Genomic DNA, 60,402 nt, shown 5'->3' with positions numbered 1-60,402 from the left:
TTGAAAGTGCAGCGCAAAAAAAATGCTGCCGACAGAAAAATGAAGACGTCAAGCAAGAAATGAAATTGGCCGCTTCTAACTCTTCCTGTCAATAAAATCATTTGTATAAAAGCATTAGCGACTATTTCAGAACGCTGTTTACAAGTCTAAAAGCTGCCTTAGATATTGGCGGTGCATGCCTCGGTGGTGCGAAAAAAAAATATACTCGAGTGTTAGTCAAGCTCCCTTAATAATTGCCGAACGCAAAAAACCTGCAACAGACGCGCACCTGGGTGTCATTATCACAAGTAGCCGCGACACATTCAACGCGAACGCCAGGCGGCCGAAAGCATGCGCGTCCGGGGTGCCGGGGGTAACTCGCGTGACGTCACGGCCTCCGTGGAAGGGCCTTAGTCAAGAGGGTGTTGAGCGGTGGCGGTTGTAATGACGGCCTACAACAGATAAAAAATTTAGTGGCAGGCTAGAGCACTATACCCCCGCAGCAAGCAGCGTTGACCAACCCATACCAGCCCCGTAGGGCCAGGAACAGCCACCCTTAACCACTCTGAAAACCTGATTGATTGATTTATAGGAAGGGAAAGGCGCGGTAACTGTCTCACTTGTTTTTCTGGGGACACTTCAACCGCGCAGTAAGGGAAGGAAGGAAGGTGGGAGTGAAAGTGTAGAGAAAGAGGAGCCGTAGTGGAGGATTAGGGAGTAATTTAGACCACCTGGGGATCTTTAGCGTGCGCTGACATCGCACAGCACGGACGCCTCTTCGTTTCGCCTCCATCGAAACGCAGCTGCCGAGGTCGGGTTCGAACCCGGGTACTCCGGCACAGTAGTCGGGCGTCTTACCACTGCACCACCCCGGCGGGGCTCTGAAAACATCCGTGTTGTTGTTGCGACTGAAGGAAGAAGGAAAGGAAAATGCACGGGCCTGCTACTGGCTCTGCACTGAGCCACCTCCGCTGCCTCGTGCAGACAGAAGAGAAAATAGAAAATAAAGAAAAGGAAGAGGGAGAGAAAGACGCGCGTCGCAACAGCCGTCGTCCACCACCGGTAGCGAGAGCATGGCGGCCTACAGCAGATAAAAATATGATGGCAGGCTAACCCCCCCCCCCCCCCGCCAGGGAGGTGGTGAATGGTGGCAGTTCCTGGCCCTACGAGGCTGGGAGTTAGCTGGGAGGGTAGGTCAACGCCGCTTGCGGCGGGGGCTAGCCAGCCACCGAATTTTTGTATGTTGTAGGCCGTCATTGCACCCGCCACTGCTTCGGTGGTGGACGACGGCTGTTGTTGCGGCGAGCGTCTTTCTCTCCCTCTTCTTTTAGAGGGCAGCTCTTTGGCGTCCGTTCCTGGGTTTCGCGTCGGCGTCGTCGTCGGCCTCGTAACCAGCTCCGCCCCCCTTTCATCGCCCCCAGCGCTAGCAGCGACCGACTGATACCGCTGGATGCCGCTGACGCCGCTAGAGAGTCAAGATAACGTGGCTCCATAGAACACCGTCGCCGCCATGCAGAAAGAGAAGGGGAGGGTCCCCCCCCCCCCTGTTCCTGTGTGGCGGATAGGGTGCTCTTCAGTTGCCGACGCGCCGGTTATTTCACGTAGGCCCCGGCACGTCGACGAATACGTGACAACCTTCCCACGGCTAGACCTGGTTCTTGGCGCTGCGGAAGCGAGGGTATCATATTGTTTGCGTCGGCACCGGCGGCGTTGTCCCTGAAACCAACTCCGCAGCTGAAGTTGACTCACTATCGGCGTCAGCAGCATCAGTCAGTCGCTGCTATCTCTTCCCTCCTCCCTTTATCGCGTTGTCCGCTTGCTGCGTGCGCTTCTGCCCCCATCGTTTGCCGCTGGGTGTACACGCCGCCCCCCTCCCCCCTCTTCCTGCGAGTCTCCGGTTGTCAAAGCGCCGGCTCGAACTTAATTCCTTTCTTCGCTCCTCCTCCAATGCAACCCCTGTGCGGTGGCAATCAGAGAGCCAGATCGGTGGCGGCGGATCTGTATATGTGCACCGCCCGAGCCGAAATTGCCGCTGCCGTTCTCCACTGCGAAATTATCTGCCAGTTCTTTCTGAGCCTTGAGCGAGACGAACATATATCAGTCTATTTCTCCGACCACAAAGCTTCCTTCATGACTGTCAAGAACTGTCAGTGGAGTCTTTGTTAAAGGAATACGTGTGAAAAATAAAAAAAAATTGTGATAGCGCATACATGTGTTGCTCGATTTCTTTGCCTCAGTCTATCGAAAAGGTGAAACAGCTTATTTGCTGCGCTCAAATTAGGAAGTAATGTAATCGTCGGTAATTTTTTCCTTTCTTCTCTATTTTCTCTTCTGTCCGCACGAGGCAGCGGTGGTGTGCCCCGTGGTGTGGTACAGTGGTAAGACGCCCGACCACTGTGCCGGAGTACCCGGGTTCGAACCCGACCTCGGCGGCTGCGTTTCGAAGGAGGCGAAACGAAGAGGCGTCGTGTGCTGTGCGATGTAAGCGCACGTTAAGATCCCCAGGTGGTCGAAATTACTCCGTAGCCCTCCACTACGGCTCCTCTTTCTCTCTTTCCACTTTCACTCCCATCTTCCTTCCTTCCCTTACGGCGCGGTTGCGGTGTCCATGCATTTTCTTTTCCTTACAGCCACAACAACATAGTGAGACAAGCGCGAAACACCCGGTGTGGCTACGAGCCACGCTACGCTGAATAGCCGACTTGGTAGCCCATCTTCGCCTCGCTTATGACGTCACACCACCTGTTAGACTACAGCGCACCTAGTGGGAGAAGCGCGAAACGCCCGGCGTAGCTACGAGCCACGCTACGCTGAAGAACGGAGGAGGAGGAGGAGGAAACTTTATTGAGGAGAATTGGGAAAGTTCTTTCTTCGTGGGAGTTCGCTTCTCCTCAAGCCACCCCAGGGGTGGTCATCGCTTGATGGCGCTCGACGACCTCCTTGGCCCAAGCCGTGATGGCGTGTTGCCGGTTGTTGTAGCTGTAGGAAGAAGGAAAAGAAAAAAATTGGAGGCTTATCAAGGTTAAACCCAGTGGATGCGAAGCATGTTAAGCAGCTGCCTCAGTGTGGATGGTTTAACGTCCTTAGCGTTTGGGGGCATCTTGACCGCATACACGCCCAGCGCAAAGACGCTGGCGCGGTTGCGGGCACAGAGACTGACGCGACGGCGGACGCGCGCCGCTTCATCCCTGGCGTGACGTCACATATCACGTGATGCAGCGATGGTGGCGCCGCCGCCGCTTCGCGCGCGACGGCGCGAACCGAAGCGTGGAGGCCTCCGCCGGGCGACGTCCGACGGCGCGATATGAGGCCCCATCTGCAGCCGGTGTGACGTCATCACGTGACGTCACATCATGTGATCTCACTTCAAGGTCAATGGTGGCACGGCCGCTCGATGGAAGCGCACTAGGTGCGGCCTGCTACATCGCCCGAAACCGGCGGGAGACGCCTACTTCCAGTCCCTACCGCCGCGGCGCCACCGTTCAGGGACAGCCGCGCGCGGAGAGCTGCGCCTGGCTGCGCTTTGAGGGAGGCGTAGGCGTGGTAGAAGCGCTTTATTTTAAGGATATAAGAGCTCCGCTTCACACAATTTGGCAACAAGAATTAGTATATACTGTCATGTCTAGTGTGACCATGTCAGCACTTAGCGCTTGCTCAGCAAGGATGTACACTGGAGTGTACCCCGAAAAGCTTACTCACGGTGGTTGAAGACCACTCGAAAGGAGAGCTCGCCTTACCGTGATGTTGCATCGGATCCAGTTGTTCGTCACATTAAAATGTGACCCGGCTGTGAACAATTTGAAGCTGTGCAGCTGCCATGGTAGCCTAAGGCATAACCACTTAACTGTGTTACTCATTCCTGCATACAGCTTTTATATACAAATTGATGTCAACCTGTTCTAAGCTGGCAGCGCTATCCAATAAAAAATTGTCCTACTATGAGCAACCTTTGTGAAAATGCGACATGTAACCAACCTTTCTATCTCATTGTGACAAATTTTACGGTGCAAATATGAAGATGTTTATTAGGTTAAATCTAGATGATAACCTGGGATCTTCGACTCAGTTTGAGACTTAAACTTTATACGCCAGAACGCTATTCGTCATGGCTTCCCGCGTTTTGCATGACCGGACAAAGTAAGCGCGCTTGATAGAGCCGCGGTCTGCCTCAAGGTGCTACATATATGCGCCGAAAGTTTTTAATAATATTTTTATTGGCTGCTCGCAAACCCATACAATTTTGCTGGTTCGTAATTTTCAATGGAAGAACGCGCATCGAGTGTTGCTGTTGTGAAACTATTAGCTGTGATTACAAGAATGTTCACGCGTCAGAGCGCAACTGCACCCGAGATTCAGCAAGCAGCCGAGTACGCTTATTTAATGGCCACGCAAAAAAAGGAAGAAAATTACCAATCGCAGGCGGAAAACCTTTCTTGAGAGAGGTTTATGCCATAGCTATACACATCGCTCCACTGTTGAGTTGACATTTCCAGCCCAGCTCGCTATCAGTGGGGGCAGCAACTTAATCTTGCATAGCGCCTTAGCATGGGCACGATCATTGTTTTTATAGATTAGCTGCAGGTACTGTATACAGTGAGAAAACAATGACGAAACCAAAAGTTTACACAGCTTGCTACTTCACCGGACCTCTTCAGACTTCATCATCCTGTTAATGAAGGTGCGCTTAAGCTGACAAAGCTTGATTACTTCCTTTGCGGGGTATATAAAGCCTCCATTGTCCTTGGTTTTCATTAACTTGTAACTGGTCCAGTTGACTATATTTCCTGCAACAGGCTCTTGCTCGACTGACATGTCGCCTCAAAATCATTACCAAATATCGCATAAATTAAGCAACAACCTGGTAGTGATAAACAAATCTTGGGGTTCTTAATTCTCCTTGAGGAGCCTCGTTAGAGTGCCCGCACTTTGCTACCTGCTTATTCACCGTATCCCGTAATTGCTGCCTCTGTCTCATATCATTAGAATGCAGCTTTAAGCCACCGCATTATGTGAAATAGCACCCTACACATAGCTATATAAAGCCCCTCTTTACCGCAGCCGTACGAACGTGCCCTTTAGGAGCATAGTGTGCCTGACTTGGGATCTAAGGGTCCTCCCGCTTTCAATAATTCCCATTTCACCCTTACATCTTATTGACTCTCCCTGGTTTGGCAGCTCCTGCCACATGGAACATGTCATGTGTTCTCATTGCGCCAAAGGTATCTGGCCATATCACCAAATAAAGTGTCTCTTACCAAAGAGGATTTTTTCCGACTGTCCGCCGACAGAGCGGGCGCCGGATTTTCTGTGGAACGTGGCTTTTCGTTTTATCGCATCGGCTCAAACAGTCTCAACAGTATAAACAAATGTTGTATGCACAGGCTCCCTTACTTGCAAGGCCACTCAGACTAGCGCGGCAAAATTTAGAACAAATTGCATGCTTATATATAAAAAAAAACCTTCGGAGCTTTTTCTGATATGTCCTCGCAATATAACCTGCGAGAAAAGCTTCTGGTGCTACCTCATCATATTCATCTGCTTCCCAATGCATAGTTAAAAATCCTAGTTCACTGGCCAGCTCCCTGGTAACTAAATAGGTTAAACAACGTGACGGGAACACAGGAAAAGAGGACGACACAACTAGCGCGGTTATGCCGTCTTCTTCTCCTGTGTTCCCGTCGCGTTGTTTGCACAGTTAACCTTATTAAAATACCAACAAGTCCAATCTGCTGTCCCTTGTAGCAAATTCAATGGCAGCTGATAGGGCATTATGCTTCAGCATCTGGACTTTTTAACCGCAACGCCGCTTTCATTTCAGAGGAAACGAGTGCATTTCCACTCCTCGCTGCTGTCTGCCTGAAGCGAGCTCAGCAGATAAAATTAGAGGGTCTCTTAGAAGTCTCTTAAACGCAGGACGGCGAAAGCCTACCCTTCTCCTATCATTTGCCTTTCATCGTTTGCCACAGTTCGTCATTTCAAGTCGTCGTTTGATATATTGTTCGTTTCTCAGTCATGATGAGTCTGCCTGCGTCGTCATTGTAGCCCTTATCACTCATAACTAAGCAGGTTACTCATTTTGAATCAGCAGTGGTCATTACATGTCGTTTCACATATTGATCATTTCGTTGTCATTAACCGTAATGATGAGTCATGCCTAGCTATTATAGTCATTACCACACATTGCTAACCACTTTTACTCATTTCTAATCAATTGCGGTCATTACATGTCGTAGTTTGATATACTGGCCATTACAAGTAATTTTAGTCATTATTAACTATTATTAGTTATTAGCATTAGTCATTATCTCTATCAATGTCTATAACTTTTATTGATTACCTATCACCATCAATCACTTTCATTCTTAATCTCCCTCCTTGCACGTCCGCTTTTGCGACTGGCACACCAGTGCACAGATGCGACACACAGATAACAGGCACAGCTTCAGCGCATAGATTTTCGTTCCATGGGCATAGAACGGCTTTCGCCTTAAAAAACAAACGCATCCAGTCTCAACGTTAACGTGCTTGCACACGCGCGCACAAAAAAGTTTGCGTTTACCACGCAGACGCGAGGCGAACGCGCTCAGAAAGGAAGCAAACCACGCACTCAGAGCCGGCGACCACCACGCACTCAGAGCCGGCGACCCCGGCGGCGACGTGTCCCCGAACCGTGGCGCCCTCAGCAGAAATAGCGGGCGCAACTGTAAACTTCCCAAGGACGCGCTTGCCCATTGACGGCGGCGCGACGCAGCAGGCCGCACCCAGTGCGCTTCATCGAGCGGCCGTGATGGTGGCCACCGCCGGGAGGCGACCGACGGCGCTACAGTTCTAGACGGCGCGATATGAGGGCCCATCTGCAGCCGGTGTGACGTCATCACGCGACGTCATGTCACGTGACCCCACTTCAGGGTCAATGGTGGCCACCGCCAGGCGTCGCGCGAAGGCCCGAAACCTACGTTAATATGCTTCGCATAAAAATGCACGGGCCTGCTAGGCTCTGTAGCTGAGCCACCTCCGCTGCCTCATGCAGACAGAAGAGAAAATAAAGAAGAAAAGGAAGAGAGAAAGAAAGACGCGCGCCGCAACAACAGCCGTCGTCCACCACCGAAGCGGTGGCGGGTGCAATGACGGCATACAACAGACAAAAATTCGGTGGCAGGCTAGCCCCCGCCGCGAGCGGCGGTGACCTACCTGCCCCAGCCCCATTTGGATCAGAGCTAAGCAATGCGGCCTCCCACTGTTCCGAATTGGTAATCTGCAGGCCCTCCGGTGGATGCATGCTTTCACATTTAAACATTATGTGTTCGAGATCTGCCCTCTGGTCACCGCAAAGTGAACATGAGGGGCTGTATTCGCCTGGATACCATTGTGCTAGCTTATATGGATTAAAGCACGTTTTTGTTTGAAGTTTTCTAAGTAGTGTTTGTTGTGATTTGCTGAGTGTATAGTGGGGCTCCGGATATTTCAGTTCGTAATTCCTCTGCACGTAGGGTCTCTCTCGCGAGCCGATCTTAGTTCGGGGTACCGCACCTACCGGCCTACGACGAATCCTCGGGCATACTGGTGCGCCGCCTCGTTTCCAGGATGACCCGCGTGTGCGGGGGCCCACAAAATTTTGATCGAACGTGCGTTTTTAGAGTAATCAAAAAATTTCAAAATTTTGGCTGCTGGTTGATGAATTCTACCTTCTGCGAAATTTCTAATGGCTGTTTTTAAGTCGCTAAAAATGTATTTGGAGTCCGTCGTGAGCCCCGCCTGGGTGATAGTTTTCCAACCGGGAGCATTGTGCTTAATACTGTTTTCATGCATGGTGATGTGAAGGCTCGACCGTACCGAGTTGAAGACTTCAGGGACGCGTTGGTTCGTCTTGGATTGCTCCCAGAGGTGGTCGCCCTGGGGGCGTACCAAATGAACCACGTTTGGGCAGTGACGTTTAAAGACGCCGAGGCCACACGTAAGCTGCTCGCTGTCAGTGATGTGAAAGTGAAGGACCATCGCTGTGTAATCGTCGACCCCAACGACCAGGGCGTCCGGTTAAAGATTCACTGGCTGTTGCACGGCGTTCCTGACGAAGACGTGCGAGCCGCACTGTTGCCGTATGGGACGGTGTCTGACATCGCAAGGGAAAGGTGGCGCGCACAAGGCGTCACCGACAAAGGGTCAACTACGCGCACCGTGTCCCTAAAGCTGAAGACAGGGGTGAAAATTGACGACATCCCACACCAGCTGCGAGTTGCCGGTGAGCCAGCGCTCGTCGTCGTTCCGGGCAGGGCTCCCCTGTGCCTTCGCTGCAAGACGACGGGTCACATCCGGAAGGAGTGCCAGGTTCCGCGCTGCGCTCGTTGTCGTCGTTTCGGCCACGAGCGCAGTGTGTAATGACGTATGCAAACGTCGCAGGGCCCGTGAGGAACGACGACATGTCGGAACACCTCATGGACGAGGCGGATGCGGAAGAAGCAGCTAAGGAGACAGGCACCAGCTCAGCAGAAACAACGGTCACTCCCCCCTCCCCAAACGCGGACGAGGTCAAGGAGCAGGGTGTCAAGAATTTGCAAGCGTGTTCCGTCGGCGTCGCGGCCGCTAAGGTGGCCAGCAGCAGCAACTCAACTGGGGACACGGAGGTCAGTCACAACACAGTATTCATTCATGAGACAGACAGCATGGTCGAATCTGAGGCAGTGAACTCGGCAGCGGTAGCGAAGCGGACACACGACGACACGGAGGACCGAACACCAGGTCACGAGAACGCAGACGTCGAAGGACCGCCGACAAAGACTTCCGCGGCGGTACGGCGGGTGTCCTATCGGCCTAGGCCGAACTTGTTAGAGAAAAGAGGGGGGGGGGGGCTGCACCGCTCCCACCTCAGACTTAACACCTGCCACCATGGAGGGGTGCTCGGCCACAGACATCACTAAAGGTATGACCATGCTCCCGGGTATTCGTTCATCAGCAATGATTTGTCAAGACAAAGCCATTGGATTCGCGACTATTAATGTTCGAGGGCTTGCAGCAAGGCGCAAGCAAAATCAACTGTTTCGTTTGGTTAGCGAGCTGGAGCTAGACGTCATCGCGATTCAGGAAACTAAAGTTGATGGTGAAGAAGAAACCGGGAGAATGGTTAGCCTTTTTACTTCAAGATACAATGCCGTTGTAAGTCATGCAGTTGGAGCAGCGGCTGGCTGTGTGCTGTTTGTGCGTCAGTGCCTTGGTGTCACAATTCAAGCTGTCACGACTTGTGCGTATGGCCGCTTCGTTGTTTGCGATCTCGTGCCGTATTCATACGAATGGCGCATCATTTGTGTTTATGCACCGAACAGCGTTGGCGAAAGGCGCGATTTCTTTGAAGGTATTCGTCAGTATTGCAACTCTGAAAGGCTAACTGTGATAATGGGAGACTTCAATTGTCTACTCTCCGCATCAGATAAAACGAGTAGAAGGCCGCATAGTGATGCCAGCACCTGTGTTCTCGCAGAATTGGTAAATGAGTTTAACCTTGTTGATGTGGCTGGATGTCTGGAGGGTGGACGAGCTGCTCAGTTCACTCATTTCCAGGCTTCTAGCCACGCTCGACTCGATAGGATGTACATATCTCTTGATCTGGTGCCTGTATGCCACGAATACCACGTTAAGCCAGTATCGTTCAGCGATCATTGCTTGGTCACCGTCACTATCGCTGGGAGCAAAACTAAAAGTCAAGGATTTGACTGGCAAATGTGGAAGTTAAACTCAAAATTATTATCTGATGACAGTTTCCAAGCCGACTTTGAAAGGCATATAGCAAATATGAATGACAAAGGCGTAACAAAGTTAGGGGCTAAATGGGAGGTTTTTAAACAGAATGTCAAAATGACAGCATTGGAAAGATCGAGCACTATAGCCAGACAAGAAAGGGCCGAAGAAAGGTCCCTTCACGTGAATCTACAGCGTCTAATCGATGTTGAAAGCAATAACCCCGGTTTGTTCATAGATGACATACGAGCCCTTAAGGGCAAGCTTGAACTACTCGACGCCGACCGATATCGCGGTGCCCTTGTCAGAGCTAGAGCCGAACGGCTGATAAGGGGGGAAGGTCCGACAAAAAGGGCGTTAGGCACAGAAAAGTGGCACGCTCGAAGGAATCAGATAGATGAAATTGAATACCAAGGGACCATTACCAACGAAAAGAAAGAAATCCAGCAAGCTTTCTTCGAGCATTATCGTCAGCAGTTCGCACGGCGTGCAGTTGATATCGAGAGTTTCAAGAGAGTTTATTTACCTTTAATGCCACAACTTGACGAAAAGACGACACGTGTGCTAGAGACCCCCATCACGGAGGACAAAGTGAAATGCGCTATTGGGAATTTGAACCCCGGCAAATCGCCTGGGCCTGATGGACTTAGCGCCGCATTTTATAAAGCTTTCCAGGATTTTTTCTCGCCGGTACTGGAAAAAGTGTATAATGAAGCATATGACCTTAATGTAGGCGAAAAGCAAGGCACCCGCGTGCTGTGCGATGTCAGTGCACGTTAAAGAACCCCAGGTGGTCGAAATTTCCGGAGTCCTCCACTACGGCGTCTCTCATAGCCTGAGTCGCTTTGGGACGTTAAACCCCACAAACCAACCTTAATGTGCTGCCGCCGTCCTTTGCATCTTCTCATACTGTGCTAATTCCCAAAACGGAGGACCGAGGTCAATTACGCAGTGTTACCTCTTACCGGCCGATTAGTTTAACCAATGTCGACTCTAAAATTTTTATGAAAATACTAGCTAAAAGACTGCAAACAGTTATTAAAGATATTGTTGGAGACCACCAAACATGCGGTATTAAAGACAGGTCCATTTTTACGAACATTCACATCGCGAGGGCCATTCTTGAATGTTGCGATGCTGGTGGACTTGGAGTAGCAATGCTCCAAATAGGTCTTGAAAAGGCTTTTGATAGAGTGCCCTACGACTTGCTTTTGTGTATATTAGACTATGTCAAGGTCGGATGCGTCATCAGAGAAGGAGTGGCTATGGCTTACAATGCTTGTACAACTAGGCTAATTGTGAACAAATCTGTCGGTGACAGTATTGCTGTCCAACGCTCAGTTCGTCAAGGTTGCCCCCTTTCACCTCTTCTCTTTTGTATCTATCTTGAACCTCTATGTTTAAGCATTATCAAGCATGAGAAAATGCGGGGCTTCAAGCTGCATCAAGCAGAAGTGAAGCTTTTGGCTTATGCCGATGATGTCGCGATGTTTTGTGTAGACTACGAAAGCATCGTAGAAGTTGTGAAAACTGTAAAAGGTTTTTGCGCTGTAAGCGGCAGTGCTGTTAACTGGGGCAAGTGCCTGGGCTTCTGGCACGGTGACTGGCCAGCGACACCAGGCATTTTTGCTAACATGAAATTTGTTACCAACCCTGTCAGCTACCTTGGTGCCCCTCTTGAATTGTATCGGGACAGTGACCCATACTGGAAAAACCAAGTCGGTAAATTGAAAGATAGAGTGGACAAATGGAATGGATGGCAGGGGTCGGTGTTTGCTAAGGCCACGATTTGTAATTTGTTTTTAGTGACAAAAGTTTGGTATGTGCTTCAAGTGTTATATTGTTCAAGAGCTAATGTCCAAAAGATGCATCGTATCTTTGCCGTCTTTGTGTGGGGGTCTTCGTGGGAACGGACAAGTCGGACAAATCTCTTCCGCCGGGTGAAGGACGGCGGGCTTGGTTTGGCACATCTGTTTCTGCGCCAGTTAGTCAATCGTTTCATGTTTTTGAGGAACGTGAAAAATCCATTTCTTCGTACGGTCTGTCAGTTACGCCTGGGTCAAGCTTTCCCGGGAATTGTCGTTTCTTCTGAGGTGTCCACGGGTATCTAAGGGAAGTGGTCTTGGCGTACAGGTTCTTGATGGTGCGGTTTACTTTAGATTATTTGTGGAGTGTAAACCGGAAAAAAACTGTATAAAGACTTGTGCGATGTGGTGCTTCCAGAACCGTTGTACAGAGCTGTGTACTCGTCCACAGGGGGCAAAAATGTTCTTAAAAGAGTGAAGAGGAAGATGGTGCCGGCAGGTTGTACAGAGCTGTGTACTCGTCCACAGGGGGCAAAAATGTTCTTAAAAGAGTGAAGAGGATGATGGTGCCGGCAGGGGTGAAAACGTTCTTTTTTAAGCTGCACACTGGAACATTGGAGGTAAAGAAATGGAAGGAACAGAAAGGGCTTTTTGTACCCTGGGGTGTCCACTGCATAATATGCAGGAAAGAGGAGACGATTGAACACGTGTTTCTCGAATGCTGGGATGCCGTATTTTTATGGGACGTGCTCCAGAGGACGCTTAAAAAGGAACTACCCATAAGCCCACATGGTATCCGATTCTTGCCAGTAGAAGCGAACAATGATACACCGTTGGATCTTTTGATGCTACTGGCTCTCCACAGCATATGGAAAAGCAGAATGGCTGTAGAGCACGGTGACGTCGATGCACGTTCAGCGAGACAGCTCTTTAGAGAGAGCATACGGGCATATGTGGACGCACAGAAATCCTTAAAACTAGAGCCAGAATGGTTAGTTAGTTTTGAAGGGTTGTCACATATGAGGGATTTTTAATCCGACAACTTCAGCTAAGGAAGGCTGAAGTTTTAAGTCAATGTGTGATCTTTTATTTTGTCATGTTATTGATGTCACATCTGTCTTTTTTCTGTACGTCCTCGGTCAGGAAATAAAGAACAAAAAAAAAAAGCCCCGCCGGGGTGGTGCAGTGGTAAGACGCCCGACTACTGTGCCGGAGTACCCGGGTTCGATCCCGACCTCGGCGGCTGCGCTTCGATGAAGGCGAAACGAAGATCCTCTTTCCCTCTATCCACTTTCACTCCCATCTTCCTCCCGAATTCCCTTACGTTGCGGTTCAGGTGTCCACAGCTACAAGTGTGACAGATACTGCGCCTTTCCCTTCCTGTGAACCATTATTATTATTATTATTAGTCCGTCGTGACAATCGCCAGAGCTAAAGCCGCCTCTTCTGCCTCCTCTGGCGTTCGTACTTCGTTTATCGTCGCTGAATTTTGTAAGCGATACTTGTGATCGACTAGTGCCAGGGCATAGGCTCTCTTATTCCCGTATTCTGCTGCGTCCCCATATGTCGTATTTGGTAGACTGGAATAGTATTTCTCTAATGATTGGGCTCTTGCTACCCGACGCTGCAGGTGAAACTCCGGGTGCATATTCTTAGGTAGTGGAGGGAGTACCAGTATTATGTGTATTGGACGGGGAACCGACGTCACTTATGAGTGTCTGCTCTCGTAGTGTATGTCGGTCTTTTGCAGTATCTGTCTTCCGGTCGATGTTGCGGTCAACCGCTCGTACTGCGCCGTGAGGTGTGCTTCGATCATTTCTTCTAGTGTGTTATGTATCCCCAGTTGCATGAGTTTCCGGTAGCCGTGCAAATGGGAAGACCGAGTGCTGTTTTGAAGGCTGTTTTGAGTGCTGTTTTGAAGCACGCTGAAGAGCCGACTTAATAGTCCAACTCCCGCCCTCTCGCGCTGGTATGACGTCAGTAGTCACGTGGTGTAAACCTTAATTACCGGACCACGCTACGCTGAAGGCTCGAAACCTAGCGTAATATTGCTTTCGCAATAAAACTGGTGCCGCTACGGGAAAAGTCTGAGCAACAAAGAGGCGACCGCATGGCGGGGTGTACAGGCAGGAAATTACATACACCGCGGTCTGTGTCGATAACCTCCAGAAAGGTGAGACATGACGATAAATGCAAACAATGTGGGCAGAGAGGGACCCTCAGCCATCGTAATTTGGGAATGCGCTAGCTCCCCAGGGGCTAAGACAAAAATAGAAAAGCCTGTGAAACCCTTCTTCGGAGCGGAGATACGTCCCAACTCAGCAGAAGCAATTGCCATCCGCCTGTCGGAAGAGGCCGCGAGGAGCCAAGACTTCTTTGCCTGCCTCTAATCGCGGAGGTCCCGGCCCCCGTCCCCTAGGCCTGTGTACCGGGGGTGGGGAGTAAGAGCCCTCCATTATGGTGCAAATAAAAGTCCTCACACACACACACACACACACACACGCACGCACGCACGCACACACACACACACACACACACACACACACACACACACACACACACACACACACACACACACACGCGCGCATATACGAAGTTGACCCCGCCGGGCGTTCGAACGTGCGGCGCCTTTCATTTGGCTCTTCCTCGAACGACACACCACACAGCCTAAAGCAGACTCAGTGCAGCATGCATCAGCGGTGTTTCAAATTGGTTTACAGGAAAGAAACCGAGTCGTAGGGAAAAGGAGGAAGGCGGGAGTGAAAATATAGAGGTGCCGTAGTGGAAGGCTTCGACCACCACGAGACGCTTTCGCCTCATCGCACTTTGGTCCAAATAGTTCCCCCTATGGCATAAATAAAGCTGTTTCTCATTGCTAAACATGATTGACCACAAGCTCAGCCAGGGAAACGTACCTCTCGCTACGTATATCCTGGTAGATCTAACTAAGCCACTGCCAATTTTTCGCGGACATCTTAACTGAGCTGTAGGGAAAGGGGAGGTGAGAATGTAAGCGGAAAGAGATAGAGGTGCCGTGGTGGAGGGTTCGGGGTACTCACCACCACTTAGGGATCTTTAGCGCTGGCCCTCCCCACCAGCCAATGCTGACAGTACGTCAGGATCATCGCTAAGCAGAATTGCCTCCCACTGCTCTTCTGATGGGTTTGAAAGGAGGTCCCCCGGACAGTTTATACTTCGGGACCTCCTTCTGTAATACTTATAATCCATGTACATGTACCTCACAGTGAAAAATAAAGATGATGAAAGATGAATGATGATGATGACGAAATGTGATGTTTCTACCTGTGAGCATTGCGGAGTGTAGTGTAGGGTATCACTGGTGTAACCTAGCAGGCGCTGGGTATGTGTTTGTAGTCTCCTAAGGCCGTTATATCTCTTTTATTAAGGGATTTATGTGCTGTTGGGTACACTTTTCTGGTTATTCTGCATAGCGCGAGATTATCAGCATACTGTTGAAGCTATTAGGTCACAGCCCCTCCCATGCCATGAGATACCGCTGAAAATATCTTCCCACCTAAATGCACAACACCTTGAGATTGAGTGACAACCATCTCGACATATAAAAGGCTCCATGAAAATCTATTTACTAAAATTATAAAAAAAAGGCACGAGCAACAAGTATCCCATTAATCTCCTCTGCAGCGCAACAAATTTTCTTAGCACCGAACATATGGGCGATCAAAAATGATGCGCCTCCTCTTCCCCCTCAACCCAAGCCCGCGCGTCAGAGAAAAAAAAGATGTCATGATGGCGCCCCAGCACGCCCTGTCCCTCCCGGGAGCGTCCAATGAGCAAGCGCGCCCAGCTGCCCCACCGACTTTCTAATATATCATGAAATCACTGAGCACTATAAGCTAAATAGAAAGAGCTATATATCCGCCCCCAGATCGGTTTCTCTCCAACGATGAGGCGCGCATTTGGAGGTGTTTACAAGCTGGAAATTACATCTGTCCAGTTTTTCCTGACACAGACCGGAGATGAAAACGATCCGAAATGCAAAAACTGTGGACAAAAGGGCACTTTCAATCACCTAATTTGGGAATGCTTAAACATAGACAGTAGAGAAGCCTGGGAAGCTTGGCTGCGGAGCGGAGATCCCGCCATCCAGCAGCTGCAGCCATCCGCCTGGCAGCTGAGGCCGTGAAGAAACAATGTAACTTCACTAGTCATTAGTCCGCGGGGTATTTTCTGACACGCGTCTCCGGCCTGGGTGCCGAGGCCGGGGAATAGGGGCCCCGTGGAACAATGAAGTTTTCATACATACATTGCGAGTGGTCGCCAGGAACACTTTTAAGGCGAAAGCCGCTCATGAAACAAAATCCCGCGCGAGAGTGTTTTGCGCGAGATGTCATATGCAGCGCTAGACAGGTACACTTCTCGCGGAATCTCGCGCGCGCTATAAGTCCAAACCACTCCGTCCAAACACACTTGCCGGAAAAAGTGTGACGCACTGCGCCGATATCGTATTCTGTAAATGAATCTTATGTCGCACTGCAACGAACGCCGATAAGAGGCGAACGATGAGAGGCAAATCATAGAAGAGGAACGGTAGGCTTTCGCCATTATCCTCTTAGCCTGTTTCATATGCAAACGACAACGCTAGCGATTTCTGCCGCGGCGACGCAAAAACCTGTTTTCAGCTGTCGCGGCGAGAACGACGCAGTTCCAACAGGTTGGAAAATTTTCGCTCTGTCGCTGCTGCTCGTCACCGAGTTTTTAAAAAAATTTATGTTCACATTTATCAGTCCCACGCAGTTTTCAAATTTGGCTCGAATACTCATAAGCACCTCTATGGATTTCTTGCGTTAGCATTTTACCGGGGGTCCTTTGTTTCCTTGCCTCTATAATATTGGCTAATAATCAAGATTTGGCACGGTTTCATTGGCCGAAGTGATTGGCCTCTAAATTTCACTAATTTTCCGGTCCGATCTGTAGTGCAGGGAGGCAAGTAGGCAGATAAAATGCAGTGGCATGAACCTTATCAATACAGAACTTTTTATCTCCAGTGAGCAAGTACCACATCAAATTAATGACAAGGTTTACTTGCACAATGAAACGTTTCACAGCAAGTTAACCTTTCAGTGAACGTTCTAAAAACTAACAATACCTGCACACATAATACAATACAGCCAGATAGACGCCTGTAGAAGCATTAACAGTATCAACTGTGTCAGTTCTTAAGCTGCCTGTCACCAGTGATCCTAGTCATGACCCTAGCTATCCTAGCAGAGAACCTTTAGATCAGTTGAAGCTAACTTGAGATCACGTAGAGGCAGCTCGAATATGAAAAAGGCAGTGCCAGCTTGTAAACAAAACCAAATATTGGCACTCTACACTGAAGCTAGAAACGTTTCACAGCCATTAGCATTAAAAAAAAAAAAATGTTAGTTATTTATACACCCTCTGTTTGCACATGGGTGTCACTTTCCTGAATACTACTGCACAGACATGCTTTAGACTGAGCAGCAGGTAAGGCCAGTTAGTGCGTGTTGGTACAGCACTAGATGTATTCAGGAGCCTGCAGACTTTCATCCGAATGATGTCTTTAGCATGCACAGTCAGAAGAGTTGAAAAGTGAAAGTACCTAGACTCCTCAATCTTGGGATGGCAAACCTCTTCCAAAGCACCTAAACCTTGTCAACCTAGCACAGCAACAGCATAGCAACTGTCAAAGAAAAGACTCGTCAGAGCAGAGCAGATTCAAATCCAGGTATTGCTCGTGCATGGAGCTTTGGAGCCATTGCCACAGTCAATGACACTGCATTTCTCTGCCTCTCTCTCACACTGTACATTGCATGTAGTAATCAATTTCCATTCCCGAGTAGAGATTGATACTTTCGCACAATATGTTGATGGGCAGAGTCACTATTTTTTGTAGCCCGAAGCATACTGTGCTGCATTAGAGCGTATTCCATCCCATAGGATTTGTTATGGACCCCATAAGTCCATAAAGAAAACTTTATACAAAAAAGAATGCGTATAAAGCTTACCTTCCAGGGAAAGGTAGGATCCATAACTACTAGCATTTCAAAGAAGGTGACTCAAGGAGAAATATAAAGGCAATCACTGGTGCCTTCTCACCCTACGAAGGCCAGCTAGTGCGTGTTGGTTCAGCACTAGATGTATTCAGGAGCCTACAGACTTTCATCCAAACAATGTCTTTAGCATGAAAGAATATTATACTTCAGTCAGAAGAGTGAAAAAGTGTAAGTAACTAAAATTTCTTAATTGTCAGTTTTTTTTCAGAATGATTTCCCACATTGCACTAATGCACTGCAGAGAATACAACCAGCTGACAACTGCCACTGGTTTTTAGCCGATGTAGCGTGTCACCAGGCTCGCCCTGGAATACATGTTGGAACACATCTCCTGGAAGAAAACAGGGCAACCTTCAGATTCATTTCTATTGCTAAATTTTCAGCATATCAACGGGGTGTGGATGCAGGTTCTACTGTAGTTCACAGAGTATAGAGGGAATGATTAAATTGGACGTAATATTTAAAAATTAAGATAAAATAAAATAACGAAAATCAAATCAAAATTAAATGAAAAATAACATTTAGGACCTGGAGAAGCTTAGTGCAGAAAGCCAGCACAGCAAGAAGTGAATCAAACAGGACTGCATTGTCTTTCTACCCTAAAAATCAACTAGCCTGTACAAAGGTCCTTGCAAGTGAAATGATGCAACTATTCTGACAAAGCAAATTGTAACAATGTGGAATCACTGCAGTTAAGAGCCTGGGGGAGGGGTTTACTTTCTAGCCATGCTGTACGACTCCTTTAGCATTCATGAAGTCCAACCCACAGGAGAAGGCAGGACCAAAAATCGTATGCACCAGTTTGGAGCACTAGGGATGCATTACAAGCAGCTCCGTGCAGCTCAGAAGCAAACCCCGTGGGCTCCACACCTCTAGCAAGGGTTGTACAGGAGCTTCCTACGTTGTGTACTTAAATGAGAAAGTTTAAAAATGCACACACCTCTTCGCTCATTCCTACAACAGGTGTGCATTGGAGAAAAGTGTATACAAAGTATGGACGAAACGAAGACTGTACCATACATCAACAAATTCATGCTGCTTATCAAGACCTTGGAACAGCATTGAGTATGCCGGCAGCAGTGCTTGCTTGCAATGTTACAATTAATCTCCACCAGCCGTACTATACTCTTTGGCGAGTTTTATTAGCATAACTTAAAAAGCACTTTCAGAAAAAAAAAAAAGAGAAGTGCAACCCGTGAACTTCTTTAGGCAAATTTTACACAGCCATACAGCATACACACCTTGATACATGTCATACCAAAGCAAGAACGCCTCTGGGAATAAAAATGCACACTGGGCCCTCGCAACACAGCTTATTTCACAAGGGTGCACCAACGCACCGGAAGGTACACATTGCATGCGAACTACGAAAGAAATCTCCAAACTATTGGGGTGTCCAACTACGCTCCGCATCCACTCCTACTAATGGTGGGACCATGCTGCAGCACTGGGAAGGAGGGCTGCCCAAACTTCGACGCAAAAATAGAAAACCTCTACGACAGGCTCCGGCCACCAAGAGATGCAGATCCTTGGTTCCCAACTTCACACTATTCACACGCTGCTGCCTGGGCACAACTTTGACAGACATCACTTTATGCCAACCCGAGTCTTACTGCTACCGAGGTTTTCCTTCGGTGGCCTTTTTCAACGGCACGCGATAAAATGGCCCTTGTGAGTTCTTGGGCCAGGGGCAAGCAGTCGTTCTCACAAGCAAGCCACAAATAAATGCAACTAAAACGTTAGTGGCTCAAGTAAACCACGTTAACTGGCTAGCAGCTAAATGAAACACACACTGACACAAATATGCTGCCAATTTAAGCAAGAACATAAGCACTACCAAAAAAGAAGAAAACTACAGCCAGAACTCGTAACAGCGTACTTCAAAATACTGAATGCCTTGTACTAAACTTTTCTTTCGACACAAGGTAAAATCCACTCCACCAAGAGGAAAAGCAAAATTTCACTTACCACTTTTGCCACATAACAAGTACTTGTTTGCCTAAGCCTTTTCCTGCATGCAAGCATGTAATCACACACATACAATCACAATTCCGGAAAAGCAAGTAGCAGCCACTGGCAACAGTTGCAGTTAGGGGGGAACACTGCAACGTGCAACTGGAATTAAATCAGTACTTCAGTTCTAGACTGTTTAGTTTATGTAAGAAACGGGCAATACTTTGCCCAATGCAAGACCTTATGCCTCAAATCTGTGTGTACAAAAGCCTCGGGGAGGAGCACAAACTATGCGCCTTGACATACCTCGAGTTAACTACTAGGCTCCAAGATATGTCCACTGCCTTCCAAGCTTACACATTTTTCAAGGCGCAAGAAGGGCTTTTTTTTTCTTATTCTTTGCGTACGTGTGATCAAGTGCATCCAGATAAATGAGAAGAACCACTGTTACTTTTGCCCACGTGTCTCACACAAATTAACCAACTTTCAACACAAATTTAAAGGAAAGTCAAGTAGCTAAGATGACAGCATGTGGCATAAACTTCCCCAGGTGGTACACAAGTACAGCCCTTAGAACCCAAAGCAAACACAAGAGAAAAAATCACTGGTCACATGAATTTACATTTAATTACAGAAACATCAGTGACTTTCACATCAGCACACTGTGCTTGCAACAATTTTTGTGGCATAAAGAAAAGAAAAACAGCTCAGATGCACATCCTCCTGCAATTTCAGCCAGAATGAACATGGCATGTGGAGGAAACATGTCCATTTGCCAGGCCATTTTCCACTGGCTCAAGATCAAACAGTCGTGTGAGAGTCATGTCACAATGGCGACAGTCTTGGCCCGATTTGTCCCCATTCCAATTTCCAAACCACAGGCAGCTAAGCAATGCTGGAACATAACGGAGCAAGAGACGATGCCAATAGCGGAAACAAATGAATCTTGCACTTCCAGCCAGGCATGTGACAAATCCGTATTCCAGCTGGGCGGATCTGGGACAACTGGAGCGAGCGAGCCAGGAGGAGGAGGTGCCCAGACTTCCTAATCAAGATTGCTGATTTGCAGCATGACACCTGCTACAAACTGCCTGATGTGCTCTCTAAAACCTCCAGCCACACATCACGTAAACTAGCCCGCTTTTACCGTAAACGTTGCAGCGCACGTCGAGGGACGTCACTCCGCAGCCCAGCCCGCCGCAGCCGCCCCGCACTTACACCCCAAGTGCAGCAGGTCCTCTTTCGGAACACGCCACAACACAATGACAACGAGCGGGAGGAACAGGGGCCTTCTCAGGAGGACGACGAAGACGGCGACGATGACGGAGGTCGACACTGGTTCGATGAGGGGGTGGGGGGACGCGGCACTGCTGCTGGCTTGTCTCGAGAAGCGGAGCGACTGACTGTGATGGCGGTGTTCTCTGTGCCCGCAGTGGTGGGCTGTGCTGCTAGCCACGGGTGGCGCAGGCAGTCAGAAGCCTTAGCTCGCTGTGCCGGATCGTAGGCCAGCATGGGAAGGAGGAAGTCCGCGAATGCCTGAGCCTCAGAGGGGGTCCAGTCATACTTCTCTGTTAGCACCTCGTACAGGCCCCAGGGCTTCAGGTTGCTGATGTGCCTCAGTTCCCCTGCAAAATCATCACACAATGAACTAAAAGCATCAAACATGTCTTCTACTGCGCAGCTTAAAGTTATTAGCATGTTGGCTCTGAAGCATGCCATAATGGGGATCAATTGACGGGTGCTCACTGACCTTGGACAAGCAAAAACCGAGTAGCACAGGGCATTTTTTCTGTTCATTTAGATAAGGCTGCCGCGGTCAAGACAACTATGGGCTCAGAAGCTGAATGCTTAAACCAGTGAGTAGCCCAGGCAGGCAGACAAAGACTAGATTTCCTTCAGTATGCCCTATTGCCTATAGCGAAGTCAAAGTGGAATGTTTTAACAGTGAAATATATGTGCTCTTCAAACAATAAGGATTACATAAAGCAATAAGCAGCCACTCCAAAAGAAACCACCTCATTTTTAGCAAGACGATAAATCCAGTAGTAAAAAGAAAGAAAAAAGTACATATATACTGACCCCGCTTATTGAAGAACTCCCTGGAGTATCGGCCCGAGAAGGCGATGTGCCTGGGGATGTCCCCGAGGAGTTCGATGATGTGGGCAAGGTGGTCTTCGTCCCGACTGTAGTCCTCGCCAGAGTGCGGCTCAAACAGGTAGTCACCAGTGGCAAGCTCAAAAGCCTGAGCGAAAAAAACAAAAAACTAATTACGACAACCAACTCATATTGCCTATAACAGTGCTAATATCTGTTATATTAAAAAGCGCTCTTAACATTGTGTTCATTATGCTTTCTAGTATCTAGCAAAGTGTCCATGTGAATTTTTGTAGTGCAGTTTTTTTGCATTGTTTCTGCAAATAATGAACAATTTCCTTATCTTTACAGATAATCGGTCAATTAGAAAAATAATTACATATTTGAACTCAGTGTAAGAAACTGAGTCAGAATACCAGGCTTTATCCATTTGGTCAAACATTGGAAAAATAGTTTTAAGAGCCATGTCCCCCCTTAAGCCCGTTTAAACTCGAGGAAGGCTCTGCCAAAAAATGAGTTAATGCAAAAGGTAACGGTGGATGAGGAAAGAAATCCCTGTACCATGCACGCTGTGCTCCAAATGTCGGCTGGCGTGCCATAGCCAGCACCCAGCAGGACCTCAAGGCACCGATACTGCCGCGTCTGTATGTCCTCCGTGAAGTGGTGATGCTGTGACAGGAAAGGACAACACTTGAGTGTGGTGCACTCCACCAGATAGCAGGACATTTGTGGAAAAGTGCACAAAATGCCGAGTAGAATTGATGCCTCAGTAGCAGTGCTAAAAATAAAGTAAATGAATAGCCTGCTGGGCAGAGCCTCACATGTACAGCAAAAGAGCTCAATGCTGCCTGCACAATCATGAAACGTATTCCTTGTCTGCATCTGCATAAAGTGCTTGGCAGAATTTTCTGTGGAGCGGTTAACTTTATGGTTGTGGCCGCCATCCATAACATCCTTTTGGTGTAGGTGTAGTCAACTGGTATGCAGTAAAAACTCGTCAATCCGGATCGCAAGGGATCAGCAAAAATGTCTGAGCTAACCGAATTCCGGATTATCCAATTTACAATGAATGAAAAAAAAAAAAAAAAAAAAGTACTGGGCATACACGTACTTTTATTTCATAAAAACTATTTTTATTTGTCTCTTCGTCAGAATTTGTCCGATAATTTTTTTCAGTCCCATCAAGTGGTGGTGTGCATGCCCACTGTCGCGTGATCAGATGCAAAATTGCTGCAGTACAGTGAGAGCCTCGGCGGCCACTTGCACAGTGCGACATTTGCTGCTCCCGACTGCCATCGTCGGAACAATTTCAGTCTTCATAAAAAACTTCCAATAACATGTCGTCATCGGTCAGCATGCCAGCGACGACAACATCGTCATCGCTTCACTGGAGTGGTGATCGCAATCGTTGTGGAGCGCAACGGCAGTGGCAACAGACACCAAATACAGTGTTGTAGAGCAACGAGCGCTTATTCGCACAATTCGAGCACTGTCACCGTTGCACCACAAACAATCGGGACAGAGAAATAAGGAGTGAAGCTACCGCAGCCACAGGACAGCAATACAAACAGTCTCGCCGCACTGACAATGATGGTGATGATGTGGATCCTCCCTTTCAAGAACGCAATCACCTGCACCACTGCTCACATGATCTGCTATCATCACATTTTTGCCCTTAAGCTTTTTTTTATCTTTATTTTTCGTTTTTGCCGAGTAGCGCGCAGACCGATTCGCCTCGTGTAGCTTTCCCTTTGCCCGCTTGCTGTGGATGCACATCCGTGCTGTATCGCACAGTAAAGCAGGAAGGTCGGTAGCCCTCATCGGAGTTCTCTGAGTTAACCGATGTGCGGGTAAATGCCTCCGAGATAATGAGCCTTTGCCACCACTGAGCTATATGCAGTCTTGCTGGGACCGCGCAGCGAGTCAGAGTTAACCGAATTTCCGAGTTAATGAGATCCAGATAGACGAGGTTTTACAGTATCTTCTACATATTGCGCCCCTCCATGAATAATCCAATCAAATTAGCACAGCACAATTTCTGTTTCATTTTTTTTTTTTTTTGATGCTTCACCCTCTTAACAAAGCACTGCAGAGAAGCTACTCTGGCAAGTGGACTCCCACTGCACCTCAGACCTTGTTGAAGACCTCATATTCGGCCTATGTGTACGTTTGGACACGAGCACTTACTGGTTGTTAAATGACATACATGACAAGAATTTTTTTTTTAAATTTCAATCATAGTAGATGGGAAACCAGTTAACGTGGTAAAATGTGAACCAGCACAAATATAGAGCAATTCTCCACTCCTCAGATAGATGACGGGTCGCAGAAACACAAGGTAAATAACCTTTATCCGTGCATTTTACAACTTGTATATTTACGTTACAGCTTTGTGACTAGCACTTCCGTGAAAGCGACCTTGTATTCACGACAAGCTACACCGAGTGTCATCAAGGTCATCGTTCTGAGTGATATCTCTGCCTAGCATTTTTAGCTTTATCTATCCATCCAACAATAAATGTGCTCTCAGATTAATTTTGTGCCTATCTTAATGCTTATTCAAGTAACTCTGAATGAAGGTGAAAATTTCCTCGCAACTTCATTTCTGCCATTGAAATAAATGCCAGATGGATAGTGTCAAACTTCTCATATACTTCAAAAGATTAAGTAACACAGGTAACACAAGTATAAACCTCTTCATCGCTAGCACAAAATTTTGAGAGGTAGCTGGAGCCCTCCACTATGAAACATCCTTTCTCTTTCCGCTTTCACTCCCACCTTCCTCCTTTTCCCTTTGACGCCACTACTGCGAAATGATCTGTGCCTCAAACACCATTCCTTACGTATAATAAAATGAAAGAAAACTTTTTACAGATAAATAACTAAGCTGTTGAAGAGCTCACCAACAGAAAAGCAAGAAAGTGTAAGACTGCTGGCGCAAACACAGCAATAGGAAATAACTAAGGTAATAATACGCTCATTCAGAGAGAGGTAGGTACTCTAAAAATTCTTTCGAGACTTCTTGAATGACCGATTTTGAGCACATCTACTGCGACGTTGTATGAACCGGAAAAGTACTATATTTACTCATACAATGAACCCACTACGTTGTCAAAAAGAGTTGACATCGCTTTCAGACAGGGTTCATTACACAGGCAAAAAAAAAATGTTTTGCAAGAGTCAGCAGGTTGTTTGCGTCAAACGGTATTTGCTGGTTTTAAAACAAGAAGAAAAACTTGGGACTTACCACCCAGCAGGCATTTCCAAGGTCAGCTATTTTTACAGATATATTACAAACTTCGTGCACAGGATCTGCCATCTTCTCTGGTGTTTTTTGGTTTTCTAGAAATAACGAAAGCACAATTACAATACAGCACAAGATCAACTCTCTTTTAACTAGTCTTCTAAAACAGCTACAAAGGCACGCCCTACATTGGCCATGACCCAGTCACTGCCATAGCGCAAAAGCTGATGGGAAGAAAAGCTTCACTTTCTGGCACAAAATGATAATATCAGAGATGCTTTTCATTTGTGAGAGCCAGTACTGGCCGGCAGTACCTATCATTTCAAAAGATGGTGGCATATATCTTTCAGAAGACAACTGCGGCTACATGCTTGACCCACTTTTGACGTAGGCGATTTTTACCAAGAGTAACATGCATTTTGAAGCACGTACAGATGCTTCAAACCCCATCTGGCTGTGCCTTATGGAAACACTTCCTTAGTAACGCATTAGTTTGGGCCAGCAAGATGCTTTCTCTTTACTAAACATTTCTGCTCCATGAAAAACAGAACGATCTCCCAATAGAGAAAAAGAAAAAAACAAAACATGCATAACAAAAAGGGAGGAAGACAACGAACCTGGGCAGGAGGCTACCCTTCGCAGCTGCGCGGTGGGCGTGGGTGGCGCCAGGGTGCTCTCCGACCGCTCCAAACGGCCACTTGCAGTTGTCCGTGCTGCTCCGTCGCCACGGTGACCATTGCAGACATCGCCCCCTGCTCCTGTGAGTGCCCACGAGGGGTCACCGCCTTCTGCACCCCGTGCCCAGTCCAGCATCGCACCCTCTGGACATGCACGGGGAGGACAACCAGAACAAAAAAAGTTATACATGACCGCAGAAGCAAAAGGCCAGTCTGTGAACCATGTCTGCCTGCTGCACATGGACAATCAAATTAGCAACTGACTAAACACTCTACTTCACAGTGGTACCTAACTCGCCAATGCCCCATCAGAAATTCAACACTTTTGCACAGAGCTTCCAGCATCACTAATAAAACTGTACTACCTTTATCGTGCCTGGGGAAAGGTGAAAAAGGTTTGGTTTGGTCTGTGGGGTTCAGTGGCGGAACTGACAACAGGCCTCTTGCAGCAGCTTTTGTGGTAAAAGCGAATGGTACTTCTAACGGGAAATTCAGATTTTGTACGAAGAAAACTATTTTTGAGCAAAAAAAAAAAAAAAAAAAAAAAAATTCGAACCAAAAACGTTTATTTGGTATCAAAGTTTTGCCTTCAAAGCACATAAAAGGGGGTTGAAAACTTTTGAATAAAAATATAAAGACTAGTTCGTCCTAGGCAGATTTTCTTTACGCCAAGTCTATAGGAGAAACCAACCAAATGTTCAAACTTGTCCGAGTTAGTCTTAACGGGAGTCTCAAGTAGCATACTTACAGCAGAGCCGGGATATTTCGATCTATTAGCTTTATCAACCACCCATAAATGCCATATGATTTTGACATACCAAAACGCCTTAGGCTATGAGAGGCTTCAAAGCAGAGATCCTGAAAGTGGTGGTCTTCTTAAACACGGCACTCTTTAAACACTTCGCACGTCAAGATGTGTCAGCTGTATCACCTTGGTCATCTACCAGATAGCAGCGCTAGTATTGTGAAAACATGAAGTTAACGAGGGTATGCTCATTTCTCATTTAAAGTAAGGGCTTGAGGCTATGATGCTTAGGTCATTTCAGTTTGATGCATTTTGAACATTACCTATTGAAAGTTTAAAAAAATTCTTTTTTGTTCAAATTTTATTTCAATTTTCCAAACAACTTTTGGCAAACACTAATGAATGCTGTTTTTTCTTTTTTCTTTTATTCCTACATTTCCAGTCACAAACTACTCGCTTTGATTCGAAAATATTCGCTTTGAAACTATTTGAACAAAATAATTATTCGCTTCGTATTTGCTTCAAACTGAAAATTCACTATTCACACATGTTTGCACCTCCTCAACAAGGTATAGTTCAAAAGGACTGTCCATTGCAGCTTCCATGCAAAGCAAGTTAGGGCATAGCAACACTTGGCAACTGATGCGCTACCAGCAAGTTAGTGAATGTCACTGCAAAAACTGCACCACTAGCACAGGTGCACGATATTCTTCCTTTTACTTTAGAGATAAGCTTACGAATTTCAATTATTTATATACTCAACTACATCACAATCGCCTTTGCGTTTCGACAGCAAGTAAAAATAGTCAAACCCGAAGGCCCCTTTTCTCGCCCTCCCCACCTACGTTGCCTTGAGTGCTTTACCTTGTGGTGGCATGTCGGGTGGGCTGCCCAGGGATGGGGGGCCCCCTCCATTGAGCGTGGCTCCCTCCTGCTCGCCATGGCCCCCATCCTCATCATCCTCTTCCATGTCCAGCTCCTCCAACTGCTGCATCTGCCGCTCAAGCAGCTCCTGCTGACGCTTGGCCTTCTTGCGCAGCTTCTTCTTCTTGTTGCGTGACATTTTGGAGGCTGCCCCACCGCCACCACCGCCGGCCGCCCCAGCGGCCCCGGCAGCCCCCGCCTCAGGCAGCAGTGTGGGCACCGTGCGCAATTCCTTGGGCGCTGTGCTCACTGCACAAACGGAGAGGGCATGGCTCTGCACAATGTCCAAATTCGAAACCACCGTCACAGGGAACACTGGTTTCATAACCACTGCAGAGCAAGCTGAACTAAACAAGCTTGTACACTAGAACAACGGTTTCAGCACAGATTTCAAGGACCCTACTCTGGTTACGAACATTAAGGACCCTACTCTGGTTACGAACATTAAGGAATCCAGCAGCCAATGAAATCATGGAGAGTGTAGGAGAATATTTCATTTATTTTTTAAAATTCATTCTGCAGTGTTAATTAATAGAGAAATTATTACAGCACAGTTAAACCTGGATTTAGCAAATCTCCATGCAACAAATTCCTCGGCATTACTCCCCCTTATAGCTCCCATAGCAAATGCTTCAGAACTCCATGAGATGGTGTTTTTCCAGTTGACAAAACAAACTTGCTACATCGGCTATCGTATCTGCTAGCATGACCGGACTCCAGGGGAGCACGACTTCTTTCTTACGTTAATTAGTTGAACATTTAGGTAGCATCCAGTCCTTTTGCACAGACCTCACAGCAGCCGACATGGCTAACTTCAAAAATCTGACAAAACTGCTTCGCTCAAAACATGGTCCAGATAGGCGGCCCTTCACCAGTAGTAAATGATAGGGGGGGGGAGACATGTTGACATCACACTCACACGTTGTGCCAAGTGCAAAATGTTTGCCTTTCCTCGGTGTCGCGAAATACAATCTCAGAAGCACATAAGGTTGCAAAAACACCAGAAAGTAGATCTCTTCTTGGGCTCCGGTAACGAGGCTTAAACGCACAAGAATTTTAACCTTACACTGTAACCCACACACAGGCGGCTTAGCAAACCTTAAACATACTTCTCATAAATACTGCGCTGCTTAGTTGGACAAAGGAATTGGACGAACGCTGAGGTTAAGCGCAATCTACCAACTGAAGTTTTATTCCTTAGAATAGGAAAAAGTAAACACAAGCACGCGACGTAATCTGACGTAATTCACGATACAACTAAGCAGCGCACCATTTATGAGAAGATGTTCCAACTAGCCCAGTCCCAAGCACTTCTTAACTTAAACATACATGCAAGCAACTGCAGCAGGAAACATAGAATGCAACAAGTAGCAGCAACTTTGGTTTTGAATGGCTGCTTGGCGGATGATGCCGATGGTGCTAGTGCGGCTGTTGATGGTGATATAGCGATTACGTGCGAATCGGGAGGGTTGGCAGATATGAAAATTATGTTTTCAAATCATTTTCATACCTTTTCATTTCATTGCAAGGCTTATGCATTGTGGCTAAGATCACAACAGATCATTTGCACTGCCGCAGTGCACTTTGCCATGATGACCATACTTTCTTCCTCCAAGTTCAACGATGCAGACGCCAAGATAATGGCAGGCATGCTCACCTAGCGAGCCGGGGAGGCGCAGCCCCATCTTCTGCCACTGGGTGGCCTCATAGGCCAGCTTGCGCACGTATGCTTCGTCCACTGCTATCAGGATGTTTTCGGGCTTGATGTCTGTGTGGATGATCTGACACTTGCTGTGCAGGTACTCCAGGCCTTCTAGCACCTGTACACGCAATGCCAGAGCCGAATCGATTGTGTGCAAGCATCACACAAGCAGCTAACACACACACTGAGATACGACCCAAAATAAAAACCTATTTTACGAGGCCCCTGTGGATCGCCTGTTCACTGCGCGCAGTTAATTGCTTAGCCGTGGCTAAGGCCCCCAGTTTCGCAAGACTTGGCGAGATTGCATGTTGGTATTAAGATTCAATTTAGTTGATGGTCCTTCTCCCGCGGTACTGTCTACGCCTACATCAATAGTGAAAGAGGCACTGCACCTTCCCATTCCCAATAACCAATCATTATCCTGGACAATTTGACTGGGACAAAAACCATGGCCAATCCATTCAGTGCCTACAGTGAACAAGAAACCCATTCAGACCTCAAGATTATGCCAACTCATGCTAGGATCCAGCATGCATAAAAAAAGAAAATTGGCATATTTTGATGAGAATACATGCAGCATTTCCACAAGAAAAGACAACAGGCCATAACATCAGATAACCCAGGTTGTACATGACTGTAGGAACCAAGGCACACGTCAGTAACACAACATGGCCAAATATCCAAGCTTATCGGAAGAAAGTTAAGACTAATAGCATACTGGCTTGCTCCCTCTCTTTGCCCAAGACTACATGGCTAAAATGATACAATGCATGTAAAGTCAGAAATATTTGCAGAGACGCAGGTACCACATAAAATCACATGCAAACGGGCCTTTTCATAACACAGGTCTCCAGAAAGATAAAAACTGCATCATAAGCAATGATTAAATGAAGCATCCGTCTTACCTGCCTGATAATGGTTCGCACATTTTGAAGTGGAATGCCCTGGTAATTCGACCGAATGATCAGCTTGAGTAAGTTGTGTCCCAGCACTTCAAAGACCATGCACATATCTGGAGAGAAGCTCATTCAGGAAAACAACTAGCAGACACACAAAAAGAAGGGAAGAACAAACGTGGAACTCCACCTGCCACAGCAGCTGGAGAGGCACTCACTTTTTACAGGACTCAACTGCACCTCAGCTTACAATGCCCTTCCTACTTCGAGCTGAAGAAGCACTGTAAAAGCTGAGGCAGAGTTTAAAGCTTTCGCCCAGGAAAAGATAAGCTTGAGAAAGCCTGTGTTAAGGTGGCGGTCCCACTCCAGCGGTGAAGAGACGACATTTTTGGCGATATTCATACGCCTACTGCGCCTCACTAGTTTAGTTTATAAATGTGACTTTGATATAGTTGTAAAGTTTATTTCCTCTCCTTTCTAATGGTGAATTTGGTTTATAAATAGCTGCAACGATGTTTAAGCTGTAAAGGAAAACACAAAGGTAAGAAACGGCTTTTCAGCTCTATTTGTCTCGGGAAAAGCAAAATTGTGCAAAATCTTTTGCACCTAGAAAAACACCGTTCGAGATGTTTTGAGATTAGATGTTAATGAACAAAGTTAAGCATTTTTATTACTGTGTGTCGCATAGTTTATTAGCCACGCGCCTGTGAAAAGTGTATAAAACAGGTAATTATACATACAGTAACTTTCAAGATACGCATTCTGCTGCGGAGATTTTTTGCGCAGTTGGAGGTCGTACATAGTTCGCTTTTTTGTGAAAATATCATCTGTCTGCTTCATTTAGTGTAAAAGTTATTTGTGATCAAACTTTGCGTTTTTTTGTAAAATGGCTAAAAGTATATGCTAAACTGTTGAAGTAATAAGCTTTTATCTGTGCTGAAATTTCGCGTGGAAAAACTTTACACCTCGCTGTCAGAGGATAAGCATCGGTTTTGTTCTACGACTCTCGAGGAATGTGCAGTGTCAGGATGATTTCAGCTAATTTTTTCGTGGTTCACTTGAAGCGCGCGAGTTCTTCATGAAATATTTTAAGCATGATTGAAATGCTCCGTGGCTTGTTCGTTTCTGGCGAATATAACTTAAAGGTTCGGGCTTTCGTTCCTTTATTCAACCGGTAACAATTATCAACTACAAAGTGTACAAAAAGCAAATAATAGTGGAATAACAGAGCCACGTGTGATAAACGTAGTAGGTAGCGCCATCTATGAAATTTCATGTGCACTAAAATGTCGCAGTTCAGAAAAATTACGAGGATGGCGCCACAAACACCCTGAATCGAGGGGTATTTACGAGAGGGTATTGTGCTTCTACAGTGTTTTCCCTCTGCCCTTTCCTTTCCATCGGGCGAGAGAGGTAAACACTGGCGAGTCGGGTCGAGTGGTCGGGTCGAACTGAGGTGCACGTGCTTCGCGCATGCGCAGTAGCGCTACTTGAAAATGGTCCCTTGACAAATGTGCACTAGCTTGCTTTGAGGTTTATTTATCGCCTCGAATTGTGTCATACCGTGTGTGTGCCGAAACGTTGCCAGCTAAGGCTCTCGCGCTACTTACTTACTCTCTTACTCAGCAAGATATAATCGTGCCGGAGACATTGAAATTTTTTTTTCTGGTTTTGTTTTGGAGTCTTGTAGCGCCCCTCGCGCCGCGCTTTTGTCACAAACAACGGCACGGCTCTGGACAAAGAAGAATTTGGCACTAAGCGTCTCATTGCAAGCAGCGAAAAAAAGAAAAAAAAAAACAGTTCGAACCCGAACGCTGTCGGAGCTGGTTATTCCTCGTCTTAGCTCCGTCACAAAGCTATCTTCAGATGTTCGCGGTGTTAGCATATATAGTGAGGGTGTGGAATTTAGACTTTTTTTTTCAGTGGCAAGAAGAAAAAATATCTTCCCCTTTCTACGATAAAATGAATAGTAGGGCACGGAACTATAACACTGTATAATTTCAAAGAGCGTCTCCCTAGGAGAAATTGCACGAATACTTGTACCCTCTGCCACTTTACTGGTACAGATAAAATGTTTCGACAGTCTGCCAAGTACAACTTGAAAACCTGAACATGCACAAGCATGCCTCTTCAACCTTCCCACTGAAGTTCCTATATAGCGCAAGCAGTGCAGGCTCCAAAGAAAAGGAGAAAAAATGATATAGTGGGCAGCCGAAGATAATCACCAGCGTTTCAGTAATGTTTTTTTTTTTTTTTAATTGTTGCGTTCCGGTGATGATAGTAAAGGTAGGTAACGTGCCGCAGTAGCTGCCGGGGATGTTTTCGGTGAATGGGGAAACAGCCATGTGAAGCTTCTCCAATACAAAAATGTGATGTTGAATCGGGTTTTGCCACTGCATTTCAGTCATTCACCTCACTAAAAATTAAAAAAAAAAAGATGAGGCTTAACGCTGCTGAACCGAATGTCGAGCTTAGCTCAAATGAGAGAAACCACTGTAATCAAGAGTTCGACGAAATGCAGTATGATCTGGTGGTGGCATAAAAAAAATATACAGGCTCACTGACCAAGTCAGTTTCATGAAAACATACTATCGTTTCGAAAGCCCTAAGCTTCGTTGTTCACAATGGAGAAACCAGACAAAAAGCATTCGTTTATATCTTCTTCAAATACTTTGACTTGATCAGTGGCCATATATATATATATATTATGAGAGAAAACACTGAATTGGTTTCCCGTTTGATGCTTTTATTTGAGCTTATTTTATTTATTTTATACGTGCATGATGTCCCGTCCTCTTCCCAGCTAATTCCGCTTCGTGAAGGGGGATATACCGCGGATTGTCCGAAGCATTACGGCGTCTAGGGATGCATTCGGCAGGGAAGCTGGTTCGGCATTCATTTTGCTATAATGCTATACCTGCCTAGCATCGCCTGCTACCGCGCTGTGCCGCTGTGGCCGGGGGCGTGGAGCGTTCGGTCTAGTTCGCCCGGGCACAATGAAGACGGCGATGTTGCTATGGTGATGGCACTGTTTACGATTCTTAGAAAAACGCGCCACTCGCGCAAGTGAGCAACAGCGCTAACGCTCTAAAAGCCCGTCGGCAGGCAGAGCGTTTCCAAAAGAATGGGGCCCTTATCTCGAGTAAGGTAGATACCGTGTCACCCAGGCGTCCACTCACCCACCGTCTCAACGCCCAATTTGTTGACTTTATATTTGAACCTTGTTTTCAAGCAACTCGACTTCCTGTGCTCTGAAAGGTATCCGATCATGTTAGCAAAAGTGACATAAAAGCGTGTGAGAATTTCGAAGCATACAAAGAACGTGCTTCCGTTTGACCACATGACGCAAAGCCGCTGTACTGCATTGGTATGGAAAAATTCACAAATTATAGCACATGCCAAATCTGACCGAACGCGATCTGATCGATGCGTCTAATCGTTTGGCATTTGCAGGAAAACATTTGGTAAGCATGGGCGCTCTTGCATGGAGTAAAAATTGGGCTTTGATTATTATGTTGCAAATGTGTGAATGTACAGTGCCACATCACGAAATTATTTACTACCAACACATGAAGCCGAAAGGCGGGCTCAACACTAAAGTATACTTGTTGCATACGTGTGTGTGCCCTGTGAAATGAGTGCAATAAAGTAGGCTACAAGCTACAGTAGTCCACCCAATATATTGGTTCAGAAAGCGCATGCATCATCACAGGAAGCTGCAGCAGGACAGGTCAGCGTCTTCCATAGCATGCTACTTTTCACATCAGGTTTCAGTGTCGAGTGAAATTCTGCAGGAGAAAAATGTTTCTAGGAGATTGATTGTTAAAATTTTATTCTAATTGCCGGAAAATACTGTGTTCCTTTAATTGCACACACACACACACACGCACGCGCGCGAACGAATAAATAAAATGACTGTGGAGCATCCAACTGGGAGTGGGGAAGTGGCCGCCATAAGCGCCTACAAAACTGTCCCCGTTAGGTCCTTTCTTCTGGCAACCTTCCTTTACAACCCTTTCTCCCCTTCCCCCATTTCCCACATAGTTTAGTGTGAATGCGCCTCCTCAGTGCCGAAGAGAACATGAATACATGCCGGCCTCCTGCGCGATACATAGCCTCTTGGTGGATTTCACATCTATTTCGGAATATCGATTCATCTCAAAAGGAAAAAATTGGCAATCATTCACTTATTTGCACATTGTAACTTACCAGCAACTAGTTTCCAAGATTGGACAAGCACGAACAAAAAATAAACAAGGGCGACTGTTGACTGAAGTTCAGCTAATTATAGCTACATTATCATATTTGTAATCACGTTTGATAAAGCAAATTTCCGGTGACCGCAAGAGCTGACAGCTTCCACTACAGTCAAGGAATGTTCCGATCCCTACTATATCTATGGCATCAACAATACATGGTAATAGCGCGGGTGACAGTAGGAGCACAATTCTCTATTATAGTGCGCTGGCTGCTCCGCTATTACTCTATCCCACTTATGGATAGGGTCGCCGTATTCTAAAGCTCGCTAATGATCACTCGATTGCACAGCCCAAAAGATGAGGATCAAAAGAACACAAGACAGGCGCCGACTTCAACTAAGGTTCATTGACGAAGTGTGCAGAAATAATGCCATTCGCTTTTCCTTTCCACTGGTACTAAGATTGCACAGGGGTAGGAGCAATCACTATACTTCGTCTCACAAGATATCTGCAGCACTGCGAAAGGCAGAGGAGCCCTTTCAATTGTGCTCCTAAGTGCCTCTCGCCTGTGCGCACTATAATAGAGAATTGTGCTCCTACTGTCACCCCCGCCAATTTGGGGGGGGGAGGGGGAGGTGCTTAGAAGCACAATTGCCTATTGTACGCGTGATCTGTATAGGCAAGAGAGGGAAGGCTCTTGTCCAATTGTCGGGGCGCGTATTGTTCGAAGTAGTGGTGTGGTGGGGTGAAGAGGAGAGTTCAATGGGGCAGCCCATGCTGTGCAGGACGGGGACAAAATCCCTCCCCTTCTCTGCCTGGACACTGCTGTGGAGCCGCAAAAACCTTTGAAAGTCCACGCAGCAACACAAGTGTTCAGGCAGCTCAAGTGGAGAGGGCTGGGTGGCTGGGTACTCAATTCCTCAGTCATGGATTAGTGGCGTAGCCTGGTGGCAGAATCTGAACTACTTCCAAGATGGCGACCGTAGAACCGCCACCTTAACTACACAGTGTATATATATATACCGGAGCAGGGTTGGGCGATGCAATGCGCACACACACACTCGAAGCCTGCCTGAAGCATTAAGCTGTAACCCAACTGCCCACTACGACTACCCATCTGAAAATCTCAGAATGTGTGCGTCTACCCTCTATTGAACTCGAAACACGAGAGACGTGAAAACCGCAGCCCCCAAGGATACGGGTCCCGTTGACGCCAGAGATCTTGAAGTCGTCAAGAAGCTGTACGACTCGCTCTCGGCACGTGTCGTCTGTGTCGCTGTCTCGAACCTGAAGCACATGAGAAAAGGAAGAAAAATGCGCACACCAGATGAGCACCTGCACATAATGTTTTTCACCTTCCGCAGAAAAAATGTAGCAAAACTCACCGCCTTCAAGAGTTTGATCTCATCCAAGGCAGTGTCCGTGTAATGTGAGGCACTCTTGACCACCTTCAGGGCCACAAACCGCTTGCCCCTGCCAGCATAACAGAGGTCACTGTGAGCTGCACCCATTGAAAAATGCAGACATCCAAGACTGCTTTGTTTTAACAATTCTTAACAGAAGCCCTCCATCTTTTTTTTTTTTTTAGCCTCAAGGATTGAGAATGGCTTCCAAGATGTTCTGAAAAACAAAGCAGAGGCCCGCAGAGAAATGGCTGAATAATGACTGCCTTCATAGCGAAGCAACTGCAATTCAACCAAAGGTAGAGATGAGGGAAAAGCACGGCAAACCGAGAACCCCTGCTTTGAGAAAGACCTCCAAAATATACAGACAAACCTTTAGTTCTGTTCCCTATAACACTATTTCGTGGCTGTTTAAAAAATGGCTTTTGCTGTGTCACATAAAATGATGTTCAAACAGTGACGCACAAGGAGAGAGAGAACTTTCCAGAGGAAGACTATGGGCAGAGGTTGGCCCAAGGGGGGTGTACCACCCACTAACTAAGGGCATAAAGTGGGGAAGTGGCTGCTGTGTGTTTCTTTCCCACCAAGTCTAAAAATTTGCTGCCACTAGTTTTTTTGTTCTGCCACTGCTTGAGCTTTGAGTGGGTGGAGGCCTTGTGGAGAGTGGGGGTAGGTGGACAGCCCTTCTGGAAGGTGGGCAGGGATGAGATGAGGCGGTGGACAGCAATATCTGCATTGCACCCCATCCCACACCACCTAGACCCACATGTCACTCATATAAAGAATGATGCCTACATGTCAGGAACATGTCTCTCTCTCACACACACATGCGCACACACACACAAAAAAGGGGACCAAGGTCCAGCATATGAAATCACAGTACACCCTGGAAAACTCACACTAGGTCCCAGCAAAGCCAAACAGTTGAAAAGTGGCCCCAGCCCAATTTTCTGACCACATGGTACCGGCTGTGAAATAGGTCCCCGATCTTGACTGGGTGGTAGCCCCCTGCAGCAGAAGTGGCAGAAAGGTTAGCATCATGCCCTGACCATATAAACACAGGCTAGGAAAACAATTCACAAGAAATAACCCATGTAAAGCAGTGCCCAATCAAGAAAGTTATCTTTGAAGAGAACACTGAACTCATCCGGCCCGCTGCCACCTTTACCATGCCCCGCTCACCCTTTTTATCACACCAGCATTGACCTCTATGACCCACTTCCATGCAGTACTGTCAAAGCCATCATTTACTTCAACCTACATCACTTCATCCTCTGCCAAAGTCATTCATGAGCTCCTCTCAGCTTGCCAATCCGTTTACCACACAACTACAGCATACCACCCGTGAACCCCTGGGCACACGGAGTGGTTCAACTGTACTATGGGTGACATGCTCACAATGTATGAGCATTCCAACTGGGCCAGGTTCTACCATTTGGAACTTTTTCATACAATGCAGCCCTTCAGGTGACAACAGGTTCTTCTCCCTTCCCCATATACGGCTGTGAACCTTCCTGTATCTTGACACTACCTCTGTCAGAAATCACCCAGAAGACTAAAGAGTGCTGTCTGCCTACACCCACCTTTACCTCCAACAACCACGGCTACCCACAATGACCAGCATGGCAATAACAAGCCTGCTCAACAGTCCTTGCAGACTTCGTTTGCCTTTGGGCTCACAGCAACAGTGAACTTTCAACCAAATATTATAGCAGCTATCAAGCCGTTCACCATAAATCTCCCAGCAAACACCCAACTGAGCTAGTCGTGCCTGTCGTGGGATGTTCGACTGCCCTCTGCATAGCAACTTGCCAGCTTGACTCCTTCGCTTTCTTACAGAAACAGTACAAGGCAAAGAAAGAAAGAATCAGAAGAACGGAAAGGCAGAAAGGTTAACTAGACAAAAAAAAAGGGTACAGCATCAGGAGCATGTAGCCCTGAACTTGAGTCTGGCTTTTGGCATGGCGGGAGTTAAACGCAAAAGAACAGAGCTGAACGTAGGTGCGAAGAAATCTGTGAATACAAGCGGCAAAAGCCATCTCAGTCAATCCAAGCTGTGAGGGACTAGTATCGACAGCTCAGCTGTTTCCTCGCCTCAGGAGAATCTCAAGCAGCTACTTAGCGGCTGCTTAGCTCAGTGAAGAGGCCATTTTGGAAGTGGAGGTGAGTAGAGAATCAGACGCTGATTCATCGCCCAGTGAGGAGTTCGTGCTCGAAAGTTCAACCAACACAAAGCCCAACATCACGGGTGTCATAGTAAGCGAGTCGCTTCAGGCTGCACTACAATTTTTCGAAGACAACAAGACAAGGCTAATACACACAAAAGTGCCGGTGTTCTGTGAAATTTCGAGTCCAGTGCACACCGTTATGTACAAAAGCAGTCGTTAATTACAATTCTCTTTTCTCAATAAAATCCTTTTTGTTTTTATTCATGACTCGTTATTATGGATGACTCGCTTTATGGACAGTTTTGGTCGGAAACCAAAGTGTCCATATTAACGAGGCTTGACTGTATACACACACATATATATATATATATATATATATATATATATATATATATATATATAGAAAAACATCGGAGCTTTCTTAGCAAGTTCTTTAACAAAAAAAAATGTGCCAGCTCCCCATATTGCTTATATACCACCATTTCCCACCAAACATCAGTTGAAACTAAATTTTGTGCCTCATTTTGCACACCACAACAATTTTCCCCGCCAATTTCCAGATGAATTCGGCTCATTTCATTTATTACTACTGACATCCCCAACAGGTTCTTTTACAGGAGTGGATAAGAAAACAAAGATCCACCATAAAATTTGCAATGCAAGGGACACATTGAAAATACAGGTGTACCGCAGCTAATAGTAAATAGACTCTGAAGACACACATCCAAACTAAATGCAACACGTGAAGAACCAAGACAATAAGTTGCCTAAATAACCGCAAAATATTCCTACCTAAGTTTGTGTTGTAGGCAATCTTATCCAAATGCTGCAGGCACTCAGGGGAGACATGGGTCTTAAAACTTTGTTGGAAGCACATTTTTTATTTTCACTTGTAAAACTTTTATATCTTATCCTGAAATCCTTACACAGTTACCATGTCTGTGAGTGAGAAGTTCAGTGAGCTGCTAAATCTCTATTATTAGCTCAATTTTAAAACTACTTCCAACATTGCATTCCTTACACTTTATAGTATCTATCTGTATATTAAAAATTAATTTCTGATGAGCATTTTTTCTCTATTGTTTGGGCAGACAGTAGCAATCATTCTCTAATAACTTTAGAACTAATTGCCCGAGAAGAAAAATTTTTGCATATTTGAAATCAGTAGGAAAAAACTGAACAATTCTGCCAGGTTTCATAAAATTTGGGCAATAAATAACAAAACCAATTTTAAGACCCTTAACTCTTTCGCTGTCACGGACGTACCGGTACAATCGTGCGTTGAAAACTTCACATCTGAGCGCACTGGGAGTGGCCATAGTACTTGTCAAGTGTTTCTAAAAGTTCGTATTTTCGCCTCGTGCAGTGTTGGTACATGGAGCGACAGCATGTGTTACTCTCCCACTGAGCGATCGTGTGGCTCGCGCGTGCAGGTTTTTTTTTTTTAATTTTTATTCTGTTGGAGTATTTGCATTATGTTGGCATGGTTACTCTCGAATGGCCCACTGAGTAGGACCTTTAACTACGGACTGGAGCGATGGCTCTTCAGATTCTGAATTTGAGTCCAGCTCGATGTGAACTCTCAAGTATTAGGCAGCGTTTTTTTTTTTTTCATACACCCTCATTTATCGCATCTATAGTCAAGCTGCTGCAGACGATGTTTATGAACAACATCTGCAGATTATGGAAATAGCATATTCCGTAGAGTATGCTATTTGTATGGCAATCATAATCAAAGATAAATCATAATCAAAAATAAGGTTCTAATCTCGGCAGTGTTGCCAAAAATGAGTAAACTTAAAACCGTCACTTCACATGGTCAGTAATGGAATGAACTTACTAAAGCAATGCCTTCATGTTGCATTGGTTTTGATTTCAAAGTAATGTGATTTGATTATAATGAGGTGAAGGGTCTTCAATCTGGCTTCTAGCGTTGCTAGCTGAGCTTGTTTACACAGTTTTGTTGAATAGTTGTGACGGTATTAAAACTAAACAATGCAGCAAGTCACTGTATCCTATCAAGTTTGAGGCAATTAGTTCCAGTGTGATTTATACTAATGGAGTTAGTTCGAATTTGCAAATTTGATGAGGTTTAGGAAAATTCCTTTTTTAGTTACTGACATGATCGAAGTTTTCTTTTCAAGCTGAACTCCAGCTGTCAATCATCACGCCATCTTGCTGTGTTTTGGAAGTTTCAACAAAGCTCAATTTTACCATTTGTTGTGTTTATTTTACTGTATAAAAAGTGATTGTCAACAAGAAGTCTTAATGGAACATGAACGCTATCTTGTAGACCATTAACAAAAATCAAGAATAGGAGTGGACCTAAAACACTACTACCTTGTGGTGCCCCTGAAGAGACTGAAAAGATTTTAGACCAACAACCTCTAACCTTTACCTATTGTTCATGAGACAATGTATATGAGAAAATCATTTTCTTTGTATAAATATAGTAGCCCCCTTCAGCAAAATTCGAGAATCGTATATTGAATACATTCATCCAACCCTTAATGCACATTAATCCGTCCACTAAACCATTTTGGAGCTGAGCCAACTGTCAAAGATTTGGAGTCCTTTGGAAGTTCAAATTTGGTGGTGCTGCTTTATGATCTTGACACCGCTACCTCCTCAACCTTTCAGCGGGATTTCATTACGGAACAGTCCGATGACTCATTAATGAAAGCCAAAACACTGTCGCATTAAAAACCAAACGAGCGGACAAATCACTGACCTGCGAACGACTAAGTGAACAAATGAGATAAGCTAGCGAACGCCAGTATGAATGACTGGTATGTATAAAAACTATCAAATGCTAGTGACTTAAGGAACGAAGTAACGAGCGAACTAGGGAACAAACCAGTGCACGTGAAGCAGGCTTTCAAGTGAGCGGGCAAACCAACACTTGAACCATCGAGGTAATGTAAAAAAACGAGACGAGTGATAGCTACAGCTTGGTTGACGAGGTGCCACCATTTAACTGTACAGCAGGTTCAAATAAGGCACCAAACATTGATCGCCTTCACTTCAGCCTGCACGATGCCACTGTTTCGCACAACTGTGGTTAGCAATGAACCTATACAAAAATAATGCGGCAAATTTGTTTGCTTCCGAACACTGACCACAGTTTCAGAGAAATGACCTTCAAAAAGCGAGTGTTCCCCATAGAAAAGAATTGCCACCCAATGAGCAAACTGCAATCTTATAGGGCTTAGACAAACAAGGGAACTTCGCAGAGACCGGAGTGGGCCGCTGTCCCACCCCACCTATGCATCCTGCACAGTGCTCTGCCCTATCCCGCCTCACTATCATCACTGCCATAGCGTGACACCTGCACGAAAGCTAATGCCGGCTGTTTGATCTGTCCTGCTGCGTCCTAAATGATGCCTTTGTTGGTGGCTGTGACCAATAAAAAAAATTCCTTCCAAGAGATAGTTAGGTCCCTGTTTGGTACATACATGCAATACAGGCTGGCTTTGACTGCTAAACAAGAGTGCAGAAAACTGCTAATTTATATTCTTTGCTAAACTTCGTTTTCGTAGCGCACACTAAAAACTATGTATAATAACACTTGCAAGGTACAATTCAATGCTCCTGCGCATTTCGAACAGTGGCTGTGGTTCCTTTATACTTGGGTTTCCATTGCAGCTTTTCCTATGCAATGATTTACTACAGTGAGCTATTAAAATACTAAAAAAAAAAAAAAATGCTATATGCACTGGGTAGAATTAATTATTTGGTGGACAGAAAGGTGTAGTTCCTGCCATGTTTTTTTTTCTGTGGACACCTTTAGCCACAGCACACAATTACGGTGTTTTTGGATGTAAACACCCATCTAAAAATGTAATTAATCAAACTTAATAACATCTGTTACAGGTTCCTTATTCAACTGCAGACACTAAAGCCAGCTGCGTCAACGAAAACCTTAGCAGGTCACTGGTTCATGCTATTGAAGGCACAGCTCTCAACATACCAATCCAATATTAAAACTAAATGGTCAGCAAAATGCACAGTATGATCTGCCAAGCAAACAGTGCAGTAACTAACTAATCAGCTGGCAAGCAGTGCCTCATCCACATGCATAAGCTGAGGTATTCAGGTTAATTTATCACACATGATCATCCTACATGCAGTGAATCAGCCTGTTATGCACAGTTCTAATTTGTCACATTATTAAGATAAAAAACCCGACTAGTCTATGTTATGTTTGCAAAACACGCCCCTCGAACTGACACTTAGGGGAAAAAAAAAATCTTCCGCCAGGAGCCGAACCACCATACCCACCCTGCCCTATTCTCAGTCAAGCACACTAACTGCTACCCTATGCCTGGTTTATGAGAATGGTTTAGCAATTCTACTCGTCAAGGCAGCAGTAAGTAAAAAAGAAAAGGTGTAAAGGTACAAAAAATTCAAAAAGCTGCTCCCAAGTAGGGTTGACATCAGTGGCTCGATGACTTCACTGAGACACTGTCACAGTCTTAAGTCAGAAGTCATAGTCGTAAGTAGTGCGATGTCATCAGTCGCTACCGTCATCAGGTATGTGACGTCATTTGTTTGATTACATCACAAAGCCAGCCAATCAGAAGGCTGCGTCAAGCTGTACCCTGAATGCCGCGAGCATGGAGGAAGGAAAAAACTGAGGAGAGGCCGTGACGTCACTCTTTGCGACCGGAAAATGCTGTGGCGCCACCTACACGAGGTAGCTTTTCCCCTCGCACTCCTCTGTGTGCCCTTCCCCGTCTGAGCGCTTCTCCGCGCCATCCGACGCCGCAAGCCCGCGAGCCATGCTGCCCCATAGCAACGCTGACGCTGTTGCTATTTTCCCCATATCTAGGTTAAAAAAAAGCATGTGACTTCCGACACGTTTTTCGCAATGCATCTGGGATACATGGGGCCTCTCCTCAATTTTTTCCTTCCTCCATGGCCGCGAGAGACTGATGCCCGACTCCAAAATATTACACATCGTTGACTGGTCGCATCGGATGTCGAAGAGTGGCGGCCAGATCTTAGCGGAATGGCTAGGTAGATGCAGAAAGTAGTTGCTTAGGAGCCAACAATGTCGCGACAGTGCTAATGGTTTTGCATTATCTCAATGCAGTTTCCGAAGTGACTTCTAAGATTTTAAAGCTGCAGTCCTAGTAACTAATACCCCTTTCACACGGGCACTTCAGATCGCGATCAGCAGATTGTGATTAAAGTTTCAAGCGCAGTCAAGACTGACTGTGCTGCACGAACCCACTTGATTTTGATCAACAAGTTTTATCACTACACAACAAATGGCCCTGTGCGCATTATGATCAGTCATCAGTTTGTATTATATATGTAAAAATACTAGTTTAATTAAAACCCTTTTTCAGAACACAGCTCCTGTGGACAAGTAGCAGCTGCGTCATCCACTGAATGAGGGTGGTAATGACAGCTCAACCGTGGTCGAGACTGTAGAGAGATTGTGGGCGATCGCGAGTGAATTTGCCATGTAGCAACGGCGGATCCACGTCGAGCTTGATTTGAAGTATGAATAATTTGAGTGCACTCCTTTAGCACATTGTAGGCAGTCAATAAAATGAACAGAAATAGCAGTACCAATTCCAAACGCACCTTTGCAATAGTCCCTAGGATCTTCCTGCTCATCGTCGTCGGAACCCAAGATCTCCTCTTCTTCCTCTTCATCCTCACCGGCGTAGTCATACTGAGACTCATTCCTGGTGACATAGCAGAGAGCACACAGATGTTGTTGATATACAAACTGAACATTCTCAAGCAGCAATATGTGCATAGCAACTTAATTCAAAAGTGTCTGCTGTGTGAAGGCATACAACCCATACTTCAAAGGTGGCATGATCAAACAAACACAGGCTAGAATTGCATTTTTAATCTCACAATGACACAAGTGATTTGAAGCGCAAAAAAACAACAACATAAGATCGACTCAAGCACCATAAGTGCTACATACAAACATCATACACTGCATGAACAGCTCGCATGCAGACTAAACTTTTAAGAATATGTTGCAAGTTATGCAGGTAAGGAAAACCTTTTCCAGCCAATATAGTTTTACAAATCCGGCCACAGATAAGATAGGCTTTGCACGGTGGCTCAAATTTCGGCGAACACTCGCAATATACAAACCTCCGTCGCAAACGTCGCATAAAGTATCGCAATGTGGAACCGCTACTCCCTGACGGCGAGATTTCTCGCAGTGCGCGATGACTGCAGGAAGAACCAGGCAACCACCATTAGCGGCCTTTCGCCGGTATTAAACGAGAAGGAAGAAGCAAAAGAGAAAGAGGGGGGGGGGGGGGGGGGGTGAGATAGCGCACACTTGCACGGCCGGCTTCCGGCACAACCCGTCGCGATAAGCGCGGCTTCACCGCACTGCACGTCCAGAACCATCGGCAAGTTACCGCCCTCCCCGCACCCGGTCACCAAGTTCATCGACCACCACAAAAGCGCGAGAATTTTCGACGCTGACCTCGGTGCCCTGTGGTAAACACGGAAGCATGTCGGACGCGCCGGGAACGCGAGCGAACACGATTGGAGGCAGTCTTTCTTGCAAATGAAATATGAACACACTGGCCAGATACCGAAAGACTGCGAACGAAAAGAACTTCGTCACAAGCAAGGAATCGCGTTTCTGCGCTCACTTCGGTTCCTTATCCCCGAGATCACGAAAACGCAAGTTAATCGTACTTCACTGGAATGAACATGAGCGGCCCAAATTCAGAACTGACTGTACCCGTCGTGAGATGCACTGAATTCAAAGCACCCAGCCTAGGATCTCAAAGAAAAGGGTGCAAGCCTCGGGCGGTTACCGGAAAGCACTCCAGTCGTAAGAGAAATTCCCAAAAAGAGGCGACAAGTGACAACACGGTGACACCAATAGTAAACGTACAGATCGCAAGCGATGCTCGTAAAAAGCGCTTCCGCCGGGAGAAGGGCTCCCCGCCCCATTGACGGTACAAGCAACACGCATTTTTCCCCGTGACGACAGTCAAATCGATTCAATCAATACAGAGCGGAACGGCTATATTCGGGCCCAAAGAAACGGCCAAGCTAACGCACAATGCGTTCCTTATCGAGTGAGAATAAAAGGCGACGAAAACACGGCACACACTTTCTACGCCGCAGCGTATTCTGCGGTAACAAATATGTCGCTGCTTCAGAAAACGAACATGGGTCGCGGCGGTAGAGTCGATGCCTTGAAAGTACGGCACGCGACGGCACGACAATCTAGGCTAAGCGTTGACTACAGATCGAGGGGGGGAAAAAAGCAGAAATGAACCTGAGTTCATGAACCGGTGCAGGAGCAAGCATGGTCGAGTTTGATGACCGGCCTGGTCGTCTCTCGGTGGCCACCGGTTGGCGGTTCGCTAACATCCACCGCGCGTGCGACTCACAACCCAACGAAAAAGAATCCCGATACCGGAAAACATGTAGCAGCGACACTGCCGGTTGGAAAACGTGCCGACGACGACGATGATGACGATAACGAAGAAGCGAAGAACGAAGTGGATCAGCAGCTATTGTGATTCACTGCCCACTCACGCACGCAGTGTTTCGAGCGCTTTTCTTCGCGGAAGCGCGGGCACGAGCGCCAAAGCAGCGCTTCTCGTTCCTCCACCTGCAGATTTTGAACATCCAGTCATCAAATACTCTCGTTTGGTACCATTAATCAAATACTCCCGAAAGGAAAACCGCTTCCTTCCTCCGTGCACTACGGCAACTCGACCTAATTTAGGCTTACATCCAGGTAGCTGTACTGCACTTGCCTTTCACTTCGACGCTCCGTCAAGTGAGCGCACAGTCTCCGCGCACGAGGAAGTGGCATGTGACTGCTTTGAAATGTACGAGCACGTCGATGACAGCTCAGCACAAACGTTTCGCAAGGCGATTCGAGCTCACACACGCACACCGCGCATCGGATGGCAGTCGCAGAAGTGTCACAAAAACTTAGCAGCGGCTACGATGACGTAGCTGTGAACTTTTTCCCGTCGGTTTCGTATACTGCTAGTGTCCGTAATAACGGCGCACAAGTAGACGGCCAGAAAGGACAGACACTCCGACAAGCGTGAGACACTGCCAGGAGACTGGAACGAGGCAATAAAGCAGCGTAAATGGAAAACCTTAAGCCTACCGCTTCTTGTCAGATGCATCGGAGCGACCCTTGAGCTTGGACTTGGGACCTTTGGAACGCTTCTTTTTTGCCTGGATGGCCATAACTGCACCAGGAAAAAAAAATTTCAGGGTTCGGCACTGACTCCGTGGTAGGTTGGCAAAGCATAGACTCAAGAAAGGTGCCGGGTTTCTCAAAAAACTGATCTTACCTTTTCGGTTCACATCGGCATTCATCTTGCAGCGGGGGCTTACAACCGATACAAGTTTAGAATGGACTTCACTTCCAACATTTCGCTAAGCGCTAAAGAGGACGCCAGCAGTGAGCAAAAAAAATAATAATGCAGTTGTACGTTGCATAACTATAATTTATCGAAATTCAAAAAATTGTGTCTATTTTCATTTTTATAATTATATTTTTATATTTATATACAAAATTACAAAGTCACATTCTTGTGCGCGATTGCTCGTGGTTGTCTGGACTCTGCTGACTACTGGGGTCGAGTTACCTGTTTTGGGTTGTCGGAGCGGTCGGAGCAGGGAGGGGACACGATCACAGTCGCTGGTGAGACGGTGTGAGCGTGATTCACTGTTTACTGTTTATCGTCCTCGATAGCGTGAGTTACTCTTTTTGCTGAACATTGCATCTAAAGCGAATACTCCTTTTTCATTTGGGCTTTAATACTACAACCGCTGTCAGATATTTGCGCATGGATGACCGGTTATCATAAAAGAATGCGCAGGGGTAATGAGCATTTTTAGCCGGTGAAGTGTTGGAAGTTTTGCGTCATAACAGATACGTAGTTTTCATCATCCGAAGTAGCAACATTTAGAAACTTAAGGGGGAGCAACAGGTACTAACTTAAGTCGTTTGGACTTTTCTTAGCTTGTGTTTCCTTGTTCTGGCCTGCCGGTCACGCTGGGTCACGCAGTTTCCTCTTGTTTGTTTTATTTTAACACGTCATTGGCAGCGTCTGGGATTTATTTACTTTGCCGATGCATTACATAATGACAAAACTGCCTTGAGTAGTGTGTCATTTGTTAATTATTGCCCTTTAGTTTTAATCGGCGCAAGAGGGTGGGGGAGCTGATATGCTCAGGAATGTGTTGCATCGCGGCGCATGCAAATGCCGGCTGTCTCGCAGAGCGCCGAGACTGCGGGAAATAATTCACTGTGAACTGAAATCTTTCTCCCTTCCTTTTTCCCTTCCAGCGGAAAAAGAAACAATGAGTATTCAGTGGACAATAGTAGCGGCTTTTCTTTATGCCGAAATTGCCGTAGTTCTGCTTCTCATGATCCCGTTCATCTCGCCGAGATCGTAAGTTTTAATTTTCCTGCAGCCTTTTATGTAGAGTAGATTAATGATATTTTTGCATGCTGAGAGGGGAAAAAAAAATAAGAACGATGACAACGCCTTGACCTTTCATGCTTAGAAACTTATCACTTGTACCGTTTCCTCCTCACCTCTATTCTTTCTTACAAGATGGAACAAAATATTCAAATCACGATTCTTCAAAAGCCTCGGCGCACAAGCGGATATATACTTCACAGTCATGATAGTTGTCCTCGTCCTCTTCTTCTTTGGTAAGTCTTCAACCTGTCTTCAACCTTGCCCGTTGCCAGTAGATGACACCTGGCCTGTCACCGTAAATATGTGCCTGGGCCCTCTAGTGCGAACTGACATGTATTGCTAGTTCCAGAGGCAATACATTTTCTATGCATTTCCTTATCTTAAAGCTAGTTAAATTTTTTGCATCATTAAAATAGTGTGTGTCGGTCATTTCAGATACTACTCTATGCTTCACTAGGCATTTCTTTGGAAGGCTACATAAGGTATGAGCACTTGCACAGCCATAGGCGTGCAAGAAGGCAGCACCACACACTAGAGTTTAGTTTTGTACTGTTCCCCTGTAGCAGCAACAAGGCAAACGGCATGAAATGCTTCAGCTTCTTTATGCCATTGAGAGCTAATGCTGGATGTCCACACTCACTATCAGTGAACATTACTAACATTAAGGTGTAGCAATAAATACTAAACTTGCAAAACTTACTTTGGGTTGACATGTGACTTCAAAGGTCTGCTTAAGCGGTGCCACTTGGGCAGTGTAACAAAAATGTAATGTTATGGACGCATTGCACTTGTGTTATGTCGGCAGTTCTGCATCACTGTACACTGCATTGTGATCACACCCATACTGTAATTACAAAAAGTCCAGCAAGTATCTGAAAGTCGTTAAGGCTATGGTTTTTTTTTTAAACCTGCATCGCTGTATTGTGATCATGCCCATACTGTAATTACTAAAAGTTCAATGAGTACCTGAAAGTTGTTAAGGAAAGATCACAGTGAAACCTGTCTTTTAGCATGAATGTATTTTTACATATGTAAATAATGAGAGTCCAGATTAGCTTGTAGCTTAGCATTGTGGTTGGGCTTAGTTTAGTAAGCTATGAATTAAGTGGACAAGTTGTAAGATACTCGTGAAGTCACTGATGCGAGCAAAGCTGATGCCATTGAGCTTGTGTTAGTAACGTAGTTGTAAGTTTAGTCATTGTGGTACCTACCCGTGCACGATTGCTAGCATTTATTATGTGTGTTACGTCATTGATGGCAATGGCAAGCTTCAAGTGAAAAACCTGGCAGCATGGTTCTCAAGTAGCATGTAAACGATAAACTGACTCTTGAGTGGAAAATTGATCTCTCCTTACCTTTCAAGAATTGTTTTTTTTTTTTCTTGTATGCCCATTTTTCCGAGGTGTAGTTGTGCCTGGCGGCTTGCCTGCCTGTGACAGTATTTTTGACCATTCTGTGGAAATACTGTAAAATGAGCGTGGCTAGACCTTGCAATCTATTTGGCTTGCAAGAAGCTTCTAGAATGTCAAATAATGTAAAAGCATTGGACGCTGTTGGCAGGCTAAGCGTACTGCAGGTATAAAAGCAGTCTGCAGGGAGACACTTGTGTGGAAAAAAAATTCAGTTGCTGCAAGTCGTAGTCCTTACTGCAGCAACTGCTCTCTTGTTATGTGTGCGGACATGTTGTCAATGTTACTAAATTCTGCTTGCCGAAACACCTTCAGTGGCAAAATGTACTATAAGCATCAAATGGATTACGAATGAGATAACTGAAGTGCAAAAACGAAATAGCAATATCAGATGCTGGAGAAGGAAAAGAAGTCTCATTAAAATTTCCAAGGAACAGTCATCACACCACCAAAGTGAAAATCAGCTGCCCGAGCATCAAGCCTCTTTCAGCTCTGATTTTCTCATGTTGTCTGTGTGTTCCATTTGATGCTGGTATTGCCTATGTGTATAGTATGCTAGGCTTTCTGTGTCTTGCTGTTGCTTTTGCCAGGCCGGAACGGAATCTGCACATGTCAATCTGCGCAGAAGTGTTAATAGCATCTTCTATGCGATTGCATTTTTTTGCATTATACAATGCAATATGGTAATGAAAACCTCTGAGCCATTACATGGTTTGGATAGCTAATACCATGACATTGTTAAAGTAGCGTCAACCAATGTGCAGAGATTAAAGGGCTCATACATCTGAGATCCTAATTTCTTTTTTTTTAAATTGTGTTGAGGCAAGCTTTATTTCTGATGGTCATCCGATAATTTTTGTGCAGTTGAGTTCTTCACTGTTGTGGTGCTTATAGGAAAAAATTTTTCGCAACATTGCTCGCAAGCCGCTCTACCGATTCTACAGTGCTTCTCGTGATCAGCAGGTGTTTCGGGCCCATTCGAGTGTTGCCCGCTTTGTTCTGAGCCATCTTTTGCAATGGTGACCCAGTCTCGCTGGAAACAAATGCTCGTAAGGTTAAACAGAAAGTGGGGACAAATTAAAGTTGGCTTTTATCAAAAGATGATTGCATTGTATTGATGAAAAATTGTACAAACAGCAAAAAAAATGGAGCTGTTGAACCTAGCAAATGAAATAAAAATACAAGGCTTCTTTTCAACTGTGATCCCTTCACACCACCATTCACTTCACGGTCATAGTCACAGGTCATTTTTGGTTTAGACGTGAGGAGCTTCAACAGTTCATACGTCATATTCGGAGTTCCACAGAGATCAGTTTTAGGGCCTGTTCCATTTTTAATTTATATTAAGGACGTAGCATCTAATATATCACCTAACGTATGACTCTTCGCTGATGATTGCATGATTTATAAAAATATAGTTGACCCCACTGACGCAGCTAAGGCATCTAAATGAGTGGTGTCAGATATGGCAGATGGAAATTAATATGAAAAAAACCAAGCTGATGACCTTTTCCACGCGCATTAATACGCCTTTTAATGTATGCACAATTAATGGCAGTTTAGTTGAAAGAACAAATTGCTTCAGGTACCTTCGGGTTTTTTTTTCATTGCTGATTTAAGCTGGAGCGCCCATATAGACCACATCACAAACAAAGCATTTCGAAAACTGATTCTCGTTAAATGTGGTTTATACCTTGCCAACTCCGAGACAAAGCTTCATGCGTACACTACTCTGATAAGGTCAGCTTTAGAGTATGCCTCCATAATATGGAATCCAAGCAGCGTTTCATTAATTAACCGTCTTGAGTTTGTACAAAATAAAGCTGCCAGATTCATCCTTTCGTCATACTCACCATATCAGTGTGTCTAATCTAGAACAATCACTTAATATTCCCGACCTTGTCACTCGATCCAAGTTCTCTCGTTTACCGTTCTTTCATTCCTTATATTACGGCGACTGCCCATTCACAGCTGATTGCATCGCTCCTGCCCACCATATTTATATATATATCATCCCGGACTGATCATCCCTACAAAGTGCAGCCAATATTCACACAAGCGCTAAAATATCAAACCACATCCCTACTGTTACATATATATATATATATATATATATATATATATATATATATATATATATATATATATATATAAAAAAGAAACTCATTACCGAGTGATATAGCTACTGAAACTACTTTATCACAATTTCAAATAAAGCTTTCAGGGCACCTTGGTTGTCTATGTTGACTGTAATATTGTTTTCACTATTGCATTCTTAAACATTATGTGCTGTTCTCTGAACCTAAGTATCCATTAGTGAATGTAATGCTGTGTACTTCGATCTGTATGTATAATTCTTAACTGCATTTGTTAACTAATACATGTCAAGGTTATGTATTGTGCTATTTTTATGCCCCCCATTTAATGCCCACTTGGGCTTTTATGGTATTTAAATAAATAAACAAGCAATAATTCAATTGTCTGTTGCTGCCAGACCAACATTATCATAGCCAAAAAGAGCTAAAGCCTCGATTGTTACAAATAGTAAAAGTAGGGTGGGTTTGTCTTCAGTTTAGCTTCAGTGAACATTGCAAAGGAGATCGTAAGTGGCGGTCTTTTTTTCTGCAGACTCTATCCGTGAGATGCGCAAGTATGGAGCCCACCGTGATGAGGCACAGTCAGAGTACCACCACCACGGCAACCTGGATGTTGAAATGCAGCAGAGCATGAAGATGTTCCGGGCTCAGCGCAACTTCTACATTGCAGGCTTCTCGCTCTTTCTCTGGCTGTGAGTTCCTTGCTTGTCAGTTGAGTTGCTTGCTTGTCAGTGTGAGCAAAATCCTCTTCCTTCGGCCACTGTAGTGGCAGTGCTGCTGTTGTCACTCGCGTGTGTTGAACCTGCCTCACGTATTTCCTCTATTTTATGCGAGCCACAGTGGTGTAGTGCATTGCAGTTACCCTTAGTCACTTGCAACTTCTTTGTAAAAGCCACTTATTTCTCATTTTCGTTGCATGTTTTCGTACTGTATTCATTATAAGGACATTGCGTGCAAAGACCTTTCATGCTACTGCAGTGATTCTGATTGATGCTTTTTTTGTACTGCACACTGTAGATCTTTCCCTGTAGGAATCCACAGGCCCTGTTGTTTATGCAGAGCAGCTAAACTTCAAACTCAGTGGTTAAGGTTGCAAGTGAAGCCCAGTGGAGAACTTCCCAAGTTGTTATTGTTGAGCTAATCGTGGTACAACTTTATATTTAACTCTTCGTGTATGTACGCTTCTGGAGACACTTCTCTCCTGTGCTGTGCCTGTGATGGCCCTTCATCCTTACTGATGCAACAAAAGCAGTAGCTTGAGACGAGAGCCATTTCTTTAAGGGAATTGGAACGGATTTGGTATAAATGTATGCAAGGGCCGGAAGTATTGTTTTAGGGCCTTCTTTAAAGGAGAGCAATTGAAATTATGCCTCTCCTTCCGCCTTGCGATGTTCTGAGCCAGCAACACTCGCTGATGCAACTCTTCTTGTCCCTCAGTGTAATCCGTAGACTGGTCACCCTGATCTGCGCTCAGGCTGTCCTTCTGGCTGTCAACGAAGCATCCATGAAGCAAGCACAGTCGGCCACTGAAGCTGCCCAGAATCTTTTGAAGGTTGGCTTTTCTTATTTCTTCTTCTTCCTTTCATTTTCGGTTTTGACTTCACCTACACTGCAGCTGCTCTATTTAATCAACCATTGCACTGTATTACCTTTGACACGTTTCTTCTAATTGCTGATGTAGCTGGCAACATGTAACTGGCCTTACATAGATTTCATTTCAAAAGTTAGTGAGACAGCTTTATTTTTAATATAGAATTTGAAATGCTTGATTTTGAGTTCATTTAAGATGTGGAGAATAATAAGAGATTGCCCCTAGATTAATGGATTACCCTTTTCTGATTTGAGTAGCATAGGCTGCTTTCACAGAAAACTCATTAAAAAGGAAGAAAAATAGGACAGATATGACCACTGTTGGCCGTTCCCCCCCAAGTGTGCTGCACTCCTGTCAGGCAAGTTATTTTATTAAATAAAAAGGAAAACGAAAGGTGATGTGCACAAATTTTTAGACAGCTTTTGCCAACATCATGAATTTGAATGGAATGAGGGGGGGGGGGGGGGCAACTGCAAAGTAGCAATGAGTGTGTCCTTAGCTGCTCGGGAGTCACAAAAAGTGCCCAATTTTTAAAATTTTGGCGTCTCTCTTAGCCTGAGTTGCTTTGGGACAATAAATCTTGTAAACCAAGCCATCCTTCCAACGCATGCAGAGGGAAGTAAACCGCTCGGTGGAGTAGTTCGGCTGGCATGCGAGAAGTCTTAGTTCTTCTGTCCAATGCAGCCATGTTCTTTCATTGATTCCTTCTTGGGACACTAACAACAAATTGAAGTTCACCAGTGCCAATAATTACCGCATTCTGAATTTCAGGGGTGCTGCATTCACAGAAAACAGCTTTTGTAAGTAAAAGTGCAGTACGGGTGTCGCCACCACTAGCTGGTTTCTTGAGTAAACTGTGATTCTTTGACAGTTTTTTGGGTACCGATCTCCGTAGCTAGGCTACACAAGTATTCATTTCGAAACAGTGGCCGCGGAGTTCTTTTTGATGTGGACGTTACCAAATAATCGAAACAAGCTTGACTCGAATGGCAGAAAAGTTCTTGAATGAACATTTCCCAGCAACCCATGCTTTTTCTGCTGCCAGACAAACACATCAGCAGGGTTGGAAACTTAGCAAGAAAAAAAAAAAAAAACTATTAGATGGAGTTGTCCAGAGTTGCGCCTCTTCAAGAGAAGTGTCTGCGCACATGCAGTCAGGATTGGCAATGTGCAGATCACTTTGTTCAATCAGGCTAACTAAAAAAGAAAAAAAAAAAAAAGAAAACCGGGTGGTAAAACGGAGATGCACCAAACAGTTTAAGCATGGCAATGATGTGGTATATTTCAGTTCATGCCATGACTTGTGTCATGGTTCCCTTCCTCGCATTATTTTTTACTTGTTTGAGAGCACTGCTTGCATCAGGTCTTGCATATATTTTACAGCGGCGGGCTGACGAAGTTGAAGTAAGTACACACTGTCTTGCTGATTCTGCATGGTGGTTTTCGGAAGGAAGGGAGTATTCCTGATTGACACTGGCAACACTCCCCACTTTGGGTTGTCATCACGGGTACATGCAGTGTTTGAGACAAACTAAATGTCTGGAACGCTATGGTTTGGTTACAATGTTATGTTTGCTGTACAGATCTGCGCGTAGCATACAATCTTATATACTTGGGATCGTGTAAATATATCGGGCAAAATGGGCTAAATGCACCTTTGTCTATTTTTTACTGTGTTGCTTTGCACTCTTTGGCTGCTCTGTGCATATTAGTTCGTGTTATAGGGACTGGTGCTGTGATATCTGTTCGACACATATCAGGAAATTCGTTTGTGCATCATCTGTTCACATTATGGTCGTACCTGCTGCTGCGCTGCTATTGCATCCTTCTTCGTTTAGCAATGCATACACAAGCGAGAGCACCTTCTTATCGAACTCTGAAAATGGAGTTCTCTATAGTTTCTGGGTAGTATTTGGTAACGTAATCTCAGATATGTGTAATTTGTATATCAATTTCGGTTCAGAGTAATTAATGTGGACTAAAATTTTATGAACACCTTTCAACCGGTGGCTTGGTGCCTGGGACATTTAGTTACCAAACGCAAGTTAGTAGGCTTAAGCCTAACTGCAGTGCATGCATTTGGATGCAGGCAAAATTCAAAAAACGTTCGGGTGTTGAGATTTTGGCGCATTCATGAGCACCATGTAATCGAAATCATGCAATGCCGACTGCATGTTCCAGAGGAAAATTGTGATCTGGTTTGGTTAAATCTGTTCATGAATTAACCAGTCTTCTGTACTTCTTTGGCTTTCAGCATTTGTTTGTTAGCTCACGAGTGTTGTACTGATTTATTTTATTATTATGGGTGACACCAGCAAATATTTCCATCCAAGTTAACTCTAGGCTACATGGTTTGTCTGTGGATATAGATTACGTGTATTGAGCGACTCAGAGATTGAAGGTTGAGAACTGTGAGTAAAGCTTTTGCCCCATTCTTCCGGAGGGTGTATGCATTTCTCTACCTGTCACCTTGCTTCTGTGACTTTTGTAAAACCTTAAATTTGGTCACTGTTCCTTATTTTTCTCTCTGTTTATCTGCAGAAGAGCGACAACTCGAAGCAGAACGAGGGCAATGTCAAGACTGAGACCCTGGAGAAGCAGCTTGACGAGCTGAAGACTGAGCTGGAAAAGGCCCGCAAAGGTAACTTTGCATCAGCTGAGCTAGCCTCAAATTGTGCGCCCTTGAGCTCTCCAGAAAAAGGAGGAAAAAGAAGTGCTGGTCTGTTACCGAGAGTGGGCCTAGAGTCCAAAAGGTCATTTCTCAGAGGAGATAAGTAGCCATGCCCTTTGCAGCAGCAACCTTACTCAGACTCTGATTTGTGTTGCTATCGATTAAACATGTAGGAAATGGCCCCTTTAGGAACTGCCTCTGAAAATTCTAATCTTTCATTGTTTCATTGCTTTGAATTTTACGCCATTGCTCTTTTTTTTTCTGCTTTTCCTTTGAGTACTGTATAAAGCGTGCATTTTCAGTTTAATAACCTTAAGGGCCTGTCACACTAGCACGACACGGTGCCGATTTGGTCTGCCAACAGAGCGTCTTCCTAATGTCTGTGTCTGTGTCACACTGCACTGACGGAAACAGTCTGCTGACAGTCAGTGTCGGCGCCGCGTCGCTCGCAAGCCGGTTGTCGGCCGACGGTCACCCAACTCCTATGTCACACTAGCGAGACACTCCCCACCGACTAGGCCCACCCATTCCCAGTCTCTTCTCGTGTCATTATACTATTCCTTTTCTTAATCCTTTTATTTTTTCTGCCATGCGAGATTCTCCTTTCTACACCTACTCCCGTTTTTATTTTACTTGGTTTGTTCTCATAAAATGAAGGGACGCTTTATTTTTAATCCTTTCATAAATTCGATCGTACCATAGCAAGCACTTCCGTGATTATGGACGAAGGCTGAGTACTGCCCAGTATTTTACGGCTGTGGTTTCCGGATCAAAACGGCAGTATTCGAAAAATAAAAGCTGTCCTTGGCGAATAAGAGACAGTATTTTAAAAGCAGAAAAAAAAAAAGAAAAAAAAAGATCTCTACCCGTGGGATCGAACTTACGACCTCCTGTAAGAGAGCTAGCTGCGCTAACCACTGGTCCACAAAAGTTAGGCTTAACCGGAGCTTTCAGAGGTTGAGGCATGATTTTAGCTGATATGCTGTCTTGCAGTGTGAAAGTCGCGAAGGCAGTAGTAGCGTTTACCACTTAACTAACTGTCCAGCTTGCTGAGAGTAAACTGCAGATAGTTTGAATCATGCCGTGCAGTGCGTAAAACCTTTGGCGGATTTCGTAAAACCTTAGGCGTATTTCACAGAACCGGCCACGGGACCACGGCTGCTGTTGGTTCTGTTGTAAAGTTTAAACATAAGTTCTGCGCTTTTTTGCGCATACAATTCTTGAAACACATTGAATTATGGAAGAAAAATTTATTGCGTGATGCGTAACGTAGCATCGAAATTGGCTTGCAAAGTAGCGAGTAGACGTTATGACTGTAAACACAACGATCGAAGTGCGCAGGAGGATCGGCAGCTCTACTGCCTTCAGGAAAATAATCACTTCTTTTCATCATTTCTTTGTCACATACTGTGTTCATTTTGCACTATTCTCTGCAGTTCGGAAGCGCGGAAAGATTGCTCATGGTCAGACGCGCGTCGCAAATCTATGCGCCCCGATTCACTTGCCCCGAAAGGAAAACGCTGCTGTTGATATTTCACACGCATTCGGTGGCCCCAAGTATTTTGCCAGCTCACGGTCGTGCTTTGGTCAGGGATTATGCAATGATTCTACTTTTTTATGTATATTAGCGCTGAAAGGTATTCGCCATCGACGTGGTGTACTGAGTCGGCTTTGCGTTTCGAGGAATTTTTTGCTCGGCAGCTGATCTCTGGAAGACTCGGTCACCGACAGTCGGCAAACTGGTTTTTTCGGTGTCCCCGGCCTCAAAGCCTGTCACACTGGGAAGACATTCGGTTTTTGGTCGTGTTGGTGTCGTCGTCGGCCTAGTGTGACAGCTTGGTCGGCCGCAGGCACCTTCGATATCATTGTCGGGTTGTCAGGTCGGCATCGTGTCGCGCTAGTGTGACAGGCCCTGTAGTAACTGTTGTCAGTTGGTGCTATTTCTTTTAGCAGGTAGCTGAACAGGTTTTACAGAATCGTCATGCGCCCTCACCGGAATTTGGAGCACTAACCATGCACCACTGGAAGGCAAATAAGATGCTTTTTAGATTCTCCTCTCAGTGTTCTGTAAGGATTTTTTTGGTTTTGTTCTAATGCATTTGGGTCATGCAGTGTACGATTGCTCGATTGCAAAAAAAAAAAAATGCAGATGCGCATGAGATATGCTGGGTGCAGCTTTTGCAGTTCACTTAAATTAATCATCAGCAACTGGCCATATAAGTCTGCCCCCACTCTTTGCATTCTGTCTGGGCTATGTTATTTTTCTTTCTGTTCTTAACACTAAAGCTTGCCTAGATAACTGCTAACCTAAGAGCATTTCTGCATCTCCACAGATGTGTCCCACCTGACCAAGGATCGGGATGCCGTGAAGCTTCAGGCAGAGAACCTGAGCAAGGAGTACGAGAGACTCTGCGAGGAACACTCCAAGGCACAGCAGGTATGGGTCGCTCTGGATTTGTGTTGTGTCAGGCGGGCCTTTACCTCTGAATGTGAAACATGTTGGTTTCTGTTTGCTTGCACAGATTTAAAAATGTAAACGTGCGTGCTGCTGCTGGGGCATGGGCTTTAAAACTAATTTCGTTATTTACTGTCCAGATTTGATGAGATTTCACAGAATTGTTCAGTTTAGTTTTTTCTGCTGATTTCAAATTTGCAAACATCTTCCTTCTAGGGCAAATAGTTCTAGAGGTATTAGATAATTATTGCTATTGTCTGCTCAAGCAATAAGGAAAAAAATGCTCATCGTAAATTAATTTTTAATATACAGGTAGATACTATAAAGGGTAAGGAATGCAATGTTGGAAGCACATTTTTTATTTTCACTTGTAAAATTTTATCTTGAAATTCTTACATAATTGCCATGGCTGTGAGTGCCAAGTTCAGTGGGCCGCTAAATTTCTAGTACTAGCTCAGTTTTAAAACTGCTTCCAACGTTGCATTCCTTACACTCTATAGTATATTAAATATATATTAAATATATATTAAATATATATTAAATATATATTAATATATATATATATATATATATATATATTTCCTGTATATTAAATATATATTTCTTATTCGCATTTCATTTCCTGTTGTTAGAGCAGACGATAGCATTAATTTTCTAATACCCCTACAATTAGTTGCCCTAGGAGGAAAATTCTTACATATTTGAAATCGGCAGCAAAACTGAACAATTCTGTGCGGTTTTATAAACATCGGGCAATAAATAACAACATTAATTTTAAAACCCATGTCCGCCCTTAAATTTTTTGCTCAGGTCTGTGCCACTGCAGTTCAAATACATGCTACTGGCAATGTATTGCAGGCTACTCTTTAAAAAAAAAAAAAAAAATTATTGCCGTCTTTGAGCAGAACAATACATGATGCTGCAGCTGCCTCAACAGCACCCATGCATACAACAGTGTTTCATTTATCTATCGTTAAGTGTCTGCACCGTCATTGGTGGTTTGGTTTACATCTACTGCAAGGCAGGAAGCTGCTCTTTCGTCAACTTCCATTTAGCTCTGCCCCACAAAATTTCCTCCTAATCTTATCTCCCCACTTGACTCTTTGCCCTCCCTTTTCCATGGTTTCATTCTTATCCTTCCTGCTACAGTGATTGATGATGGGTTGTCATCAGTCCACTGCTTAATGATTAAATAACGACAACAAGCCTCGAGTATTCACAAACTTCCTGTGTGGCCAGATGCACCTACTGCAGAACTATGGTTTCGACATTTTGTTTTATGCACACGCATTGTTTCTTTCTAGCTGTATGAAATTTTTTTTTTTAAGGGGGGGAATGCCTGTCATTAAATTTTAGGTATGGATGTCGCAAAATAATGCAGCAAGATGCGAGTTCATTTTAATAATATGCAAAATTTTAATAATATGCAAAATAAAATTAGCTTTTTTTTTTCTTTGTGAATGTAGAGTACCGGGGCAGAGGGTCTTGTTATTGGCAAACTTTTTATCCTGTAACCTTCACAAGGTTTGCATTAACAGCTTGATAGTTTTCAGTGAATAGAAGAGCCACGCTCATGCCTCTTCTTCTTAGCAATTCTCTTATGCTTGTGGAAAATGAAGCCCTTAATTTGATTGAAGGGATGGCTCTCAGCCACTGTTTGGGTAATTAGGGAGTTAGGAGGGATGGGAGTGTAGCTTCCTCAGAGTTTTTCAAGCTATTTCTCGTTGCTTGCCATGCTGCCTATCTGCGCTTGTAACTTGTAAGTGCTTTGTAACTGCACATACAGCGCCGCTCAAATTCTTTGCCTCAATATGTCGCAAAAACATCTGAAATAGCTGCGCTCAAATTTTGCATTAGGGAGTATCATAATTGTCCTTATGATTGTTTTTTCGTTTTTTGCTTTTAGTCTTCCTATTTGCTCTATCATATTTGTGTTTTATTTTATTTCCAGGCGGCAGCTGCAGGTGGTGAGCCATCAAACAAGAAGGACAACTAGGAAACGGCGAAAACGATCTTAAACAGTGATACATGCCGCTCGAATGACAACTGCACCATTCTCTCATTTCTTCCTTGCACCGAAAATTTTTTCCAAGAGACAGCATGCCGGAAATGCACTGTCTGGACGTGGAAGTGTGCGTGCATGTGTTGTGTGCTAGTTTGAGTGCTGCGCTTGTAAGTGGGACTCCCCTTGTTCTGGTGGTTGTGTGTTTGGCATCGCTTTTGAGAGTGAGCAGTTAATTTTATTTGATTACATTGCACGTTGTACAATAATCTCCTCACGGCTTTTTGTTTTTTATACATATATCTATGTATACAGCACAGCCTCTTTTCCAGAGGACCGGTCTTACTCATTTTTATACCTGTGTTAACAAATATGATGAATCGTTCAAATATATAGCACCTGTAATGCAGGATTCTAAGCAAGTTGCAATGTACTGGAGCTCACCATTTCTTAAAACGACCATTTTCCCTATATCAAGACTAGTACGGCTTCAGGCATGTGTTCCTAGACCGCTACTGTACGCTCTAATGAGGGAAGAGTTACTATTGCTGTATGTATACAATGTGCAAAAATGTTTGGTTACAGCTTTCTCTTGGCATGTTTCATTTCTGCCTTGAATCAAATAAAAGTCAGTTCACTCTGCTTGCTCAGTATCATTATTGAGCTCTACTTTCCTCAGTGGAATGGATGCGCAATATCGGCACGCAATGAAAGCCTGTTTTACAGAGCTCCGACAACACTCATTCTGATGCAGTGCAATTATTTGCTAATGCTTTCAAAAAAGAAAAAGAAGTCTTCAAAACAAAGCGCCACTTCTTCCAAAAGGTTCACCCCATCTTTCTCTTGGTTATGGAGTTACCACTTAATTACGGCAGCTTGGTGGCTGTGGCATTTAGATGCTATGCCAAAGGTTGGATCCAGTCCACATTTCATAGGACTAGGAGTCTGAGTGCAAAAATGCCAGTGCTCCTATCCTAAATACTTCGAGAAGGAGGAGGGGGGGGGGGGGGGACTATTTTTTTTTTTCTCCAGCACGCCCTGTTTCGCTTTCCTAACGTAGGGTACCACAAAAAAGTCTAGAACAGTTTTTCCTATGGTAGTAGCAACTTTCTCCAGATGACAGGAAACTATGCGCGA

General features: G+C 45.3%; 2 protein-coding genes across 4 annotated transcripts; one reads left to right on the top strand and one right to left on the bottom strand.

Moving 5' to 3' along the window:
• Window positions 1–18,695: 18,695 nt before the first annotated feature.
• Window positions 18,696–46,022, bottom strand: LOC146208634 (SRSF protein kinase 3-like). 2 transcript variants are annotated; one of them, XM_084595556.1, is made up of 14 exons: window positions 45,902–46,022; window positions 45,712–45,796; window positions 43,176–43,279; window positions 36,312–36,420; window positions 35,395–35,482; window positions 35,209–35,296; window positions 29,820–29,926; window positions 28,867–29,029; window positions 27,150–27,458; window positions 25,481–25,684; window positions 24,867–24,961; window positions 22,181–22,288; window positions 21,605–21,767; window positions 18,696–21,150 (listed from the first exon to the last, which is right to left on the bottom strand). In XM_084595556.1, the coding sequence occupies exons 1-14, from the start codon at window positions 45,924–45,926 to the stop codon at window positions 20,819–20,821; spliced, it is 1,980 nt and encodes a 659-aa protein (XP_084451682.1). In that variant the 5' UTR covers window positions 45,927–46,022; the 3' UTR covers window positions 18,696–20,818. The 2 variants fall into 2 exon arrangements, with proteins under 2 accessions (XP_084451682.1, XP_084451688.1); XM_084595562.1 differs by lacking the exons at window positions 45,712–45,796; window positions 45,902–46,022 and adding an exon at window positions 45,347–45,490.
• Window positions 46,023–46,175: 153 nt separating this feature from the next.
• LOC146208633 (B-cell receptor-associated protein 31) lies at window positions 46,176–59,907 on the top strand. 2 transcript variants are annotated; one of them, XM_084595540.1, is made up of 9 exons: window positions 46,176–46,306; window positions 46,903–47,008; window positions 47,174–47,274; window positions 51,079–51,238; window positions 51,984–52,098; window positions 53,521–53,541; window positions 54,679–54,778; window positions 57,142–57,245; window positions 59,215–59,907. In XM_084595540.1, the coding sequence occupies exons 2-9, from the start codon at window positions 46,917–46,919 to the stop codon at window positions 59,257–59,259; spliced, it is 738 nt and encodes a 245-aa protein (XP_084451666.1). In that variant the 5' UTR covers window positions 46,176–46,306; window positions 46,903–46,916; the 3' UTR covers window positions 59,260–59,907. The 2 variants fall into 2 exon arrangements, with proteins under 2 accessions (XP_084451666.1, XP_084451676.1); XM_084595550.1 differs by lacking the exon at window positions 53,521–53,541.
• Window positions 59,908–60,402: the final 495 nt, after the last annotated feature.

The sequence above is a fragment of the Amblyomma maculatum genome, chromosome 1, assembly GCF_055883805.1.
Source record: "Amblyomma maculatum isolate TAMU_Amacu chromosome 1, ASM5588380v1, whole genome shotgun sequence".
Lineage (NCBI taxonomy): Eukaryota > Metazoa > Arthropoda > Arachnida > Ixodida > Ixodidae > Amblyomma > Amblyomma maculatum.
The sequence above is the reverse complement of the archived record's forward strand: the minus strand, read 5'-3'. Positions and strand labels throughout refer to the sequence as shown.

What these genes read in the sequence shown, in the direction of transcription:
- LOC146208633 (XM_084595540.1), top strand. Translation starts at nt 46,917, where the DNA reads ATGAGTATTCAGTGGACAATAGTAGCGGCTTTTCTTTATGCCGAAATT. An exon ending in CCTCGTCCTCTTCTTCTTTG is followed by an intron (nt 47,275 to 51,078) that starts GTAAGTCTTCAA and finishes TTTTTTCTGCAG; the next exon opens with ACTCTATCCGTGAGATGCGC. An exon ending in GGCGGGCTGACGAAGTTGAA is followed by an intron (nt 53,542 to 54,678) that starts GTAAGTACACAC and finishes GTTTATCTGCAG; the next exon opens with AAGAGCGACAACTCGAAGCA.
- LOC146208634 (XM_084595556.1), bottom strand. Translation starts at nt 45,926, where the DNA reads ATGAATGCCGATGTGAACCGAAAAG. An exon ending in TGCCGATGTGAACCGAAAAG is followed by an intron (nt 45,797 to 45,901) that starts GTAAGATCAGTT and finishes TTCCTGGTGCAG; the next exon opens with TTATGGCCATCCAGGCAAAA. An exon ending in AAGGGTAGCCTCCTGCCCAG is followed by an intron (nt 24,962 to 25,480) that starts GTTCGTTGTCTT and finishes CGTTATTTCTAG; the next exon opens with AAAACCAAAAAACACCAGAG.